Below are 72,089 nucleotides of genomic sequence, written 5' to 3'. Positions count from 1 at the left end.
TTAGAAGTCTGCGCTCAGTGTTTCAGCCTGCCCGCCCTGGTCCGACTCGGTATCCTATACCGTTGAGCGGAGGGCGGGACAGGTACGAGCCAGACACGCCCAGGCACCCCGGGACAGTCGAGCGGTTAGCGCTCTAGCCTCTCATCTGAAAGGGCTATTTAGCCACTCGTCGGCCCAAGAGCGGCGCCTAAGTCTGCGCCTAAGACGAGCCAAAGACTGGCCCGTCTGCACCCGTCCGCGACAGGACGTGGCCAGGGGCCAGACACTATGGTTATTTCCACTAATGTCCAAACAACCGCTCCCAACTGTCCGAGAATGTATACTGCCCAGGCACTGTTAGGCGTATGCAACCACCTCTCTAGGGTTTGTAGTAAGCTGATTGATATTTACATGGAAGGTCCGTTCTCTTGTAACCATTGTAAATCCCAATTCCACATACTACCTAAGGAAATAACTCCAAGTGAGAACCAACCATATCCACTCGAGGGGGAGCCGTTACACTGTAACACCACCCATAGCCATGGGGAGAACTCGAATATCTCCTTAGGGAACAAGAATCTGCTCTGCAACATCAGATCTCTGTCCAAACACTCCACAGAGGTCTGGGACCTCATTTCCTCTGAAAAACCAGACATATGTTTCCTGACGGAAACATGGCTAAAGCCCCACTCGGTCCCAGCGATAACTTTAGGAATTCCAGCTGGATACAAAATTGTTAGACTAGATCGGCCCGTCAAAATTGGAGGAGGAGTTGCAATTGTCCATAAGCTAGAAATAGATATCTCAGTACTTGAAGAACTTTGTACCCCTGAGCTAGAACTTCTGATTTTTAAAATTAAAACTACACCCAAAGGGAGCAAGAAAGGAGCTCTAGTATACCGTCCCCCCGGACCATGTACTAATTTCTCCATCTCGCTTTTAGAATCACTAGCTCCATACGTACAGGAACGTGAAGATTTCCTGCTTTTAGGTGACTTCAATGTCCATAGTGATCTAGCAGAATGTAAGGAAGCACAAACCCTATTAGCAGACCTGTCTTCACTGGGATTGAAACAAGCTAATAGCGGTCCGACACATAAGGCAGGACACACCCTGGACTTGGTCCTGACCAACTCCTCATTGATCAAATGTCTACCTCCCTCCCAAGTAGAATGGACTGATCATTTTATTATTGAATTTTACATTCCCACAGTTAACCCCCCGCCAACCAGTCAGATTTCTCTGCCTACTAAAAGAAGACAATGGCACAAAATGACTCAGGAATCTTTCAAAGGCAGATATGTCGAGCCTACCCTGACCTCTACTGAGAATATTGAGACTGCTATGGCCAAATTCGAAGTGGCGATTACCACAGCAGTAAATGACATTGCCCCATTAAAACATTTTAAAACTCGCCCTGCTCAAAAACAGGAAGTCTGGTACTCAGAGCATTTAAGATCATTAAAAAAAGCAGCCAGAAAACTCGAAAAGAAATGGAGAACATCCAAACTGGCCGAGGACAAAAAATGCTACTGTCATTCTCTCACCACATACCACAAAGCCATTCGCGTTGCACGAAAGAACCACATTGCATCACAGCTTATGACTGAGGGAAACTCTCTCAGAGTGCTCTATCAAATACTGCAATCTTTCGTGAAACCCACAGCTTGTGAAAGTTCTGAGTTGGCATCGCAGCAACTCTGCGACAACGTTTCGCTATTTTTTACCCAAAAAGTAGACGGAATCTATGACAAAATCATCTGCTCAACTCAATCCTTTGGTGGAGGAAAATCACCTCCAAGGTCAGTGGTGGAGACAGCTGCAGGAACCTCCTCCACCCATTCCCTCGACATGTTTCCACCCATCTCTTTGGAGGAGGTAATATCCTTAATCTCTCAGATTAAAAGTGGATGCCCAACTGACATCATTCCGGCAAGACTAATGCCCATGCTTGCCAATGATCTAGGTCCTGGAATTCAAAAATTGGTTAATCTCTCCCTAAACAACGGAGAAGTTCCCAAGGAATGGAAAAGGGCCTTGGTTAGGCCCATTAGGAAAAACACCTCTATCCCTTGGACAGAACTCACCAATCTAAGGCCAATATCCCTTCTCCCGTTCTTGGGCAAACTTGTTGAAAAACATGTCAACCGCCATCTATCTGCTTATATCGAATTAGCAGGTGGATTGGACTGTTCTCAATCAGGTTTTAGACCCAAGCACAGTACCGAGACTACCCTGATGTCAGTCGCAGACGATCTACATATGTATCAGGACAAGGGCTTTTCCGTGATCCTGGTACTATTGGATCTGTCTGCGGCGTTTGACACCGTGTCTCATTACATCCTGACAACTCGGCTGGCTAACATCGGCGTGAGACACAAGGCCTTAGCCTGGCTTAGGAGTTTCTTATCCAATCGGACCCAACGTGTGACCTTGGGGGCCTATCGCTCAGAGGAGGCTGAGATCTCAAAAGGGGTGCCACAGGGATCTTGTTTGAGCCCCACCCTTTTTAACATATATGTGGCACCCCTGGCTAACATCATGAGAACATATGGCTTCATTCCGGTGTCCTACTCCGACAATACTCAGCTCCTCTTCCCCTTTAAACAACTCACCGCTGAGGTCAAGAACTCCTTCTCCCAGGGTATGAAAGCTGTGGCACATTGGATGTCCTCCAATGACCTTCAGTGTAATGTCGGTAAGACCGAAGTCATGCTGTTTGGAGAAGCTAAACTTCTGTAGCCTCCTGACTGGTGGCCACAAGATCTTGGCCCAGTCCCAGAACCAAAGCAGGTCGTAAAAAACCTAGGAGTCAAACTAGACCAGGAACTCTCTTTAAAGCAGCATAGCAACTTCATTGTGGGCTCATGCTTCCATGTAATTGGACTCCTAAGGAAAGTATTCCCACTGCTCCCCGAATCAGTCAGAAAAACACTGGTGCAGGCTCTTGTCTTAAGTCGCATAGACTACTGCAACGGCCTGTTTCTGTCCACTAATGAAGGAGTTCTGGCAAAACTCCAAGTGGTTCAGAACACTGCAGCGCGACTAGTCCTCAACGCCACTCCCCAAACCCCTTCCAAACCACTTTTGGCAAAACTTCATTGGCTGCCCATAAAACAGAGAACCAAGTTTAAAACTTGCTGCATTATTCACAAATGCCTTAATGGTTCAGGACCTGAATATTTAATAAACAAATTCATCCCCTATATTCCTGTGCGTCCCCTCAGGTCCAGTGACCAAGGTTTATTATGTGTCCCTCGGACTAAGAAGGCTAGACACGGCGGTAAAGCACTGTCTGTGGCTGGACCTTCTTTATGGAACAGTCTTCCTAGAGCTCTCAGACAATACTCAGAACACCTCCCATTTAGGAAACAACTTAAAACGTTTTTGTTTCAGCTTTCAACATCTATTCTAGCTAACGTACCTATACATCTTGCTGTTGTGGCTGCCTAAGCGCGGGATATTCCTCCGGGAGTTGAATCGAGCGCTATACAAACCTGCAAATAAATAAATAAACCAATGAAAAATGTTGTTTTTGAGTCACATGACTTGACTTTTTTTTTTTATTCAATTGTGAGGTGCGCGACCGGGTGCGCGCACCCCGCAATTTAAAAAAAAAAAGTTTTTTTTGCCCGTCGGAGTTGTTTTGGGACCCCCTGAGAAACTCAAGGGGGTCAGGGACTGTCTATCTTTCCTCCTTTTCATGTTTTGAAACTTTTATGTAAATCGGGTAAAACGCCATTTTATTCCGACGTGCGCGACAGGGTGCGCGCACCCCGCAACTTTTTAGTAAAAAAATAAAGGATTTTTTGGGCCTTGGGGGTCCTTAATGGACCCCCTGAGAATACCTAGGGGGTCAGGGAGTGTTTACCAAGCCTCCTTCTCACGTTTTGAAACTTTTGTGTAAATCGAGTTAAACCCCATTTTGAGACGGGGTGCGCGAACAGGTGCGCGCACCCCGCTATTTTTCAACCCGTCGAGATTCTTCTGGGACCCCTTGAGAAGGTCTAGGAGGTCAGGGTGTCTCTACCTTCCCTCCTTTTTACGTTTCAAAACTTTTATGAAAATCGGGCAGACCGCCATTTTAAAGTGAGGTCCGCGACCAGGTGCGCGACCCGAGCGTGCACGTCAAGTCATGTGACTCAAAAACAACACTTTTAATTGGTTCATAGTAGTTTCAGTTCTAGAATCTTCAAAAACCCCACTCATTTCCCTCTTTATCTGTTTCAATCTTGTGGAATAAGGACCCTCTCCAGCTTCTCTGAGAAATAACTGAAATGGCAGCCAGACAGGAATCGTCATCATCTGATTCTGATGAACAGTATCGACTTCCTCAACGGCGAGTGAAGGAATCTTTTATTTGGCAATTTTTTCGATATCCTGAAGGACTAAAGAAGATGAATGCACCTAAAGTCACGTGCACCATTTGTGACACTGTCCTTTCTAGGGGAAACCCTTCGAAAAAATATTCATTTTCAATTCACACGATGATGAGACATGTGAGGCAAGTGCACCCTGCGCAGTTTGCTAAGGCATCCACTAGAGCCTTGGCCACACAAATGCAACCAGCTGTGGCCAGCACTTCATCGGCAACACCTCCATCTCCTTCAACTGCCGAACTGGACCTGAGGCCATATTTAAAGAAGATGCACATGAGGTGCAACAAGTGCAACTAAATTCTTGTTACTCTGAACAAAGCCTTGTGCTTGTTGAAAAGCGTATCATGGAGCATGTGTGCACAAGAAGGCGATAATTTTTTTAAATTTCAGTTTTTTGTTGTTCCTGTTGAACACTTTTGAAGTTCAAGATTTCAGTTTGCGTTTCAAAACCCCCCAAAAAAGTATAAAACTCTGTTAAAAAAAAAAAATACAAAATAACAAAACCAAAAAAAAGTTCTTTTCAGAACTAACTCATTTTTCAAAAAAGAGCTCTATTTCTTATGCACTGTGTCATCTTTCTTTTGAATGAATGTGTAGTGTATAAATAGCTAGCTGAAATAAATTACAAAAATGGAGTAAGGGACTGAGCAAATGAGTGTGGTAAAGGAAGTATAGTGACTGAAGAAAGTGAAGTAAAAGAGTGACTGAAACAATGAGGCAGATGTACGTTAAATGGTGCATCTCTGCAAATCAGCAGCGATGCGCCAAGTAACCTACGACAAGCAAAACCACCCAAGCACCACCACTGATGTTCCACATTTATAATGTGGCACACCATGGGACAAAGGTGTCGCATTGCTAGAGTTGCGTCGCATGCGTGATGCAGCTCCAGCAATGCTCCTGGGGGGCCCATTCAACTAATGCTGCGTCAAGCCTTACGCCTGCTTCAATCAGGCGCAGGGTTTTGACATAGCATTGGCCTAAAAGTGATTGAGTTCACTTAGCCATTTTTAGCAGGCGTTCCTGCGCAGGAACATCCCCCCCTGCACCATAACGCCTCCTTAAGGCATCGGGCTTTACAACGTGACGCATCTCCCAGATGCGTCACGTTGTAAATAACACGCACCATGGTGCATCTTTTGCACCGCCGATGTGTCACAAAAGTGACCAACGCAGCCCACTGGCACATTTACAGAGGAAGAACTAATTCCCCTTGCATACTGAGGGTCCCTGGGGGCCAACTAGCCCACCAGGAACCTCCAGTATTTCCCAGGGGGCTGCATTGCAAAGAGGTGTAATGAGGCCACACCCTTTTTTACACCTCTCTGCTGCGCAATCCACGGGCGCGTTTGCAGAGGGGGAACTAATTCCCTGGGAGGCAACTAGCCCACCAGGAGCCTCCAGTATGCGCCAGGGGGCTGCGTTGCTTTGCTCCGGAGGGTGGTGGTCCCCGGCGCAGTGTGGGGGGGATTGGGCACCCCCCACACTTCTTTATCACTATGCCCCCATAATTTGGTCCCCCTGGGGGGTAATTTTTAAATAAACATACCGGGGTTTTTAAAAAAACATTTTTGGCCTTGGGGGTCCTTGTGGGACCCCATGAGCAGGCCTAGGGGGTCGGGGTGCTTCTACCCTGCCCCCTTTTTGTGTTCTACACGTTTGTTTTTCTGCTTTCCTTGGTCTACCGAGCACAAGATGGCTGCCAACACTTCCTGGTTTGAAGTGTTGAAAGCCAACGAGCATGCAGCTCGTGCTAGAGAAGTTTTAGAACTCAAAAAGGGGGCAGGGTAGAAGCACCCTGACCCCCTAGGCCTGCTCAGGGGTTCCCACAAGGACCCCCAAGGCACAATTCGATATTTTTTTTTCGCCACGGGGGTCCCTGTGGGACCCCCTGAGCAGGCCTAGGGGGTCAGGGTGCTTCTACCCTGCCCCCTTTTTGAGTTCTACACTTTTTTTTCTGCTTTCTTGTGCCTCAGTCTACTGAGACACAAGATGGCTGCCATCCATTTCTGTTTTGGAGTGTTGACAGACAGTGGCAGCCAATCAGCATGAAGCTCGTGCACGGCAAGGTGCGCGCACGGTGCACGCTTATAGATATATAACTGATTTCAAATTTAATTTTCTCAGGAACTACTGGAGGGATTTACACTATTTAACCAAAAGCGTGATCTGCGACCAGACTCTACCATTTTGCCAAGTTTGGTGTAATTCCGTTCAGCGGTTCGGGCTGTAGCCATGTCTAAAGGTCCTATGGAAATTAACATGGGGAAAACACGTTTTTGGACCCCCCTTTTTTCTCGGCCCCCGCTTAACGAATCTACCCGAGACTTTCAGGGAAGGAGCGCAGCGGAGCTGGCCAAAATTTTGGAAAATTACAAGCAATTTCCTCAACCGGCGCCAAAGTTATTCCCAATAAAATGTTACGGATTTCCTATGTAACAAGGTCCTAACTATAACTACCTACTGGCCAGTAGGTAATATATATATATATGACACCAACGCAGGCATTGGATCAAAAATGAAATTCGTATTTATTGTAATTTCGCTTGCTACGCGTTTCAGCACTTCCTGCCTTGCTCACATAACCTGTACCGTAGCATGCACAGATTACATTTCTACATCTCAGGTGTGGTTGCAAACTCCTCCTGTGCATATCTATATGACAAAGCATACTTGTTCGAAAACAACAGCTGCATTCATGTATTTTGTTAGGGCGCTAGAGCCTGACCAGACTAACATAGGGAAAACGACCATGGGCCTTCAAGGAACACATGCCAGTGGGAAGATTGATAAGGACTGTCATACGTTTGAGGGTACTTGTCAATGACCTCCCACAGTGATGATTGTCAATTCACTATCAGAGAATGGGGAGACCTACCTGTCGAATCCCTCAGCAATGCTGAAGGGAAATTTCTCAAAGGAGCCACAGGATGGAGGAGGATGGCTGAATTCTTTCTGTATTTTCGATTTACTGTCTTAGGGGGAAATCTCTGCCCCGAATGCGGAGTCTCTGCCCCTCGTGCAGCCATAGGGTGGAAGTTCTGCCTGCAGGAGGAAGACACTCAATATGTACTACAAGAACTCCAAAAGGGATACAGTAACAAAAGAAAAGCAGGGATGTTTTGACTACATGATTTATATGTGTTAAGTTAGGATTTTAGTATGGTTGACCTAAAACATGAGTATAGTACGTAAGATATTGTGTTTGCATGTTTAATAAGTGTTATACAGTTTAAGACAATTAACTCAATCAACTTTTTGGCAGCTTGCGCATAGCATCATTGTCAAGAGAATGTCTAACCACATACATGCAATAACCAAACTAGCAGCTCAAGAGAATAAGAGTTGACCAGCTAAACCTGCATTTGCATACTCTGTCCTCTGTTCTGTAGCTCTCCCTGGGTACCTGGATGTGGTTGTAGCTCAGGCTCAAAATTTACGACCATCTTGTGTACAATTTCTTGTAAGTACACCAGCACCTCCCCATACAGTCAAGACATCAGAATCGCAATCTGAGGACTCCAAAATGCATTAATTATTGGCACGTACACATATGCATTCCCTATTGTACCTCTGCTGAGATAGTGGGAGTTACTTTCTTAAGTGGTCAGCCGGACTGTGATTGGTTGTTGTTAAAATACATTTCAGCTGGAGATGTATGGTGGTGTAGAGCACAATTACTCCTTTTATTAACAGGTTGTTGCAAGGTTGTAATCCTTGTTACGTAAACCTCCAGCATTTGGTGCTAAAGGAAAATTCCAAAATGAACCAAAAAGCAAATTATAGGGAAAAGTAAAAACTTTACCTTTATAAAATCAAAAATACAAACAATATTTTAATGTTAAACGTATATATTCACATCAAATGTAAAATCAAAAGAAAACAAATGCTACAGCAAAATTAAAGTAAATAAAACACAAATATGCATTTAATTTAAAAATCTTAAATTACATTTTAAGATTTTTTTCCGAGGTTTCATTGAAAAATAAAATTACCAAATAAATGTAAAATGTATTTTTAAGATGCATTATTAGTTATCAGTGGTGATGTGTTGAATAATTAAATATATTTATTCATATTTTATTCCACTTTTCATTTACAATAATTTTTATTACAAACTAGGTTCTCAACATATTTTATAGATCTATCTTTTTAATTACTTGTATATATTGTGGTTAACATTAAATTAAATGTGTGTTTCTTTTTAACTATTTAAAATAATGTATTCTAATTTGACATTATTTCCTATGCAGGCCTATTTTTAAGTCCCTATCTCAATTATTTACTATGGGAGGGTATTCCAGTACCAGTAATTTGCCAAGTGTAGTTGTGGACTTACTTCAGCTCTTAAACAGAGTAATTTGCCACGGTTTTGGGTCCCTTTTTTGTTGTAGTAACTTCAGATGTGAAGTTTGTGAATAGTAATGGGCTTACTCTTTTGTGGATTGGTATGCATCACTCCCTAAACTCCTCTCTAATCCTCCTTAAACCACACAATACTCCTCCCTCAACTGCTTCCTTTTTGTTGTAAGTATTCCCCATATTACAGCCATTTAACCTGTCCCCAGATTTACTATCATTCGAGCCAAATATTTCCACATAGAGAAAGAAATGAGAGTTGAGGTGGAAAGTCTCTATGGTTGCGAGTAGCTTTTTCTTTTACAGTTGCTTTGCTACAAAAGGTAGTGTAAAATGGAGTTTGAAGATAGACCCCATAAATAGTTTGTATAATCTTTATAAGGGAATTTATAATTAAAATATAATATATCTACTATTTTGTATGTCTTTTTAACATAATATATTATTTTTATATTATATAACATTATATTTTTAACCATTTTAAATTATTTAATTTAATTTAACATTATTTCTCATGGAGTTTTATTTTATTTTCCTACATCCATGAGTATTGCTCTGCATACTACATTTTTAGCGGTAGCAACTTACACTCAGATTTTGTGAAGAAGTAAAAGTAGTAAACTTAATCTAAGATCTAAATTACTAAAAGTGTAAGTTACCTGTGAGAATCAGGTCAATAGATCTATTTATTATTAATATTAGATCGGGGTCTCTAAAGAAATGTGATGTAGTCCTCGCAATTGATGCAATGTTTACCATGTGTTTGTCAGAAGATTGTTGAAAGGGTATTTGTCTAACACATATCAGTTAATTCTAATGTTAAATTTAAAATATTCCTTTATTTGTTTATTTAATATCGCATTCTCCTCACAATCTGAGGACCATCATTGGGGGAAATGTTGGGCTAGCCAGAGAAGTCAGTGGAAAGTTCCAGTGGCACAGAATAAAGCAGAGGCACAGAGGTTGAGGGGGCTGACAAAGAAGACAACTCACAATCAGACTCTAGTACTGAGTTGAATGATGACTCTCCTGTCCTTGGCCAGCACGTGTAGTATCAGCTGAGACTTTGCCATCCTCTTCTGGTACTACCACTACCATTTTTTCAAACAGATTTCATTGACGTTTACCACATAAACAAATGACAAATTCCAGCCTAATCCGCATCAATAATACCTTGCAATACATGCATCAACACTGATGAATGTTGTCCTCAGTAATTTAGTCTTCAAATGTCCCAAACTTCCCACCCTCCCCTCCCCTCCATGAGCCCTGCCTCATAATGATATAAACAGCAGTTGAAAAAGTATAAGCAATACCGTCTCATTATTCCAGCTATTCATGCCATAGATGTTATCAGTGAACTGTATAATATCCTAAATGCAGCTAGAGCACACAACAACCACGTTGAAGGGGCAGCAGCAGTAGGTAAGCTCCCTGGTGTCATCATTGGGGACTGATGTTTGGGTCCCTCAGACAATCTACCAGGATTTCCCATGCCCTAACTGAATCCATTGAGCCAAATCCCCACCTAGCCTCTCACAGCACTACACCCCTCATATCCAGCTCATCTTTCAAGCTCCATATGCCAAGTTATACTTTGCCAACCTCCACCAATCTTTCAGTGTCATTTGATTTCCCTTGTTACCGTTATGTAAGTCAAGTCTTGGGATCTACTTGTGACCTTAGCCTTAGAAGTGTGCCAGAACTAGTGCAGGAGAAAATGGCCAGGTGAACATGGAACCTCCTCTAAATTGACAGATGCAACCATTCTTGTTACCTCTTCCCAGTAAGCAGTCAGTAAGAGGTGTAGGTGAGGGGTGAGGGTTTTGCTTTACGGCTACAGCTAGGGCATCTGACTTTAAAGCTGGGGAACCAGGACCCAGGCTATATGAGAATGTGGTTCCAACCAGCCAGATCTTTAATGTTTATAAATCACTATTGTTATTGTACTATGAAGTAGGAAGTCAAACTCTGTCTGGAATACTTTGAGAGGGAGTAGCTCCCACTCATGAAATAAATTCCCCATTTTCATCAGCCCAGCTACCGACCAATCCCTCAGTCTTTCCCAGTTACCCCCATAGGGTAACATCTTCAGCATGATTATGGGTATTTCTGGGGCATATGGAACCTTTGGACGTGCCTTTGGCAACACCTATACCAACATTCACCCATGACTCAGATTTCATGGGTGTCACTATGTGTGGGGCATCCTGTTTTAATCAGCACACCTAATAGATTTGGAAGCCCTGGGACAGATGGACCCCTCTCTCTCGGGTTTGTCTGCCCACCACCACTTCAAGAACCACTGCGGTTGTGCAGCTAAATTGTAAGTTTCAAACTCAGTCACAGCTAGCCTCTCTCCATTTGTCGGTCATTGCTTATATGTCCCGCTCACCAGGTACATGAAATAATCAATGAATCCAACTCCTGGAACATTCCTTTATGTATCCACACTGGAAGAGCAATGACATGATATAATAAATAGGGAAGTGTTACCATTTTGAGAAGCTCTACTCTTCCGGCTCCTGATAGATGTAATGTTTTCCAAAAGTCAGTATTCAACTTCACTGTTCTAATGGCCTGTCATATATTCCCATCTAGAAGATCAGCCTGGCCATGCTATATCTTGATGCTTAAGTATGACAAGCAATGTGGTTCCTACAGGATCATGTTCAACCTTTTGGGGGTCACGTCACTCTTCTATTGGGATTAGATTTGATTTTTCTGGTTGACTTTCAGACCTGAAAAACAACCAAGGGCTAGATGTAGGTAATTCCCAAATACCGATTCCTTATTACCGAGTTTTAACAAATCGGTATTAGGGAATCGGTATCTGCTATGTTGCATCCCAACCAGGAAGTGGCCACACCCAAGCAGGTGCACTGAATCTGTAGCTGTTGGAGAGACAGGGAGCAGTAGCAACAGCAGAGGAGCTGCACAGCCAACACCCAGCTCACACAGAGGAACTGCACCATGGCCACACCTGAGAAAGGGAAGGATGCTGCTGGGAGGAAAAGGAAGCCCAAGTTTAGTGAAAGGAAGTTGGAGGTCCTCATTGAGGAAGTAGTGAAAGACCATGATCAGCTCTTTGGGAAGAGATCACTAAACGTCCCAGAGTCCCAGAAAAGGAGCATTTGGATGGCAATCCAGGAGTAAATAAATGCAATTGGGGTCACACAACGCTCTATTGAAGACTTAAAAAAGCGATGGTATGACCTGAGGGGACGTGCCAAGGAGAGGATGGCTGAGCGACAAAAACTAGTAGGGAAGACATGTGGGGGAAGCTCCACAGCGCCTGCTCCTACTGCCCTGGACCAACTGGTGGAATCCACTGGGTAGCAAATCAGCCACTCCCCAATAAGCATAGGCAAGTCACACACATTAATAGATGAGATAGCAGAGGACAGACAGCGAGAGTGTGCGTTGTGAAATTTATTGGCACACAGTTGCTGCAAGAAAAGTGAGTAATACTCCATTCTGTATCCACAGGTGGAACAGCACCACAGGCTGCAGAGGGGGATACAGCTGATTCCCCCAGGGAGGAACACAGAAGTGAGGAGGAAGTCATGTCACCTTCAGACATTGCACCAACAACCCCACCGCCACTACCACCACGGTCAAAGAGATTCACAGTGGCTCCACTCCAGGAGATTGATGCCACAGAGGAGGACAGGCAGGAAGCCCAATAGACAACACCAGGCAAAGACATGCAGCCATCTGGGGCACAGTCCCCCGTGGTGGAAAGCATCACAGGTGCCCGTAGACGGCGTCAGCGGTCACAGACTCCTGATGCTGAGGGAAGTGTCTTCTCAGGACTGGAGGGTCAAATGCTGAAAGTCCAGCGCCTGCAGGGGAAGGCAATGAGGGCCATTCAGAGACAGATAGTGGCAAACAACAGGAAGGTGGACAACATGAAGGAGGCCATCTATTGCCTCAACAATACTGTTGCTGAGGGACTGAAGGAGGTATCGGGGGCAGTGAGGCAGCTAAGTGGTAGGATGGATGGGGAACGCTCTGCAAGGCCGAGGGACAGGCAGGTGATTGCAGGCTTCACCAAGTCCGTGAACAGGCTCTGCAATGCGACCCACATGCTGAGTAGGAGATCAGTGCCATGCAAAATGAGATGGCAAAGTGCAGCCGTGAGGTAACCCAGGGTCTGGTCACAATCACCAGTGCCATAAAGGTGATGCAGACTAACCAGATTGCAGCCCTTGGTACAGGGGATGTGGAGGAGAGTGAGGAGGCAAGCAGTCATAGCACTGAAACCCCCCCTTGCCAGAGAGCAGAAGGCGCAGTGTGAGGCATGGGTCATGGGTCTGCTGCAGGACACAGTGCTGCTGAGGAGAGTCTGCATGCAGGACGCAGCACTGGTGTACAGGGCGCAGGAGATAGGCACAGCCCTCTAATGACATTCTGTTGTGGGTGAAGTAACCCTTTTGGACTCATAGCTGGTGTTACGGTGTGCTGGACAATTGAATGTTGTAAGGTATATTAAACACCCTGACACAAATGCATCTCCTGGCTTTTTCTCATTACTTACTCAGTAATAATTTTGTGTGATCTCTGACCATCTCTGTCTCCCATCTGCTGCAGCAGCACCACCTGATGCGCTGTGCTGTGGCTGTGTACCTTCCTCATCCTCATCCTCATCCTCCTCTTCAGAATCACACATTTCCACAGGTGTACCCTTCTTAGTGGCAAGGTTATGCAGCATGGCACATACAGCTATGATTTTGCAACACACCAGGGGCTTGTACTGTCGTGCACCTCCACTTTTGTGCAGGCAGCGGAACCGACTTTTGAGGAGTCCAAATGTTCACTCAACCACACTGCATGTCGTTCTATGTGCAACATTGTACCTCTTTTCACGTGGGGTAGATGGGTGCAGGTACGGAGTCAGGATGAAAGAGCAAATCGCATAGGCACCTGTGTATGAGAAGTAAGTAAGTAATTCACAGTCTACAATCGCAGCAACAGGTGGATACTTCAGGGTGTGTCACATGTACTTACCTAGCAGGTAGCCTTCTCCAAATTCACCTGCAAGGAGACGGGTATAGATCCGACTATTCCTGAATATGTATGAATCATGGGTCCTCCTTGGAAATTTTGCGACTATGTCTGTGATAATGTTAGACACATCACATATGACCTGTACATTTATGGAATGTGTGGACTTGCGATTGCGGTAGATGTACTCAGTCGCAGCAGGTGGGCAGATTGGTATATGTGTCCCGTCAATGCAACCAATGACGTGGGGGAACTGGGCCTTCTGATAAAAGTCCAACTTGGTCTTCAGCAGTTCTGCCTGTGTGCTGGGGAATTTGATGTAGTGTGCCATCCTTTGCAACATGGCATCCAGGAATTTCCTGAAAAAACGCGACAGGCAACTCTGTGAGACTCCACCTACAGCAGCTATTACCCCTTGATAACTGCCAGATGCCAGGAGGTGCAGGCAACAGGGTACCTGTACATGAGTGGGTATTGCGTGCGCCCTTGGTGTCTGGTGCACCAGGAGTGGGTGCAGGTCCTGTATCAGATCCAGGATGGTGTTTGGGTGAAGCCTGTACCTGTCATGGATTTCAACCTCAGTCAGTTGGAACAGTGTTATACGCAGTCTGTACAAGTGCTCCTCCTGTCTCCAGATCCTCAGTCCTGCTGCTCGCAAACCTAGACGCTTCGCTATCACGTAGAGGGCCACCATTGTGTTCACACTGTTGCATTTTGGGGCTGTGTTTATGCAGTGCACCTGATTACCACCTGCTTTGAGTCAGTGCTAATTAACGATTCTTAAATACAGGTTTTTAGCAAATTCGGTATTACCGATTTTTGGTACATCGCATTACCGATTCCTTATTTACCGATTCAGTATTTTTGTCTGCCAATCGGTAAATAAGGAATCTGTAACTGGTTTTCCTTATTTCTACCGAATCCTTATTACCGATGCAGATCGGTAATACCTACATCGCACATGGCTAAATACCGGTCAGTAACGCTGAAATTTACCGAATTTCGGTGTTACCGACCGGTATTTAATCACCTACATCTAGCCCCAAGTTCCTTAGGCAAGTATCTGGTGCCTCTTACATCCGTCGTCATATTCCGTGCAATGCGGTGAGGATGGGCATTAATCCATATCTTGATATCTATTCCCAGTTGTCGCATGACTGGCCAATGGCTCTTTTGCCCGTATGAATAGTAAGGGTGAGATGGGGCAACCCTTTCTCATCCCTTGCACCACCCTAAAGCTCTTTGATATAGTTTGGTGCATAGGTACCCTGAGTGTGGGGTCCATGCACAGCAACTTTGTCCATGCCAGAAATCCTTGATTCATCTGCAACCGCTCCATCACCCCATATAAAAATCTACAGTCCAAACTGTTGAAGGTCTGCAACCACCGCTGTCTCCTTGTGGATGTAGGTAACAGACTCCATCAGAGACTGGAGTCGCCTGATATTCTGCCCCATATTACAGCCAGGTATAAACTCTGCCTGATCCTGGTGTACCAGTCGGGACATAAGAGGAAGGAGTCTAGTTACTAAAATCCTACTGAGGAGTTTATAGTTGATATTCAACGTCAACAATTGGTGGTATGCTTTACAGTCATAAGCCGATCTTTCCAGTTTCAGCTGCAGTATCACTACCACCACGATCACCCCATTGCGCCAGCAACTGCTGAAGAGAGTCAGCCCCCAGCCAGGAGACATCAAGGTGTGTCCTCCTTTGCCCAGGCACCTCGCTCGATGGTCCCATGCCACAACTGCTTGTTTCTAAGGGGGAACTACAGGTCATGTGGGGCCTTGGTGCTGGTCAGAATGGGTGTCCAACTTGATTAGATTCAGAAGGTGGACTGAATTGTCCAAATCCTGGAGGATATTGTGATGGTGTACATTCATTTCTTTAACTGTGCCTTTAACATGTTAGAACACTTCTTTCTATGATTCCAATCTCGTGTGAGATTCTGGAATACAAGGAGTTTCTACTGGTCAGTTGAGAGCTAGACCTGTGGCTGAGATATTAATAAAAGCTTGCTCTCAAATCTAATTTGTTCCTGTCTACTTAATTCAATCAACAGACACCACATTTATTGGCGACGATTGGGTGAACCCTACCTCAACACAGGCGTGGAAAAGAATAATGCTCCTGCTCCTCCAGCGGCTGTTAATTTAAAAGGAAGCGGAGTCTTCCCTGCGGCTGATTCAAAGCAGAAGATAATGCGGTGAGGAGTTTGGTTGGGAGTGCGGATTGGTACTTGGACAGATAGAAAATAATTTAAGATAAGAAAAAGGGATATTAGGAAAGCGTTGGTTCCGCGCGCTAGCTCTCGCGAAGAGAGAGACTCGTGACCAGCTGACGCAGAGTCGCGCGTCAGAAGCCGTGCGCTTCTGACGTCTCGTGTTTGCGTTTCAAGACTCGTGAGCAGCTGACGCTCTGACGCCTCGCGTATGCGTTTCAAAACTAGTGTCGGAAGCGCTGCGTTCCACTTGGGAAACAAAGACTGAGTCAGAATTGGAATGTAGAAATGCGCGCAGAGGAAGAAAGACTAAATTATTACGTCACAAAGCTTGGAAAGGTAGAAATGTGCGCAGAGGATTAAAGACTAAATTATAACGTCACAAAGCTTGGAAATCCCTTTGTGTTCTCTGAAATAAAGGAGAGAAACTTTGCTTAGTCTGAAAATTACCACAAAAAAAAAGGAGGAAAGAATTGAAGAGGAAAATTCTTGGAAAAGGACAAAAGGATTATTTATATATAAAATAAATATAAATATAAGAGATAAGGAAAGACATATTTATTTGAAAACATATATATATTAAAGGAAGCAATATATATAAAAAAAATAAAAATAAATGCAGAATGTAACTCAGCCTGCTTTCTTTCTAACAAGTCCAGGAGAACCAAATGTCAAATGGAAAAAAAAATATTTGCTAACTATGCAAGGGTGTGTTGAACTAATTTGAGTGCGGAAAGAAAATTAGCTCTTCTTCTTCATTGTTTAGGGGGAGAAGGACAAGACGTTCTGGAACATCTACCTGACTTGTCAGCTGCAGAACAACGGAACTTGAATGAATATGAGATTGCTATTGCTCAACTTGATAAACATTATTTGCCAAGAGTCAGTACTATTATGGAACGGTATCATTTTGGATTGAGGGAGCAGAAAAAGGATGAGACTGTTGAAGAATATGTTTCCTCTTTGAGAAAGTTAGCCTCTTCATGTAACTTTGGTCAGACTTTAGATGAACGTATTAGGGATCAATTTGTACTCAGGTGTGCAAATGATGATATCAGAAAAGAACTCTGGTTGAAGGATGAACCAGCTCTTGAGGAAGTGTTAGTAATAGAAAAACAGGTAGAACATATGACTAAATGCGTTGGTGAATTGAAGAAGGAGAAAGAAAAGGGATCGTTAAATGAAAAAAAAGAAGAAACAAAAGTAGAAGAAGTAGTTTGTCAAGTGAAGAAAAATGAGACTTCAAATAATCCTGAGAAGGAAAATACTGGATCTAACCTTGCAAGTCAGAATTTATTTGCAGGACAAAGTAACACATTTGCCTGTTTTAGATGTGGTCAAATAGGTCATTTGGCGAATTCATCAATATGTCCTGCATTGAGAATTGTGTGTAACTCATGTGGAAAGAAAGGACACTATGCAAAATTTGGTAGAACAAAGGTGTTTAGGCCTGATATAACAAAGAAAAGATGGAATCAGCCACAAGTAAGAACAGTAACTTTTGAAATAAAATGTGAAGTGGCTGATCATCCATCACATCTGGTAAAGGTGGAAAATGTTTTGATTAACTTTAAATTTGATTCATGTTCACGAATAACATTGATTGATGAGAATTTGTTTAAAACACATTTTGAGGGAAAAGTAAAGCTAATGAGATCTGATTTGAGACCACTTGGATATGGTGATAAACCAATTAAGATGCTTGGTTGTTTTATGGCTGAAATAGAACTTGGGTATAAGATTATAGTTGGTAAGATTTATGTTGCAAAGAAAGGTGATGTATTACTGGGTTGGGTACATCAGGGTCAACTTGGAGTGAGCTTGAATCCGAATGCTAATCCCCAGGTTCAGATTCATCAAGTGGATGTAAATGAAAAGAAAGAGGATGAAATGGATCTGGGAAGAGAATTAACAAGAAAATTCCCAAAAGTTTTTAAGGAAGGATTAGGATGTTTGAAGGGATATAAACATCATATTAGATTGAGGGACAATGCTGTTCCAGTAATAGCGAAAGTAAGGAGAATACCCCTGATGGAACAAGAGAAAGTGAAGGAGGAGATAGATAAGTTGTTGAAGAGTGGTGTGATTGAGCAGGTGGAAGCTACTGAATGGTTAGCTCCAGTAGTTATTGTTAAAAAACCTACTGGTGAGATTAGGCTTTGTGTTGATCTGAGATCGTTAAATAAAGAAGTAGTATTGGACAGATTTCCTCTGCCAAATATTGATGAGATGGTGAGTACGTTAGAGGGGGCCAAGTTTTTCACTACTCTAGATCTAGCTACCGCTTATTATCAGGTGGAGTTGGATGAGTCTTCCCAGGATCTGACAGCATTTATCACCCCCATGGGCACTTATAGATATAAAAGAATGCCTTTTGGTCTCGTGTCTGCGGCATCTGTATTTCAAAGGATAATGGCAAGAATTTTGAGAGGTATGACTGGAGTGAGATATTATCAGGATGACTTACTGATTTATGGGAACAGTCTAAAGGAACACTATAGTCGAGTATGTGCGGTTCTGAAACGTTTGGAGGATGTGGGAATGCCACTTAAGAAGAGTAAATGCAAGTTTGGTGTGCAAGAAGTAAATTACTTGGGACATAGAATAACTGGGGAAGGAATTTATCCAAAAAAAGAGCTTGTGGACACAATTATTAAAGTGAAAGAACCTAAGAACAAGGAGGGATTGGTATCCTTTCTTGGTATGGTAGAGTTTTATGGTAAATTCATTTGTAATTTTGCAGATAAAACTCAGTGTTTGAGGAGATTGACTTCTAAGAATGTTGTGTTTGAATGGTCGGATGACTGTAAAAGAGAATTTGAATGCATTAAATCTGAGTTAAATAGAGCGCCCTCTCTTCAGGCATTTGTACCGGGTTTTCCTACAATTTTGTTTACGGATGCGAGTGAGAAAGGACTTGGTGCTGTTCTGATTCAGAAAAGGTATGGCAAAGATTATCTGATTTGTTGTTCATCAAGGTGCTTAAGAGGATCGGAATTGAATTATTCTGTTATAGAAAAAGAATCTCTCGCTATCTACTGGGCTTTGAGGAAATTAAAGAATTTGATTTGGGACACAAAGGTGTTTATTTTTTCGGATCATAAGCCGTTGAAAGAGATTTTTGATAAAAAGGGCTTCAATGCAATCTCGTCAAGGATTAGGAGATGGGTAGTTTCTTTACAAGAGATTGACTTTGTGGTTGATTACATTCCTGGTGTGTCAAATAAATCAGCAGATTGTTTGTCGAGAATGGTAGGTAAGGAAAATGTTGATGATGAAGATGATTTTGGTGAGTGTGATGATTGTATAAGTGTGTGTGAGATTACAGAGGGAGCAATTGAAGAGAAAGAGTGGAGAGATGAGTTGGAGAAGGACAAGGAAATTTAAAAAGTCATGTTCTCTCTGGGTAATTATTCTCGCTTGGAGAAGCCTTGGTTATTAGTTTCTGATGAGCTTTCAATGAATAGTGGTTTTCTGACTCGTGGAACAAAAATGGTTCCACCTTTGGGCATTAGAAAGAAATTATTGAGTCATGCACATTCAGGACATCTTGGTATTGTTAAAACTAAGGAGATTCTACGAATGCGATTTTGGTGTCCTGGAATGGACCTAGAGATTGAGAGATTGGTGAGAGATTGTCCTGAGTGCTGTGCTAGTGATAAGATCTTGAAGACGAAGCAAATGCCAATGGTGAAAAGATTGTTACCAAGACATCCTTGGGATGAGGTGGCAATAGATATAGTTGGTCCTTTATCAGGTGTGTGCGATACGCCTTATCTCTTGGTGTTAATTGACTTGTATTCGAGGTGGATAGAAGTCTCTGCTGTTAGGGAGATTACCTCGGAGGAGGTGATCAAGTTTCTAGATACTCTTTTTAGGAAGGAGAGTTTTACCAACAGTCTTCTTTCGGACAATGGGCCCCAATTTTGTTCGAGGGTGTTTGAGGAGTTCCTGAGGAAGTGTGGTGTGGTACATAAGAGATGCTCGTTGTATCATCCTGAGTCGAATGGAGCAGTTGAGAGAGTCAATAAAACGCTGAAGGAGTCTATACAGTTAGCTAGGTCATCAGGCTTGAACTGGAAATCTGTTCTTCAGGAGAGAATTAACGCTTATCGCTTTGCACCACATTCAACAACTGGGAGAACTCCATTTGAGCTGTTTAAAGGGAGAGCTCCCAACACTTGGTTGTGTCCTGGCTGGATGGAAAATGACAAGGGTTTGGTGGATAATGGGATTGGTGAATGGCGTTGCAAAGAAGAAAGGAATTTGGATAAAAGAAAGCAGAATTTTGATAAAAGAAATTGTGTGGATGTGCAGAAGATCTTAGTGGGAGATCTTGTGAGAATAAAAGCTCCTGTTGGTTGTAGATCCTGGTCAAAGTATACTGATATAAGAACTGTGGTGAAGGTTTTTAGAAATGTCATTAAAACGGAGGATGGGAGGATATGGAATAGGAGTAGAGCAGTTGTGGTTATGTCAAAAATTCCTTCCCAAGAGTTACATCATCCATCTTCTTCTCATTTTGTTAATGATGCTAATATTTCTTCATCTTCCCTCAGGAGTCAAAGAGCACGTAGACCTCCTGTTTATTTGAGAGATTATTTATTGTAAGCCTTTTCTCTTTTATTCTTCTTTCTGTAAAGTTTACCATTTAATGCTTTTGTTTAGTAGGGAGATGTGTGATGGTGTACATTCATTTCTTTAACTGTGCCTTTAACATGTTAGAACACTTCTTTCTATGATTCCAATCTTGTGTGAGATTCTGGAATACAAGGAGTTTCTACTGGTCAGTTGAGAGCTAGACCTGTGGCTGAGATATTAATAAAAGCTTGCTCTCAAATCTACTTTGTTCCTGTCTACTTATTTCAATCAACAGACACCACAGATATACATTCATAAATGGCTACCCAGCACAGAGGGCCTTTGGGAGGTGTAGCTTCATTGGAAACAAGGACTGCCACTCTCATGTCCTCTTCTAACACCCATCCCACCACAGATACATAGATTAAGGATTCCAAAAATGAGGAGGGCAATAAAAAAAAATGGCAAGGTAAGCCTTTAAAAAAGATGTAATGCCCACCCCTTTAATATATTTCAAACAAAAATCCAGTATGTTTTGTTATTATTATTATATTAATTTTTAACAGACTGAAAAGCAATTCTTAACTTTAAAAGCATGCCACTAAAGCCTAAGTATGACAGCTGGCATCTTATGGCAGATGACAGATGGACCATCAGTTTTTTTACAGTTAATTAACATCCATCAATCTCTAAATGTGGCCCTTAGTCCTTCCAGTTAGATGTCTTGTCCAGATAAATTAAAACATCCATCTCCCTCAATTGGCTGAAAGTGTTTAGCTGGATTGTTCTATTTCTAGCCTATCTGTAGTAATTATTCAAACGTAATTAAGTTAAAAGTAAGTTAGAGTTTAATGGCAGCACAAAAGACATCCATCAGTATCCTGGTCCAGGCTGTACTGAGCTTCCAACAGTACATTCACTTAGCTAGCCAGCTCTGGAACATAGAACACTCTCAAAAGTAAACCTGTCACATGCACTGGCATGCGATCACAGAAGTACACTTAAAGGTACAATGATAGGAAAGAATATAACACATCTCCCTTCTTTATAAAATAACACAAAAAGGAAAAAGAAACTTAAACAACAATAAACTAAATAGCATAACCGAAAAAGTAAATATACAATCTTAACATGGTCTGAAATTGTAAATGTACAATCTTAACAATAAACAGAGTCAATTGACATATATTTTAGGAATGCTGATGACACGTTTGGAGTCTTTCACCCTATGAGCAATAGAATCATCTGCAAACAATTTACTTTGCTTACTAGATGGATTCTCCTTATCATTCATGACAGTGCATTTCGCTAATTTCTTAACATTCCAAAATTTCCCATCCTGAGTCATGACACTATTAGAGAATATCTTTTTAACCTGAATGGGATCACTAAACTTATTAGAACCTTTGGATAACAAGCCCGGTCTGAGGATTCTCACCCACTCTCCCACCTGAAATTCTTGAGATCTTGTATTCCACTTTTTGTCATACCATTCCTTAGTCTTACATTGTTTATTATCTACACGTCTGGCAACATCCTCCATATTAACCTGATTCAAAAGAAACTGATTGCATTTTTCCTTTAACCACCACGGTAACATTCTCGAAGCTGGATTTCGACCTTTGAACAAATTAAAAGGACTTACCTCAGTGATAGTGTGAGGTGTAATACGGTAAGTCCATAGCCTTTCCCTTAACGCACTTACCCAAGAAATTCCAGATTTGATTGATTCCACTACAAAATTCTTGAGAACTCGATTGAATCTCTCAACTTGTCCGTTCTCATGCGGTTCGTACAATGAAGTAAATCTGTGAATAATGTTACAGCTTTTAAGAAAATTTGCCATTTCACTAGAAGTTAATTGAACGCCATTGTCAGATACTAGAACAGAAGGACAACCTTCCCTAGTAAAAACCTCTTTGAAGAAATTAATGACAGCTTCAGTAGTAGCCTTAGGAACAAACTTCACTTCAGGCCACTTGGAATGATAATCCACCATCCCTAAGGCAAAACGTGAAGACTCAGGTAAAACATTGAAAGGACCTGATATATCAAAAGCAATTTTTTGCCACGGCTCCGAAGGCCATTTAACAATTTTGAGTGGTGGAGTATACACTTTTAACATTCTTTCTTTACACAGGCACTCTTGATACTCCCTAACCGTCCTGTCAACAAATCTGTCAATGCCTGGCCACCAAAACACAGAACGAACTAACCTTTTCATTGATGAGATACCCGGATGTGTATCATGAGCAATTTGTAAAATGATGTCCTGCATGCCGTCTGGAGGAATACACTTTCCAGATTTGAAAATGAACCCACAATCCAATTCCAATTCATCCAAAACATTGTAAAATGGCATCAATTCTGACCTGACAGTGTTCTTATTTGGCCAACCATTCTGAATATAATTCACTAAATCTTTCCACCTAGAATCTTTTCTAACACACTCTTGCCAATCAGATTCAGAAACATTTTTGAATTTTCCTTGTAAGACATCTTGAATGACTAAAACGAAATCACCATCGGAATCACATTCCTTTACCACACTGACATTCTCCATCTTGCATGGCAAACGTGATAAACAATCCGCCGTGACATTCTTTTTCCCAGGTGCATAAATCGTGACAAAATTGTATTCTTGCAACCTAGCAGTTAATCTTGCAATTCTGGCTGTGGAGTTCCATCCCCCAACCACAGATAAAATATTAACTAAAGGTTTGTGATCTGTTCTCAAAGTAAACTTTGATCCCCAAACATACAGTCTAAAATGTTCAATGGCCCAAACGCACGCTAATAATTCCTTTTCTATCACAGAGTATCTACGCTCACACTCATTTCAAGTTCTTGACGCAAATGCTACGTTCCACTCTTCACTACCTTCTCTTTGAGATAACACTCCACCCAAACCATATAGGCTGGCATCCACTGTGATAATACATTCTTTGTTGATTCTAAAAGGCTTAAGATTTGGAGCCTTAACAATGTCTCTTTTGACCATCTCGAAAGCTTGTTGTTGAACATCAGACCAAACATATTCTGCACCTTGTCTCAACAATCTTCTTAAAGGTTCCATTTTGTTAGCAAAATTTTCTACAAATTTGCTATAGTACTCACACATACCAGAAAAAGATAACAATTGATCCTTGTTTTCTGGTACCAGAGCTTTAGTGATAGCTTCCACATTGGATTTTTTTGGAAATACACCTTGGCCTGATAAAGTATGTCCCAAATACTCCACTGATTCCTGAACTAGTTTGCACTTATGTGCCTTCACAGTTAGACCATTACTTTGTAGTCTCTTACATACTTCTTGCAGATGATTTTTATGTTCATTAACATTTTTTGAGAAAACTAATATATCATCCTGAAAACATTTCACATACCTATCTACATCTCTAAAAATGTGAAACATGACCCTTTGAAATACTGAAGCAGCGGACGCAAGTCCGAAAGGCATGCGAATATATTGAAACAGACCCTGAGGCGTTATGAATGCCGTAACTTTTCTAGATTCTTCTGTTAATTCGATCTGATGGTAGGCAGATCTTAAATCTAATGTTGAGAACATTTTTGCCCCATCAAATAGTGATATTAACTCATTGATATTAGACAAAGGGTGGCAATCAATAACAATGTTGGAATTTAATGCTCTCAGGTCCACACATAATCTTAATTTTTGATCCGGTTTTCTCACTAAAACTATGGAAGAAACCCATTCTGATGATTCTATAGGTTCAATAATCCCTTCTTTTAGTAAATCATCTAACATGCCTTTGAGTTCTTCTCTAATATTAATAGGAACACCTCTAAGTTTTTGAATAACTGGTGTATTATCCTTTTTTAACACAATATTATGTGATTTTTTTTTTAGTTTTCCTAACTTTTCACAAAAAACTGTGTCAAACTGTTTAATAAGGTCACCTCCTTTACTACTTAGAACGGGGTCATTGGATAATTCGACTACAGAAATGGTATTCATAAGGCTATCATCACACAAGGACACTGGTTCTTTTGCCCTGGGATTCAAAGTAATCCCTAACTTCCATTGGTCAAACCATCCCAAGACATTGATACCATTAACAGAAACATAAAGCTTAATGGAAGCTTTTCTGTACTTAAATTGAATTTCAACATTGAAAAATCCAATCATATCAATTTTTGTACCAGAGAAATTTACAGCGGCAATATCAGACTCATTCATATTGCCTAATTTAGAAGAATGAGACAACATATTCTTAAAGTATTCTTGAGTAATAATAGTCCAAGGAGATCCTGAATCTACCATAAGGAACAAATCAATATTACAAATTGTAAAAATACATTTAGGTGAATTACGTTGTACAGAAAATTGAATATTTACAATTGAAACTACAAAACCAGATTTGAAGTTAGGTTCAGTAAAAGATTCACTACTCCTAGGATTGCTCATAACTTCTTCAGAAACAATAGATACAGGTCGTCTATTTTGTATAGTAGGATGTTTATCCCTGCACATGTTACTAAAATGTCCAACTCTTTTGCAGAAATTACATTCCCTTTTTAAAGCTGGACAACCTGAAAAAGAAGCAATGTGAAATTTATTACCACATCTGAAACACATTCCTTGGAAATTCTGATTGAAGAATCTTTGAGAAGAAAATTGCTTTGTGTTATTGGAAGAAGAAAAATCTTGCTTTGTATTATTGGGAGCAGAAAAATCTTGCTTAACCCCTTGTTTACGTTTTACAACACAAACTTCTTCACCCATTTGTTTCTTCTCAGCATTGTTCTTAACGGTATTCATCCATAAATCAGATTGTTCTTGTGCTTTGGCTACGGCTATAGTTTCAGTTAAATTCGGGTCACCCATAACCCATAGTTTATCCTGAGTTTTCTTACACTTAGTGTGAACAATGATCTGATCACGTATCATTTCATCGGTGATAGTACCAAAATTACAGTGCAGGCTTAAAGATCTTAATGAGGTTAAAAAATCTTCAAAAGATTCAACTTCTTTCTGCTTCCTGGTGTAGAATTTGAAACATTTAAGTGCAATGCTTAAAACAGGTTTAAATCTTTTTTCAAGTCTTGCCAGAGCTTCAGTGTAAGGGTTTAAGTTATCTCCACCACCATCATTGGTGGAAGTAATTTGGGGTAAAGATCTAAAAATCTCTTGTCCTTCCGAACCAAGGCAATGTAGAAAAATACTTTTTTTTCTTTCTGCACCCATCCTTTCACCATCAATAGCTTTCATATAGTTCACAAATTCTTCCTTCCACCTTGTCCACGGCATAGGTGGATCACCCTTTGTTTGTAAAAATGTTGCCGGAGGATCAAATTGCATGTTGTTTGTAAATACAATAAAATGTTATATAACAGAAAAATAGTCTTAAATGAATAAAAGAATAACTTTTCTTTATAAAATGGAATGGAAAATGGACAAAAGAATGTGAAGTTCACTTCAACTTACAATGTTGTTTTCCGCTTAATATAATAAAATAGTAATTTCAGAAAAATTAATGCTTACTTGCTTACTTCTGTTTAATAATGCTCATCTTATTCATTATTCGATATTTGCCAAAGATTGTTGAAAAGAAATGTTCACACGCGATGCTTTTGTTGACTCCGTTGTATGATCGGAGTTGGTAGCTATGGTAACCAAAAGCTTGAGACAAAATGGCTGCTGAAACGTGCTACGTGGTACGGCTTGCGTAATGAGAGTGTTCACGCATGCGCATAGGATCATACCGTTGTTGTTATCTGTAGGTCGCGTGGAAGAGTTCGGGTGAGACGCGAGCAGGATTTAAAAGTAAGCAATGGCAAATAGTTTTAAATACGATTGAATTGTGCCAAAATGTTTAAGATACATGCACAAAATAGTAATAAAAACAAAACGGAAACAAAGCGGAAATATGTAGGAATGGAAGCTTCTTTAAGGTCTATTCAAATCTCACTCGATCAAAAATAGATAAACTCGTGAAACTGGCGCAGGTGCAATCAAAGCACATGGAAGTAAACAGCCACTGGCACAATCAAAATGCATATAAGAAGAAAAGAAATGTTGTACATACCATTGAATTTTCGAAAATTGAATAAAAATGAAATAAAATGGGTCTGACACCACTTTGATTAAATCCGTGCTGCAAGTGGTGATTTCCTTCGTCGCCAATTTTGTATTAATTATTCAAACAGAATTAAGTTAAAAGTAAGTTAGAGTTTAATGGCAGCACGAATGACATCCATCAGTATCCTGGTCCAGGCTGTACTGAGCTTCCAACAGTACATTCACTTAGCTAGCCAGCTCTGGAACACAGAACACTCTCAAAAGTAAACCTGTCACATGCACTGGCATGCGATCACAGAAGTACACTTAAAGGTACAATGATAGGAAAGAATATAACACTATCCATCAGCCCAAGAGGCAAAAGATATACTAGTGAAGCCCCACAGCCATGCAGCAGGTGTTGCCATTTACCAAACACCCTGCCCCTAAGGATGGGACGTCTGTACGTGAGACACACCTTCTGTATGGATCCCAAGTGGCAATAGAATTTTCTACATAATCCTAAAACGCAGCAGGATTTAATTGCACCATCTCTTTCATTGTTTACTGTCATATCTTTTTCTTTCCTCTGTTCAAGAAACCGTACCAACAAAGGTCTCATGACCAGGGTGTAAATCTGAGACTTGATACATTTTATGGTGAGATGTAGGAGAGGTTCTGAATATTTGCTAACTGTAAGTTGATTGTGGTGCCACTGTATATGCTTGAGGCCACCATCCACAGGCTGGAGCCAAACTGAAGTCCACAATTTCGAGGAAGAAGATGCTGGTGTGTCAGCGACAAAGGCATAACTACAGTCAAGGTAGTCAGGTAAAGGAAGGACCACTAAGTGCCTCTTGACTGTGAGGGAGCCAATGAGTCCAGTTAAGAAACTGGAAAATGTACTCATGTAATACGTATAATGTGATAGGAGAAGTCAAAGATTTGGGTGATAACTCAACAGGAAGTGGTGTAAAGGCTTAGATAAGGGGAAAGCATATAGGTAAGGGGCATACATCTTCCCCTTCTATATTGGCCCATATGATCTGAGAAATGATACAATGTACTACCTTAAATTTCAATATCTCAGTTGTCCATATTTACTGAATTTTACCGAAAACTACAGAAAATAGGTATTCTTTCGGCAGATTTGTACTACTATCAATCATGTATGTAAGACAATAGCTGTGCATACTAAGAAGTAGGAGAGTTAAAAAAGAAAAAAAATATTTCCTTATGAAGCTCAAATAACTGCAACAGTACAATTGTTGAAGCTGTTCTGCAGTGAGAATGCTTACTGTAAATGTCTAAAACTCAGTGGGCATTCAAAAAAGAGTAAACATTTGTCGGTTTAATAAAGTGGAATTATACCGATTGTAGCTAAACTTTTTATACTAAGCACGAAATAAATATGAATAAATACAGGTGAAATGAGCACCAAAAAAAATAGATCAATACAGACAGAAATGTCAAAACAATAAATACCATAAAACCAGGGCCCTGGATATTTTCAGTGGTAGGTTAACCTTTTAATTAATTTATTTTATTTTCTATTTAACAGTTTAATGCTTATGTATTTTTATTTTGTGTGCAAGCTTTGTGGTCTGCCCTCTTTAATTTCTGATTACAACGCAGGATTTGTGATAGTTGCGCTCCTTAACACATCTGGTCCTCTCTTCAAGGTCATCCCCAATCTTTTTGGATTCACCTTCCTGTTTTCTGAACCCGTTTTTGTGGGCCTTTAGGACCCTCCCCATTTTACCACTGCTAATTGGTGCTAAAGAACTTGTACTCTCTCCTTTTAATATGGTAAAATTGGCTGACACCCAATTAGAACATTTATTTACTTTTAAGACCCTAGTAAATGGGTACTACATACCCATGGCCTGTAATTAAATGCTCCTAGTGGGTCTGCAACATTTGTTGTGCCAAACACTTAAGTAATCTCTTAAACATGTCTCAGGCCTGACATTGCTGCATGTGTGTGCACTTTTAAACTGCCATTTCAACCTCGCAAAATTAAGCTTTGGCCAGGACTAAACCTTCCATGTTAATACACATGTCAACCCTGGGGTAGGCCATAAATAACCCATGGGAAAGGATGCGGTGTATTTAAAAAGATTGACATGTGGTTTTAATTTTTGCATGTCCTGGTAAAGAAAAACTATTAATTTCATTTTCACTACTGTAAAGTCAGCCTCTCCCATAGGATAACATTAAGTCACCTTATGACGTTTAATTAGTGAAATTTTTATATTGGGAACATGTAGGAATATTGAATTTGGTATTTAAAGAATTGTACTGTAAAATCTTATATGCTAAAGGTGTAGTTTAAGTCACAATTCTGAAAATGCCACTTTTAGATATTTAATATACAAAGGAATGCCCCTTCATCCCATACATTAATTGGAGCGGTGACCTCTTGTCTATAATGTCTTGTTTATTGTTTTGACTCAAATGTATTTAGTATATGTTTGTAGTGCAGATCTAGATTTGTGTGGACATCTAACAAATGTTTAAATTATAGGTAACATGTGTTCATAAGAGAAGGGGTATAATGGTAATGAAGCCTTAGCAACTCTCAAATAAATCCATGGGATTCGGGGGTCCACTCTTTTGTATATTGACTGTTTATGGATTCCCCCACCTCCCCAATAGGATCATTGTTTGTCACGTTAGACGCTTTTAGAAAGGTAGCATTTTCTTGTCTTTAACAATTTGGTGCCTGCATCCTGGGTCACATGACTAGGTGTAGCTAGTCTTTGTGTATTACTCCCAGACAGTCAGACAAAGGGGAAAGAGCTTTTGGCAGGATGGACCATCGGGGGAGGAGGTGTCACCTACCACACTTGCACTTCACAAAGGCTCTGTTTCAGCACACTGACAAAGGGTTTAACTCTAGCCTTTTGTGCCCCCTGACAAGGTGGGCCAGGGCAAGGAAGCAGAACATTCCAAACACCTCTTGGGGTGGAAACCTCCTCCTTCTTCAAAGCTGACACCAAGTATAAATATTGAACCCCTCAGACCCAACTCTTTAGGATACCTCTGGACCTCTGAAAGACTCAGAAGGATTGCTTTGCTGCTTTGTTGCATGAAGGACTGTATTGGACCAGGCCCAGTCATGCAAAACAAACAAAAGGGCTGCAGGGAAGGTGATGGGTCAGTTCCTTGCTTCGAGGGAGGTGATGTGTTGGTTCCTTACTGCAGGGGAGGTGATGCGTCGGTTCCTTATGGGAGAGGAGGGGATGCGTCGGTTTCTTCATGCGTTCCAAGTTACGATGTGACAAGATGGCGCCTCGATGCGTGACGACGATCCGGACGTTGCATAAACGGTTGCAGCTGCACAGCAGGTGCTGCATTTTGATCTTCTTGGTGATGCGTCGGGACTCGGTGTGGATGTGGCGCGCTTCTTCACCATGGCTCAGCAATGCGTTTGGACCAGGTGCGGATGTAGTACGAGTCTTCTCCGTGACTCGCGATTCTTCCTCATTGCGTCGATCTTACAGCTCCCAACAACAAACAGCCTCTAGAGGTCCTAAACAGCAGCAGGCACCTCTTTGCAGGTTGGAATTCCCAGTATGGAAATTCAGGGGAGCTGTTGGCGAAGTCTTTGTGTCCCTGAGACCTCAGACTGGAGGAAAGCTCAGTTTTAAGCCCTTGGAGATCTTTTCTTTAAGCAGGTGACAAAGCAAACAGCAAAGTACTTCTTCTCCTTTCCTTGGCAGCAAGCAGTCGCTGCAGGCCAACCCCAGACAGCAAACAGCACAGGGGCAGTATTCCTTCTCAGCTTATCCGGCACTTCTCCTTGGCAAAGGATTCCTCTTGAGTTCCCAGAAAAGATCTAAAATTCATTCTGGGGTCTGGGTCCCTCTTTTTATACACACACATTATCTGTTCTCTGAAGGCAGAGAGTGTATGTATCCAGCCAAAACCAGTTCTGTCCTCACTGGTGCAGCTTCCTGGCAGGAGGTGGAGACAGCATTGTTGAAAGAAGAAGGAAGGTGAAAGGAAATCTCCTTCCCCTATTCCAAATTAAACCCAGGTCCCATTCAGCCCAGCCCTGACTCATCAGACTGCTGGAGCCACTGTTGTCTCCCAGCTCCTATCTCTCACAAGCCTGACATGCAATACACAAACCTAGCAGAGGCATACTGAATTGTTAGGCAAGAAAATATCCAATTTCTAAAAGTGATGTTTTCATACACAGAATGCAAAAATCAACATTGAGGTTCCGTGAATTCTGAACCCGTTCCATAAAGGTCATGGTTTCGTTACGAATTTTATATTAGCGAACCGTAACTAGTTAGTGCGGCAAGTATGAGTGTTTTCATCATGTTAGACCGATGGATTCACTACGTATTTAGGGATTTTGTTCTGAACCCTTGGGTTTCATTTTGTGTATGGCAGCCATTTTGTGGTTGCCCTCGCATAGGCCGATGACTGTGGCTGAACTAGTCTTTTTCAGTACATGTACACCTTAGCTTGAGTTTGTGCTAAGTCCTGATTGACCTGAGTAAACTGACCCTGTTGCCTGAAGCTGACCTTGTTAAACCAGTTCCTGCCCTTTAGCTGATCAAGATTAAGGATCAGAGCACAAGACACCATAAAGTTTTACTGCACACAAATATGCCTTATCCTACTCTCACCTGTTTCTGCTCCTTTCTTTATGGTCTATTTATGATTGGGTTGTGGCCTTTTTTTATTATGGGTTCGTTCGACCTGTCTAAAGAAGAATGTTGGGTTTGACCGATGATTGATCATGGGCTGGGCAACTGAAAAATGGGTTTGTCGTCATGCAATACTTTTGTTGTAGAAGCATGTGATTGGTTAAACTGTAAACAAGGAATGTTTGCCTGAAGCATAATGTTTGGCATAAAAAGGGATGACTTGCTTTGTAAAATTGAGCAGTCTCCTGACAACTCATACCATGATGACTTCTAGGACTTCTGTTACTGGCTGCAGCCAATAAATCTGATCTTTGACGCCACCAAGAAGTATCCCGTGTCTCTGTATTCTAAGACAGGTGAACCCGAAGACTTTGGGCGTGCCCCTGGCGCTGCTGGGTTCTAAAACCCGGTTCTTCAGTTGGCGCTTCCAACGTGGGGCGACTTCAGCGGTACCGGTCCAAGCCTGAAAATCGTGAGGAGCTTCGTGAGGAAATTCTGGAGGACGGCCACCACTTAATCGACCCCGGCATGTCGAACGTGGACTGAAGGTCTTTGCTGCGAGGCTTACTGCTTTCCTGACGGCTACGAAGGACTGCTGCCCTGACTGTCGCCCTGTCTTGGACCCATTTGTGATGCTTTGTACGGCGAGACGATAGACGGGTCTTCTGGTGACGTGACTGATACCTCAGTTAAGTATAAGTGGGTTGCTCCCAGTCCTTAGTTTTTGGTTCTTTGGTTCTTAGTTTGTTTGGTCCTTAGTTTTGATTTGAAAATTGCAATTTCCAAAGCCCAGGGACTCGTATGTTTGCGAGACTATCGTTGTAGATAATCCCTTGAAGTTTGAAGCTAGATAAGTGAGCGAAGATGCCTAGTCTTAGCAAAAATAGGAGGATATTTTGTTGTGGTTGTAACAGGGATTCCCGATTGGAGGATTCATGTCCGATACCTCCAGTTGGAACTCCGACTTATGAACTTTATTCTAAACACGGCGTGGGCCCCATTACGTTTAATGAAGTATGGGTCCGATACACTAGGAAAGACGGTGTTTTAAAATGGCCACATCATGGTAGCTATGACACAGAGATTCTAGATAATTTGGAAGTTAAACTATTTAAGAAGAAAGCCCGGCCGGCAATGTTTGACTCTTTTCGCCTTTGGCATAAAGAAGCCAGACAACGAGAAATTAAACAAGCTAAAAGAGATAAAAGAGAAAAGGATGTATCAATAATGCAAGCTGCTAGGCAGTTTAAAGAAAACGAAGAAGATAAAGCAATTGAGGTGTCAGATTGGCAACATAATATGGCTATTGATAAATGTTATCCAGCTTTGCCATATCTTCTTGAGAATGCAACGAAGGACCCTGAGAAGGATCCTTTGATGTCACATTTGTTGAGATTACCACCCCCTTATGCACAGAGTGCTACGGCACCTCCACAACCTCCAGTTGCACAACCTCTTGTTGCTGTTCAGCCACCGGCTCCTCCTCAGCTGGTTCTTCCTCCTACGGCGCAGCCTCCTCTGGGGACGCCGACTTTGCTATCGGTTTTGTCTGGAACTACTTTGCCTTATTCTCCTGTACCTTCAACTTCTCTTGCTACTAACCCTACGCTTCTATCACTTCAAAATACTTTGTCTCCTGTCCTTATGACAGCTTCTCCTTCTGCTCGACAACGAATGACTGATACTGTTACTGGTCTTTTGTCTCCTTTCTTTGGGTCATTGAGTATGACCCCTGTTTCTGCACGTAAACAAATGCGTAGTCAACTACCTGGTCCCGAAGAACGGGCAGTGTTAGATCTCTTGACTCGCAGATGGGTTTCGAATGTTTCGAGATATAACTTAGAGTCAGTTATGGATGTTTTCCAGCAGTGGGAAGCACCCAAGCAAAGGTATGTTTTTGAAGTTATGTGTACTTTCCTTTGTGAGGAATGGGAAGATAATGATTTGGGTTAAGTCCCAGTGGAGTTGCTAAATGTACAGTCCGAGTTTGCGAAAGGGACGATAGTAGGTCCGGGAATTGAGAAAGCAGTTGCGATGGTCCTTGCGTTTAGGAGTGATTTCCGTTCCCAGCGACTGTTTGAGCCTGATTCCGCAGTTAGGAGAAAGGTACGACAATATCCAATGAGAGAGGTTCCCCCAGTTTGGAGAGAAGGGGACGCAAACGCTAATCCGCCTGTTCTGCCTTATTTTCAGATAGTATGGTACATGTTCCATGGAAGAGAGTAGCAGTTTTGGCCCTTAAACAGTCTTTACCTGATCCCCGTAAGAATCCAGCTGGCTATTACAAGGAATTGTCCCAGACAGTTGACGCATGCATCATGAATTTAGCCGACATAGATATGCTGCTGGGTAACGTAGTACCCCAACCTGTATGGGCAAAGATTCGTCATGAGGATCATGCGATTGAATTAGGTGAGTCATGGCTCAATATTGCTGCTGCGGACGCCAGACAAGTTGGTGGTTCTAAGCCTGAGCCTTTAGTGGCAAATCTACCCGGCAGAATTATAGATCTTATGAAAACGATGATGCCAGCGTTACGAGTAAATTGGGACAAGTTAGCAGCATGTAAGAAGAAGAAGGACGAAAGTGTATCTGATTTCTTCACTAGGTTTGAAGAGACATTTATAGATCATAGTGGTCAGGATATGAGTACGGAAGGTGGACAAAGATTGTTCGTAGATAAGTTTGTTTTTAACTTACTTCCTAAACTATGTAATAAGTTGAAAGATTCTGAGAGTTCTTGGGCTGTTTCCTCATCGGCCCAGATATTGGCGACTGCACAGTACTATGAGAATAGGGATAAGGACGAGAAAAAGAGAGTAGAGAAAAAGACAAAAGACTTAAAGACAAAGGTTCTTTTGCAGCAGGCGTACCCGCCTCGCTCGAATCAGCAAGAGTCACAGCAACACCCACAATTTCAGCAACCTCCACCGTTTCAGAGACCGCAACAGAAAGCTGGGTATTTTCCTCCAAGACCACCTTTGGGCTTGAATCAGTGTGCGTATTGTAAGGAGGAAGGTCATTATAAAAATGAGTGTCCTGTTTTACTTCAGCGCGCGAGTGGCGTACCGGCCCCGAGAGGTCGTGGTGGTTTCCAGCAAGTGTCTAGGGGTAGAGAACGTGGTGCGTTTCCTCAGAACGAATGTTCCTTTTCCCCGCAAAATTCTATGAATAGTTTTGATCAACAGAAAGTTGCGTCTGGTCAGTCGACTCAGTACTATGCTGATGACTATTATGTTGAGAGTGAGAATGCCCTTAAATCCGAGGGGCAAGATGGCCGCTAGTGCATTGTAGGGAGTAGTCGCATTTTACTCCCTCTCCTGAACCAGGCTGTGAGTAGGACCTTAACAACAAAAGCGATGTGGTGAAATCATGTGGCTATGTGGCTGGTACATTGGGCAGTCTTGAGGCTTTGGAGAGCGGCACAGAATAAACGCTGGATAGGAGATTTCAGCGGGGAGAAGAGAAGAATGGCGTTGCGCTCAAAGGAGGTCAGCGGAACGGGGGCTATCCCGATATCAGGCAGGAAAACTACTCCAGCGTTAAGCGCAACCCAGAAGGCGCAGCAACGGAAGATTGAGAGAGAGAAGAAAGCTGAACTGAAGGCTGGAGCAACACGAAGTGCACCGCAGCAAGGAGAGGTACTAAATACGGCAGCTGACAGAGAAATAAAAGAGAGCAAACAGATCATTAAAAATGTCGGTGTTTCGAGTAAGGATAAGGACAAAGACGCTGCACTGAGACAGCCTACCTTATCAGAAACATTCGCGAAGAGATCCATGGCGGCTTTGTCTGGCGGATCCCGTCAAGGGCACAGGAGCTGGTTCTGCTGACATCGCCATGGAGCAGCTGATAGAAGCGACGGGCGGAATCAGCGGCAGAAGAAGGAGTATTACTGAGACTATGGAGCAGATAGCGGAGCAAGCCGGCGGACCTCCATGGAGCAATGGCGTTTGTTCCGACGGGAACAGAGCGGAGAAGATCCTCGCGGAGAGCAACATCAGGGTTGCCGAGCAACCTGGGAGACACGCAGGAGAGAGCACGCCCAGCGTGGAAGAGAACAGAATGCCGAGGAAGACAGATCGAGCAGCTGTGGCGGCTCCGGCTACAGTACCTTGCACGGGGGAGAGGAAAAGCCAAGAAGCAGAAGAAAACGGAGGGCCAATGCAAAAGGAGGTGGAAGGGATGAATAACGCTTTAATGATGGATGCTTTGCTACAGGTAGAGGCTGAGATTAGCAACAACTCGAGGATAAAGCCGGATGCAAATTGGGGAAGTCTGGCGAACCTAGACTCTTAAAGGGAACGTGAAGTAGCTAAATTCTTCTCAGTTAACGAGGGGTCAAGCACATCCAGTGGGGGAGAAGAGTCGGGGACAACGGAATTATCATCAGAGGAGGAGGAGGAGGAAGAAAGCACCGAATCTGGGGTAAAAAACGTGCAGAAGAAGAAGAAGAAAAAGTCAGCCACAAAACGGTGCTCATTTGCAAAAACAAACAAAAATCTTTTATGGGATTACTCTGCCACAGCAGGTACTTTTCAAGAGGGTTTGCAAGCGGCACATGGGAAGGACTTTGCAAGTGAGGGGGATGGGATGGGGAATCACGCTACTCTGGATTTATTAGTTAATATGCTAAAGCAAATACAGGGAGAGGCTAGGGCAGAAAGCCGCAGAGCTAGGCAAGACACAAAAAAAATACAGGCCTCCATAAGGAAGATGAACAAGAAGTATGAGGAAGTGGAGGGGAGAGTGGAGCTGGTAGAGGAAAGGACGGGAAGATTGGAGGACGAGGTAACAGATTGGCAGAAATTTAAGTTGGAACAGACAAAGATAGTGGAAGACCTGCAATAAGGTCTATTCAAATCTCACTCGATCAAAAATAGATAAACTCGTGAAACTGGCGCAGGTGCAATCAAAGCACATGGAAGTAAACAGCCACTGGCACAATCAAAATGCATATAAGAAGAAAAGAAATGTTGTACATACCATTGAATTTTCGAAAATTGAATAAAAATGAAATAAAATGGGTCTGACACCACTTTGATTAAATCCGTGCTGCAAGTGGTGATTTCCTTCGTCGCCAATTTTGTATTAATTATTCAAACAGAATTAAGTTAAAAGTAAGTTAGAGTTTAATGGCAGCACGAATGACATCCATCAGTATCCTGGTCCAGGCTGTACTGAGCTTCCAACAGTACATTCACTTAGCTAGCCAGCTCTGGAACACAGAACACTCTCAAAAGTAAACCTGTCACATGCACTGGCATGCGATCACAGAAGTACACTTAAAGGTACAATGATAGGAAAGAATATAACACTATCCATCAGCCCAAGAGGCAAAAGATATACTAGTGAAGCCCCACAGCCATGCAGCAGGTGTTGCCATTTACCAAACACCCTGCCCCTAAGGATGGGACGTCTGTACGTGAGACACACCTTCTGTATGGATCCCAAGTGGCAATAGAATTTTCTACATAATCCTAAAACGCAGCAGGATTTAATTGCACCATCTCTTTCATTGTTTACTGTCATATCTTTTTCTTTCCTCTGTTCAAGAAACCGTACCAACAAAGGTCTCATGACCAGGGTGTAAATCTGAGACTTGATACATTTTATGGTGAGATGTAGGAGAGGTTCTGAATATTTGCTAACTGTAAGTTGATTGTGGTGCCACTGTATATGCTTGAGGCCACCATCCACAGGCTGGAGCCAAACTGAAGTCCACAATTTCGAGGAAGAAGATGCTGGTGTGTCAGCAACAAAGGCATAACTACCGTCAAGGTAGTCAGGTAAAGGAAGGACCACTAAGTGCCTCTTGACTGTGAGGGAGCCAATGAGTCCAGTTAAGAAACTGGAAAGTGTACTCATGTAATACGTATAATGTGATAGGAGAAGTCAAAGGTTTGGGTGATAACTCAACAGGAAGTGGTGTAAAGGCTTAGATAAGGGGAAAGCATATAGGTAAGGGGCATACATCTTCCCCTTCTATATTGGCCCATATGATCTGAGAAATGATACAATGTACTACCTTAAATTTCAATATCTCAGTTGTCCATATTTACTGAATTTTACCGAAAACTACAGAAAATATGTATTCTTTCGGCAGATTTGTACTACTATCAATCATGTATGTAAGACAATAGCTGTGCATACTAAGAAGTAGGAGAGTTAAAAAAGAAAAAAAATATTTCCTTATGAAGCTCAAATAACTGCAACAGTACAATTGTTGAAGCTGTTCTGCAGTGAGAATGCTTACTGTAAATGTCTAAAACTCAGTGGGCATTCAAAAAAGAGTAAACATTTGTCGGTTTAATAAAGTGGAATTATACCGATTGTAGCTAAACTTTTTATACTAAGCACGAAATAAATATGAATAAATACAGGTGAAATGAGCACCAAAAAAAATAGATCAATACAGACAGAAATGTCAAAACAATAAATACCATAAAACCAGGGCCCTGGATATTTTCAGTGGTAGGTTAACCTTTTAATTAATTTATTTTATTTTCTATTTAACAGTTTAATGCTTATGTATTTTTATTTTGTGTGCAAGCTTTGTGGTCTGCCCTCTTTAATTTCTGATTACAACGCAGGATTTGTGATAGTTGCGCTCCTTAACACATCTGGTCCTCTCTTCAAGGTCATCCCCAATCTTTTTGGATTCACCTTCCTGTTTTCTGAACCCGTTTTTGTGGGCCTTTAGGACCCTCCCCATTTTACCACTGCTAATTGGTGCTAAAGAACTTGTACTCTCTCCTTTTAATATGGTAAAATTGGCTGACACCCAATTAGAACATTTATTTACTTTTAAGACCCTAGTAAATGGGTACTACATACCCATGGCCTGTAATTAAATGCTCCTAGTGGGTCTGCAACATTTGTTGTGCCAAACACTTAAGTAATCTCTTAAACATGTCTCAGGCCTGACATTGCTGCATGTGTGTGCACTTTTAAACTGCCATTTCAACCTCGCAAAATTAAGCTTTGGCCAGGACTAAACCTTCCATGTTAATACACATGTCAACCCTGGGGTAGGCCATAAATAACCCATGGGAAAGGATGCGGTGTATTTAAAAAGATTGACATGTGGTTTTAATTTTTGCATGTCCTGGTAAAGAAAAACTATTAATTTCATTTTCACTACTGTAAAGTCAGCCTCTCCCATAGGATAACATTAAGTCACCTTATGACGTTTAATTAGTGAAATGTTTATATTGGGAACATGTAGGAATATTGAATTTGGTATTTAAAGAATTGTACTGTAAAATCTTATATGCTAAAGGTGTAGTTTAAGTCACAATTCTGAAAATGCCACTTTTAGATATTTAATATACAAAGGAATGCCCCTTCATCCCATACATTAATTGGAGCGGTGACCTCTTGTCTATAATGTCTTGTTTATTGTTTTGACTCAAATGTATTTAGTATATGTTTGTAGTGCAGATCTAGATTTGTGTGGACATCTAACAAATGTTTAAATTATAGGTAACATGTGTTCATAAGAGAAGGGGTATAATGGTAATGAAGCCTTAGCAACTCTCAAATAAATCCATGGGATTCGGGGGTCCACTCTTTTGTATATTGACTGTTTATGGATTCCCCCACCTCCCCAATAGGATCATTGTTTGTCACGTTAGACGCTTTTAGAAAGGTAGCATTTTCTTGTCTTTAACAATTTGGTGCCTGCATCCTGGGTCACATGACTAGGTGTAGCTAGTCTTTGTGTATTACTCCCAGACAGTCAGACAAAGGGGAAAGAGCTTTTGGCAGGATGGACCATCGGGGGAGGAGGTGTCACCTACCACACTTGCACTTCACAAAGGCTCTGTTTCAGCACACTGACAAAGGGTTTAACTCTAGCCTTTTGTGCCCCCTGACAAGGTGGGCCAGGGCAAGGAAGCAGAACATTCCAAACACCTCTTGGGGTGGAAACCTCCTCCTTCTTCAAAGCTGACACCAAGTATAAATATTGAACCCCTCAGACCCAACTCTTTAGGATACCTCTGGACCTCTGAAAGACTCAGAAGGATTGCTTTGCTGCTTTGTTGCATGAAGGACTGTATTGGACCAGGCCCAGTCATGCAAAACAAACAAAAGGGCTGCAGGGAAGGTGATGGGTCAGTTCCTTGCTTCGAGGGAGGTGATGTGTTGGTTCCTTACTGCAGGGGAGGTGATGCGTCGGTTCCTTATGGGAGAGGAGGGGATGCGTCGGTTTCTTCATGCGTTCCAAGTTACGATGTGACAAGATGGCGCCTCGATGCGTGACGACGATCCGGATGTTGCATAAACGGTTGCAGCTGCACAGCAGGTGCTGCATTTTGATCTTCTTGGTGATGCGTCGGGACTCGGTGTGGATGTGGCGCGCTTCTTCACCATGGCTCAGCAATGCGTTTGGACCAGGTGCGGATGTAGTACGAGTCTTCTCCGTGACTCGCGATTCTTCCTCATTGCGTCGATCTTACAGCTCCCAACAACAAACAGCCTCTAGAGGTCCTAAACAGCAGCAGGCACCTCTTTGCAGGTTGGAATTCCCAGTATGGAAATTCAGGGGAGCTGTTGGCGAAGTCTTTGTGTCCCTGAGACCTCAGACTGGATGAAAGCTCAGTTTTAAGCCCTTGGAGATCTTTTCTTTAAGCAGGTGACAAAGCAAACAGCAAAGTACTTCTTCTCCTTTCCTTGGCAGCAAGCAGTCGCTGCAGGCCAACCCCAGACAGCAAACAGCACAGGGGCAGTATTCCTTCTCAGCTTATCCGGCACTTCTCCTTGGCAAAGGATTCCTCTTGAGTTCCCAGAAAAGATCTAAAATTCATTCTGGGGCCTGGGTCCCTCTTTTTATACACACACATTATCTGTTCTCTGAAGGCAGAGAGTGTATGTATCCAGCCAAAACCAGTTCTGTCCTCACTGGTGCAGCTTCCTGGCAGGAGGTGGAGACAGCATTGTTGAAAGAAGAAGGAAGGTGAAAGGAAATCTCCTTCCCCTATTCCAAATTAAACCCAGGTCCCATTCAGCCCAGCCCTGACTCATCAGACTGCTGGAGCCACTGTTGTCTCCCAGCTCCTATCTCTCACAAGCCTGACATGCAATACACAAACCTAGCAGAGGCATACTGAATTGTTAGGCAAGAAAATATCCAATTTCTAAAAGTGATGTTTTCATACACAGAATGCAAAAATCAACATTGAGGTTCCGTGAATTCTGAACCCGTTCCATAAAGGTCATGGTTTCGTTACGAATTTTATATTAGCGAACCGTAACTAGTTAGTGCGGCAAGTATGAGTGTTTTCATCATGTTAGACCGATGGATTCACTACGTATTTAGGGATTTTGTTCTGAACCCTTGGGTTCCATTTTGTGTATGGCAGCCATTTTGTGGTTGCCCTCACATAGGCCGATGACTGTGGCTGAACTAGTCTTTTTAAGTACATGTACACCTTAGCTTGAGTTTGTGCTAAGTCCTGATTGACCTGAGTAAACTGACCCTGTTGCCTGAAGCTGACCTTGTTAAACCAGTTCCTGCCCTTTAGCTGATCAAGATTAAGGATCAGAGCACAAGACACCATAAAGTTTTACTGCACACAAATATGCCTTATCCTACTCTCACCTGTTTCTGCTCCTTTCTTTATGGTCTATTTATGATTGGGTTGTGGCCTTTTTTTATTATGGGTTCGTTCGACCTGTCTAAAGAAGAATGTTGGGTTTGACCGATGATTGATCATGGGCTGGGCAACTGAAAAATGGGTTTGTCGTCATGCAATACTTTTGTTGTAGAAGCATGTGATTGGTTAAACTGTAAACAAGGAATGTTTGCCTGAAGCATAATGTTTGGCATAAAAAGGGATGACTTGCTTTGTAAAATTGAGCAGTCTCCTGACAACTCATACCATGATGACTTCTAGGACTTCTGTTACTGGCTGCAGCCAATAAATCTGATCTTTGACGCCACCAAGAAGTATCCCGTGTCTCTGTATTCTAAGACAGGTGAACCCGAAGACTTTGGGCGTGCCCCTGGCACTGCTGGGTTCTAAAACCCGGTTCTTCAGTTGGCGCTTCCAACGTGGGGCGACTTCAGCGGTACCGGTCCAAGCCTGAAAATCGTGAGGAGCTTCGTGAGGAAATTCTGGAGGACGGCCACCACTTAATCGACCCCGGCATGTCGAACGTGGACTGAAGGTCTTTGCTGCGAGGCTTACTGCTTTCCTGACGGCTACGAAGGACTGCTGCCCTGACTGTCGCCCTGTCTTGGACCCATTTGTGATGCTTTGTACGGCGAGACGATAGACGGGTCTTCTGGTGACGTGACTGATACCTCAGTTAAGTATAAGTGGGTTGCTCCCAGTCCTTAGTTTTTGGTTCTTTGGTTCTTAGTTTGTTTGGTCCTTAGTTTTGATTTGAAAATTGCAATTTCCAAAGCCCAGGGACTCGTATGTTTGCGAGACTATCGTTGTAGATAATCCCTTGAAGTTTGAAGCTAGATAAGTGAGCGAAGATGCCTAGTCTTAGCAAAAATAGGAGGATATTTTGTTGTGGTTGTAACAGGGATTCCCGATTGGAGGATTCATGTCCGATACCTCCAGTTGGAACTCCGACTTATGAACTTTATTCTAAACACGGCGTGGGCCCCATTACGTTTAATGAAGTATGGGTCCGATACACTAGGAAAGACGGTGTTTTAAAATGGCCACATCATGGTAGCTATGACACAGAGATTCTAGATAATTTGGAAGTTAAACTATTTAAGAAGAAAGCCCGGCCGGCAATGTTTGACTCTTTTCGCCTTTGGCATAAAGAAGCCAGACAACGAGAAATTAAACAAGCTAAAAGAGATAAAAGAGAAAAGGATGTATCAATAATGCAAGCTGCTAGGCAGTTTAAAGAAAACGAAGAAGATAAAGCAATTGAGGTGTCAGATTGGCAACATAATATGGCTATTGATAAATGTTATCCAGCTTTGCCATATCTTCTTGAGAATGCAACGAAGGACCCTGAGAAGGATCCTTTGATGTCACATTTGTTGAGATTACCACCCCCTTATGCACAGAGTGCTACGGCACCTCCACAACCTCCAGTTGCACAACCTCTTGTTGCTGTTCAGCCACCGGCTCCTCCTCAGCTGGTTCTTCCTCCTACGGCGCAGCCTCCTCTGGGGACGCCGACTTTGCTATCGGTTTTGTCTGGAACTACTTTGCCTTATTCTCCTGTACCTTCAACTTCTCTTGCTACTAACCCTACGCTTCTATCACCTCAAAATACTTTGTCTCCTGTCCTTATGACAGCTTCTCCTTCTGCTCGACAACGAATGACTGATACTGTTACTGGTCTTTTGTCCCCTTTCTTTGGGTCATTGAGTATGACCCCTGTTTCTGCACGTAAACAAATGCGTAGTCAACTACCTGGTCCCGAAGAACGGGCAGTGTTAGATCTCTTGACTCGCAGATGGGTTTCGAATGTTTCGAGATATAACTTAGAGTCAGTTATGGATGTTTTCCAGCAGTGGGAAGCACCCAAGCAAAGGTATGTTTTTGAAGTTATGTGTACTTTCCTTTGTGAGGAATGGGAAGATAATGATTTGGGTTAAGTCCCAGTGGAGTTGCTAAATGTACAGTCCGAGTTTGCGAAAGGGACGATAGTAGGTCCGGGAATTGAGAAAGCAGTTGCGATGGTCCTTGCGTTTAGGAGTGATTTCCGTTCCCAGCGACTGTTTGAGCCTGATTCCGCAGTTAGGAGAAAGGTACGACAATATCCAATGAGAGAGGTTCCCCCAGTTTGGAGAGAAGGGGACGCAAACGCTAATCCGCCTGTTCTGCCTTATTTTCAGATAGTATGGTACATGTTCCATGGAAGAGAGTAGCAGTTTTGGCCCTTAAACAGTCTTTACCTGATCCCCGTAAGAATCCAGCTGGCTATTACAAGGAATTGTCCCAGACAGTTGACGCATGCATCATGAATTTAGCCGACATAGATATGCTGCTGGGTAACGTAGTACCCCAACCTGTATGGGCAAAGATTCGTCATGAGGATCATGCGATTGAATTAGGTGAGTCATGGCTCAATATTGCTGCTGCGGACGCCAGACAAGTTGGTGGTTCTAAGCCTGAGCCTTTAGTGGCAAATCTACCCGGCAGAATTATAGATCTTATGAAAACGATGATGCCAGCGTTACGAGTAAATTGGGACAAGTTAGCAGCATGTAAGAAGAAGAAGGACGAAAGTGTATCTGATTTCTTCACTAGGTTTGAAGAGACATTTATAGATCATAGTGGTCAGGATATGAGTACGGAAGGTGGACAAAGATTGTTCGTAGATAAGTTTGTTTTTAACTTACTTCCTAAACTATGTAATAAGTTGAAAGATTCTGAGAGTTCTTGGGCTGTTTCCTCATCGGCCCAGATATTGGCGACTGCACAGTACTATGAGAATAGGGATAAGGACGAGAAAAAGAGAGTAGAGAAAAAGACAAAAGACTTAAAGACAAAGGTTCTTTTGCAGCAGGCGTACCCGCCTCGCTCGAATCAGCAAGAGTCACAGCAACACCCACAATTTCAGCAACCTCCACCGTTTCAGAGACCGCAACAGAAAGCTGGGTATTTTCCTCCAAGACCACCTTTGGGCTTGAATCAGTGTGCGTATTGTAAGGAGGAAGGTCATTATAAAAATGAGTGTCCTGTTTTACTTCAGCGCGCGAGTGGCGTACCGGCCCCGAGAGGTCGTGGTGGTTTCCAGCAAGTGTCTAGGGGTAGAGAACGTGGTGCGTTTCCTCAGAACGAATGTTCCTTTTCCCCGCAAAATTCTATGAATAGTTTTGATCAACAGAAAGTTGCGTCTGGTCAGTCGACTCAGTACTATGCTGATGACTATTATGTTGAGAGTGAGAATGCCCTTAAATCCGAGGGGCAAGATGGCCGCTAGTGCATTGTAGGGAGTAGTCGCATTTTACTCCCTCTCCTGAACCAGGCTGTGAGTAGGACCTTAACAACAAAAGCGATGTGGTGAAATCATGTGGCTATGTGGCTGGTACATTGGGCAGTCTTGAGGCTTTGGAGAGCGGCACAGAATAAACGCTGGATAGGAGATTTCAGCGGGGAGAAGAGAAGAATGGCGTTGCGCTCAAAGGAGGTCAGCGGAACGGGTGCTATCCCGATATCAGGCAGGAAAACTACTCCAGCGTTAAGCGCAACCCAGAAGGCGCAGCAACGGAAGATTGAGAGAGAGAAGAAAGCTGAACTGAAGGCTGGAGCAACACGAAGTGCACCGCAGCAAGGAGAGGTACTAAATACGGCAGCTGACAGAGAAATAAAAGAGAGCAAACAGATCATTAAAAATGTCGGTGTTTCGAGTAAGGATAAGGACAAAGACGCTGCACTGAGACAGCCTACCTTATCAGAAACATTCGCGAAGAGATCCATGGCGGCTTTGTCTGGCGGATCCCGTCAAGGGCACAGGAGCTGGTTCTGCTGACATCGCCATGGAGCAGCTGATAGAAGCGACGGGCGGAATCAGCGGCAGAAGAAGGAGTATTACTGAGACTATGGAGCAGATAGCGGAGCAAGCCGGCGGACCTCCATGGAGCAATGGCGTTTGTTCCGACGGGAACAGAGCGGAGAAGATCCTCGCGGAGAGCAACATCAGGGTTGCCGAGCAACCTGGGAGACACGCAGGAGAGAGCACGCCCAGCGTGGAAGAGAACAGAATGCCGAGGAAGACAGATCGAGCGGCTGTGGCGGCTCCGGCTACAGTACCTTGCACGGGGGAGAGGAAAAGCCAAGAAGCAGAAGAAAACGGAGGGCCAATGCAAAAGGAGGTGGAAGGGATGAATAACGCTTTAATGATGGATGCTTTGCTACAGGTAGAGGCTGAGATTAGCAACAACTCGAGGATAAAGCCGGATGCAAATTGGGGAAGTCTGGCGAACCTAGACTCTTAAAGGGAACGTGAAGTAGCTAAATTCTTCTCAGTTAATGAGGGGTCAAGCACATCCAGTGGGGGAGAAGAGTCGGGGACAACGGAATTATCATCAGAGGAGGAGGAGGAGGAAGAAAGCACCGAATCTGGGGTAAAAAACGTGCAGAAGAAGAAGAAGAAAAAGTCAGCCACAAAACGGTGCTCATTTGCAAAAACAAACAAAAATCTTTTATGGGATTACTCTGCCACAGCAGGTACTTTTCAAGAGGGTTTGCAAGCGGCACATGGGAAGGACTTTGCAAGTGAGGGGGATGGGATGGGGAATCACGCTACTCTGGATTTATTAGTTAATATGCTAAAGCAAATACAGGGAGAGGCTAGGGCAGAAAGCCGCAGAGCTAGGCAAGACACAAAAAAAATACAGGCCTCCATAAGGAAGATGAACAAGAAGTATGAGGAAGTGGAGGGGAGAGTGGAGCTGGTAGAGGAAAGGACGGGAAGATTGGAGGACGAGGTAACAGATTGGCAGAAATTTAAGTTGGAACAGACAAAGATAGTGGAAGACCTGCAATGGAAAGTGGAGGATTTTGAGAACCGCCAGAGAAGGAATAACGTAAGGCTTTTGGGGCTGGAGGAAGGGGTGGAAGGACAGGACGCAAGGGGATACGTGATTAGGCTACTAAGGGGCGCCTTCCCGGAGGCTAAGTGGCAATGGGAAGATGAGGTACAAAGGGTCCATAGGTTCCCATTGACAATTAAAAAAAGACAAGGAGGGAACCAGGACACTCTGCCTAGGGCGATGCTTGTGTTTTTTGGCAACTTTCTGGCAAGGCAGGAGGTGATGGAAAAAGCCAGTCCGGATTCCAAGAGAACAGTTGAGGGGGTTACATTTTTTGCGAGGCCTGACTTCTGTCATGTCACTGTTGAGAGGCGCTGGCGTTTAAGACAATTAATAGCCCCTTTTCAGCGACAAGGCGCAGAAGCATACTTGTTGTTCCCGGCAAAACTTAAGGTCATTAAGGGCGGCCACACAAGGATGTTTTTTTCGGAGGTAAAAGCAGGGGAGTATCTCGAAGTGCTAACGGAGCAACGCAGGGGGAAGTAAGGAAGATTAACAACGCTATAGGATAAGAGCAGCCACATGGAACTGAACTGGATATGGTTTATGGACTACGGACTATGTACTTGGTATAACTGGTATAACTGGGAGGGAGAGGGAGGGCGACACTACAATGCAAGCAGTCACACATAGGTCAGGATTGACCTATTTGCCTGTACAAAGGGGGGGAGGGGTAGCAGTGGGTGGAAGGGGGTGGGGGGAGGGGGATGGGGAGGGGAAAGGTCTTGACAAAGCAAGAAAAACAGCACAAAAGAATAAATTGGAATGAGAGGGTGAAACTTATAAGATATGCAACAGAACGGAATAAGTTGGCAAAGAGTATGGGAAAAATTATTAATGAATATGGCGCTAAGGGTTGCGACAATGAATATATTTGGACTAAATGATGGAGGAAAAAGGCAGAAGGCGGCATTCATGTTCAGATTGTTAAGACTAGATGTGATTTGTTTACAGGAGACGCACATTATGGGAAAAGAAAAATTTAGATTGGAACAGATGGGATATGAGCTATTGGCTAATACAAGTCAGGATACAAGAACAAAGGGGTGGCTATACTAGCAAGGAAAGGGGTTATTAAACTCAGAAGAAAAAAAGAGGATCCTGAGGGGATATGAGTAATAGTTGAGGTGGAAATTAATGCTGGTAATTTAACAATTGTATCCGTATATGGCCCAAATGATGATAACCCTGAAATGTTCGAATGGCTAGATCAGGAACTTGCACTTTGGATAGAGCCTGTAATTTTTTGTGGCGATTTTAATATCAATGGTCTGTACGGGTTGGGGAAATTAGGAGGGAGGAGGTATGATGGGCGGAAAAAGAAAGTATGCAATGCAGTAAATAACTTGATGCAGAATAATGCTTTGTCAGATGTATGGGCTAAATATAACCCACTTGGGTCAGGGAGTACTTTTTACTCAGCACCACATAGAATGGTTACTAGGCTAGATTATGTCTTAGTGTCCAACGACACATTAAATGGGACGCAGATAGAACGGTTGCCTAGACTGATTTCGGATCACAATATATTGGTATTGACTATGCCGAGGGTGGATAGAGGGAGGCCCAATCCTTATATCTTGACATTCGAGAGAAGATTGTTGAAAGAAAAAGGGTATATTAACAGGATGAATGAATGGATTGCACAATTTTTGGAAATAAACAGAGGCTCTGCTCCAGCTAATATGATTTGGGACACATTTAAGGCCGGGATAAGGGGGGAAACCCTGAGCTATACTCTAAAGAGGAGTAAGATTGAGAGAATAAGGTTGGATAGGTGGATAAAAGAAATGGATAGACTAGAAGAGCTACTAAATAGGGCAGTGACAAGACAAAATGCAATAGATATAGAGGGCCTTTTATTGGAGATGGAAGCCAAGAAAGCCGAGGCAGGGGAAGCTTTGGCGGAGAAGGCAGCAGGGAATTACCTTGCTAAGAAGGAAAAGTGTTATGAGTATAGCGAGAGGGTAGGACACTTACTGGCTATTAGAATTAGACAAAACCTGGCAGCAGGTGAGATTAAAGAAATTAGAAATAGTGCAGGGAAAATTGTTAATAAAATAGAAGAGATTCAGGAGGTATTCAGGGAATTTTATGAAAAACTGTACGATCAAAATATGAATGATATAGGAGTAGGGAGTAGGGATTATTTGGCAGGGATACCACATGAGAAATTGGATAGCGAAGAAAGAGACAAATTAGATCTACCTTTATCATTGCAGGAGCTTAAATTGGCAGTGACCAACTTACCAGGGGGAAAAGCTACAGGGCCAGATCAAATACCAGCCGAGTTTTATAAAACATTCTGGGATAGGCTTGGGAAGGATATGTTGGAGACCTTTAGACAGGCCCAGTTACATAGATTAGCGCCAAAGTCCTGGGGTGATGCAAATATTATAGTGATTCTGAAAAAAGACAAATCCCCATTAGATCCAGGGTCATATAGACCTATTACTCTCCTGAACGCGGACGCTAAAATGTACGCCAAAGCATTAGCACAAAGACTGAGCAGAGTTATAGAGGGGCTAGTTAGTAAGACACAGCATGGCTTTATCCCCGGGAAAGGGACTACTCAGCATACTAGACAGCTCATTACTATAATGGATGCTGCTGAGGTAGCAGGAGACCCTGTCACAGCCATATTCCTTGACGCTGAGAAGGCGTTCGACAGGGTCTCCTGGGAGTTTTTGTGGAATGTTATGGAGTGGTTCGACATAGGCAAAGAGTATATTAGCGCCATACAGGTATTGTATGAGCAGCCAATGGCAAGGGTGAAAATAAATAAGACTTTTACTAAAATGGTGAGGATAAGACGTGGAACTAGGCAGGGCTGCCCGGCATCGCCCCTACTCTTTGCCTTATATTTAGGTCCACTACTCAGGAGATTAAATAGTAACAACAATATCTTGCCGGTTGCGTTACAAGATGCAGAGTATAAAGTACTTGCCCACGCAGACGACTTGGCATTGATAACTACGGAACCAGGGAGGGCTATAAGAGAAATAGAGCAGGAGGCAGCAGATTTTGGGGGTCTGTCAGGATACTCGATAAATAAAGGGAAAACCCAGATAATTGTGAATAAATATATACCCTCTTCAGATCCCAGAGTGGTGAAGGAGGCAGTGTATCTGGGGGTAAGGGTGACTGCAGACTTAGAGGAATGAGTGAAGATAAACATGGAACCATTATTAGTTAAGGTAAAAAACAACACAGAAAGAATACACAATTTACATTTGACGTTAATGGGATGTATAAATGTAATTAAAATGGTTACTTTACCGCAATTTCTTTATCTGTTTAGGGCCATACCTCTTTTCTTTGAACAACTCTGATTTACTAAATTAGAAGCAATTCTTAATAGAATGGTGCGGGCACAAGGGAAAACTAGGAGGGCTTACAGGCATATGACACTTACACGAGAAAAAGGGGGCTGGGGTGCACCGGATTTTAAACTTTATTACTGGGCTGCAGCTTTGCAATATTTCCAGTGTTTAATAGGTGGTGGGTCTGGCTTTATAAATGTGTATAGAATTGCACTGGGGGAGGCCGCGGTTGATGGGCTCCTGAACACAATAGATTGTAGACTTTTTAAACATACCAGGTTTAAAACCCTAAAAGCTGTATACAAGATTTGGAAAGGGGTAGGAAAAAAACTGGGAGTTGGTAGACTTAGCAGATACACTAGACTATTAGCTAATGAAACACTCCCGGGGGATATCTTCAGGGACCGAACTATGAGGATATGGAACGATAGGGGCATTAGGAAAATAGGAGACCTCTTGGATACAGAAGGGGGGGTAATACAATTTGAGGAACTACAAAGTAGGTTTGAAATATCCACTAACACTTTTTTTAAGTATTTACAGGTGAGGAGCTACCTAAGGGATAAAAAGGGAGGTCTGTTAGGATTTAAACATTCTAGGCTACTGGACTACATAGAACAAAGTAAACAGTGTACGATTCGTCAGCTGTATGCAGAACTGTATGTCTTCAAAACGGATGATAGAGAGAAATTTTCAAAGAAGTGGGTAGAAAAAGTGGGGTCCACCCCGGATGGATTTCAGAAGTCAATAGACTTAGGAATATCAGTGCTGTGCTCGGCGGCGTTGCAGTCACAGCATTACAAAACACTGTTCTGCCTCTATCACACGCCGGCAAGAATAGCGCAGTGGGGCGGGGTGGAAGGTATAACTTGCCCTAGATGCAATACAACTGAAGCTGACATAGTACATATGTTCGCACAATGCCCACAACTGCACACCTTGAAAAGGGCCATCGAAGATTTTTTGGAGAGTTCACTGGACATTAAGATTAAACTAAGTGATGAATTGATACTGATGGGGGTAAAGACTGAGGGTGAAGATGGCCCCACAAAGTTTTTGTTTGTGGTGGCAGCTGTATTTCGAATTAACATTGCACGGGCATGGTTGGATAAGACAACCCCAACATTTCAAACTTGGATAGCAAGGCTACTAGCCTCATATAATTTGGAGAAAGCAATATATGAGAGGAAGGGTAGAAGGGCGAAAAAATTGGGGGGGAGATATGGCAACCTGTTACGAGATGGAAAACCGGGCAAAACAGGGAAGGGGTTGGATAAACAGTAGCATGCTGTAGGGGGTGAAAGGTATGGCCAATTTTTTCTCATTCTTTCCTCTTTTCCATATCTCTACAGGGTTCTGTTGCAAGAATGTATCAGTATTTGTTTTGCATAACATTGGGTTATGGAATTCTAGTATATTGTGCTGTAAGGCTGACTGTAATAATTTGGGGGGCAAAATGCTGTGAAAAAATTATAATAAAAATATAAAAATAAAAAAAAAAGAGAGTGAGAATGCTGACTATAATGATTGCTAGGACAGCCATGGACAAAGAGAGAGAGTAGTGTCGGTTCCAGTAAATCAGAGTGGGCCTTATGTTGCAGTAGCCACATCGGGTGTGGTAGAGCCTTTTCTTTTGGATACTGGTGCAGCAAAGAGTTCTATCATGCACTCTAAACTCCCTGGCGCACCTTTGTCTGGCTTAACGAATGTTTCGGTAGGATTCTCTGGCGCCCCAGTTCGTAACCCAGTTTCTAGCCCCTTGTCTCTTTCTATAGGGTCTTGTGAGTTGGAAGCACCTCTCATTTTAACGACAGGTTGTGGTGAGAATTTGTTGGGTTTGGATTTGTTGAAAAGGTTGCATGCAACATTACGTTGTTCTCCTGTGGGAGTACAGCTTACATTGGGTAAGAAAGTGATCTCTCCGATGTACTTGTCTGAAGATCGGCTTCCACCAGAATTGCGTTCTCTCCCTGATACTCTTTGGTCCTAATGATGTGGGTCTTTTGGAGATTTCACCTTACGTTGTAACGCTTAAAGCGAATGTTAAATTGCCACGCATCCCCCAATATAGGATTTCTAGCGATGGTGAAAGAGCGCTTTTAGCAATCATTTATGATTTGATTGCGAAAGATGTGATTGAAGAAACGAGAGGTAATGTGTGTAACAGTCCCGTTTTGCCTGTCTTGAAGCGTACCGACTCTTCTCAGCCACCTGTTTATAGGTTTGTGATCGACCTTAGAGAAGTTAACAAGATTGTCGTTCCACAGTTTCCAGTTGTCCCGGACATTACTGCCTTGTTGACTTTGATTCCAGCTTCAGCTGCTTGGTTTTCAGTTATAGACTTGAAGAATGCTTTCTTCAGTATTCCAATTGCCGAGGAAAGTAGAGACATTTTTGGCTTCTCTTTCGGAGGCCGAAGCTTCCGGTTTAAGAGAGCTCCCCAAGGCTATTGTAAAGGTCCCTCCATTTATAGTCAGGCTTTGAAAACTCAACTCGATTCCTTTGTGCTACCCAATGGTGCTGCTCTTATTCAGTATGTTGATGATTTATTAGTGGCTGCTGATGATGAGGAAACTTGTAAAGAAGCTACTATTTATTTGTTGCGACATTTGTCGGACTTGCATCATAAAGTGTCACCTTCTAAGTTGCAGTATTGTCGTCAAGAAGTGACCTACTTAGGTCATCTCTTGTCGAAGGAGGGAAGAAGGTTGACCCCAGAAAGAATTCAAGCAGTTGCGCAAATGAGTGTGCCATCGACACAGAGACAAGTTTGTGCCTTTTTGGGTATTACGTCATATTGTAGACAGTGGATCCCCAATTTTTCACTGTTGGCGAAACCTCTGTTAGCATTGACTCTGAAAGATACTCCGTATCCTCTTCCTTGGTCTGATGAATGCCAGAAAAGTTTTTCTGAATTACGTAATGCATTGTGTTCGGCTCCTGTGTTGGGTACTCCAGACTATAGCAAGCCTTTTATGTTGTATGTGCACGAGAGAGAAGGATGTGCGTTGTCAGTGTTGACACAATCTTTTGGGGACAAGCAGCGTCCATGTGCGTATTTCTCAGCAACGTTAGACCCAGTTGCTAAAGCATTGCCGAGTTGTTTGAGAGCTACAGCCGCAGCTGCCGTTTCTATTCGACAGTCTGCTGGTTTGGTATTGGATAATACGCTGATTGTGATGGTTCCGCATGCAGTGGATACTTTACTAAATAGGACTAAGACACAGCACCTTACTAGTGCACGTCTTTCCGGTTACGAGTTGACACTGTTGGCTAGCCATGTTCACATTAAAAGATGTAATGTGTTGAATCCAGCTACGTTGTTGCCGATCTCTACAGAGACGGATGTTCAAGAACAGCATGATTGTTTTCTTCGTACAGAGGAAGAAACAAAGGCTAGAGTGGATCTTAAGGACACTCCTTTTGAAAATGTTGATGGTACGCTGTGGGTTGATGGTTCGTGTTTTAAGCTTCCGAATGGTGAAACGACTGCAGCATATGCTATCACAACTTTAAATACAGTTGTTGAGACAGCACGCATACCACAGAATTCTGCCCAAGCAGCAGAGTTGATTACACTGACTAGAGCGTGTGTGTTGTCGGAAGGAAAGTGAGTGAATGTTTATACCGATAGTCAGTATGCGTTTGGTGTTGCGCACAGTTTTGGACGTTTGTGGAGGGAGCGTGGGTTCCTTACTTCTCATGGAACTAAAATTCAGCATGGGCAGATAGTGAATGAACTTTTGGAATCTCTCACTCTCCCAAAGCAGATTGCAATTGTGAAATGTAGTGCGCATAAGAAAGTTGTGGAGGATGTTGGTCGAGGGAATGCGTTTGCGGATGAAGTTGCGAAGGAAACAGCGAAAGACATGATGAGCCGTATGTATGTTGCAGGACCAGCAAGATGGGTTATGGCTGGTGGAATGTGTGAAGACACAATAGAAAGTGTGAAGATGATTCAGGCTGAAGCTACAGAGAAGGAAATGAATGTTTGGAGAGAGAGTACGGGTTTGTTGGATTCTACAGGTTGTTGGATTGAGTTGTCGGAACACCAGCGATGGTTGTTGCCAGATGCGTATGTGCTCCCAGTGGTTACAATGGCTCATGGATTGGCTCATATAAGTTCGAAAGGGAAATGTGCAGAGAACGTGGTGAAACATTGTATGATTTGTCTGCAATAAAGTCCTGGTAAGGGAACTCCAACTCCAGCTGGTCATTTTGCTCCTCCGAAGTATGCATTTGAGGTGATACAGTTAGACTATATTCACATGGAGAGATGCAACAATCTGAAATATGTTCTTGTGGTTGTTTGCGCCTTTTCTAGATGGATAGAGGCTTACCCCCTAAAAGATAATACTGCCTTGTCTACAGCCAAGGTTTTATTGAGAGAGTATTTCCCTAGGTATGGATTGCCGAGAATTGTATGGTCAGACAATGGGAGTGAATTTGTGGGTCAAATCATGAAGAAAGTATGCTCTGGATTGGGAATCAGTCAGAAGTTCCACGCAGCGAATCACCCCCAGTCTGCTGGACTTGTTTAATGTTGCAATGGTACGCTTAAGCTGAAATTAGCTAAGGTACAAGAGAGCACTGGTCTTACATGGCCAGATGCCTTGCCATTGGCTCTTTTGTCAACAAGGACGACTGTGCATTTTCGAGTGGGACTTAGTCCGTATGAGATTGTGTTTGGTCGTCCAGCGAATGTCTGGGGAGTGCTTCGTCCAAAAGAATACAGCTGTATTGAATACCCTATGTTGGTGGATTACTTACATGACTTGACTGCTAAATTACGTGTTCTCCACCAACAGGTCTATGACGGTTTGCCGACAGCTACTACAGATCCAGGCCACGTACTTGAACCTGGACAGTACGTTCTTGTGAAGAATTTTCAGCGTACCAAGAACTTGCAACCTAGATGGACCGGCCCCTATTTGATTTTGTTGGTTACTAGAACCGCTGTTAGAGTAGCAGGCAAAAAGAACTGGGTGAATGCCACCCACTGTAAATAAGTTCCTTTGCCTTTACCATATGATCAGTGGGTAAGGGATGGTATCGCCGATTCTGATTGTGAGAAGGTCCCTAGATTCGTTCCATTTGGTGATGCTCATTTGACATGGACACGGTCTGAACGTGAGGATGATGATGTTCTACAAGCTGCTGTGCCTCCTCATCTGAAGATTGACACCACCAATCCGGATCTTCTATTCAAAGATCAGACTGTGCCTGACAAAGAACGCTATGATTTGAGACCAAGAAAGATTGTACATATGGACAAATAAATATTTTCTTTTTGATGTAGTGAATTTACACTTTGGCAGATCAAGAAACTTTTTTGTCTTTTCTTTTTCGAACCACCATTCGGGTTCATCTGTAGGGTCGCGGTATAAAGACTTGGGATTGCAAGCCGTGTAGACCCAAGGTCGATGGTTCTGGTTGGTCCAAGGGCGTTCCCTAGACTGACAGGCGCATTCCATAGTGGTAGAGAACCAACTGCCGCGAACAGCACGGTTAGAGGATGGAGTTTTTTTTTACACTGCCCAGAATGTTAGGAAAATGGACTCTAAAGTCCGAATATGTATATTGGTTCGTAGCAAATGTTTTTTAATAATGTGTTTTTTTAATGCTTTTGAATATTGCATTAGCTTGTGTGGGTTTGGTTTTCTATGCCACACAACAGCCGTTTGCACCTACATCCCAACCTATGTCTTTTCCTACTACTGTTTCTTTACATTCTTTTCATATTTTACCTGAACACGAGCAAATTAGAAGGTCGGAATTTGTGAATAATTCCTTTGTGCAACTTCTCCATCAACACCAGTTAGTAGTGAACACCACTAATTGTTGGGTGTGTGGTCTTATGCCACATACTATGGATAGAGGTATTCCTTATCTGGTTCTGCCATTCAGTTACAATGGGTCCGTATGGGCATATCAGACGATGTTTATTTATGCCATCGAAGTCTATCCCCTGCGTTCCATGAGAGATAACTCAAGTAATAAAGCCTTGGTGAAGGGAATTACAGATATGAGTAGAGATATCGAAACGTATAAGACTATTCCCAAGGATGAGTTACTAGCATATGTTGGTTGGAATGCAACCGTATATAGAATTAGTCTGGGTGAGAAGCAGAGACGAAAAAGGTCTCCTTCGATTTGGATTGTACCCCATCGTGGTAATTTTTGTCTGCAAGGGAAAGGCAAGAATCCGAGAGCTCAGTTAGGGAAGAGTGTTTGTACTCAGACGTATGTCTTTGCGTCCCAAACTTCCCCACCGTTTTAGCAGCTAAGGGCACGTATTTTGTCTGCTATGATAGAGCAAATACATGGTTGCCCCCTGATTTTTCGGGAACATGTTATGTTGCATAATTGTTGCCTCCTACGTATACTGCTGCTGTAGATTACCACAGAACGAGAGTTGTTAGGGGTGTCTTCAGTGAGGAAGATACTACGGGACAAGAAGTGGGAGACTTTTTTTCAAGGGTTTCCTACCGTTTTGGGGACCTATGGCAAACAGTAGAAACCTACGGCAATTAACGAGAGTGGTTGAATCCACCATAAATGAAACTGCCGGTGCCCTTAGTAATCTGACCGCTGAGCTTCAAGCGGATCGCCATATGACATTACAGAATCGAATGGTTTTGGACGTCATACTTGCGGACCAAGGTGGGGTATGTAAAGTGATTCAATCGAGCTGCTGCATTTTTATTCCAGACAATGCTCCTACAGTGTACCAGGCCATTTCCAAGCTACATAAGATCTCCGAGTCTGTACACATCGACGAAGGAGATTGGTCATTGATGGGATGGTTTTGGAGATTGTTATCCACTTGGGGATGGAAGATTCTGATGATCATTGGGATGGCTTTAGCGATTCGTTTTCTGTTCTGTCTTTGTGTGCAGTGCGCTCCTGCTATATGTGGCCTCTGTGCTGCTACGTGTGCCAGGAGGCCTGCCCCAAGAGAGGTACTAAGTAATAGGATTATGCTCCAGCAACATCTTGATGATCTGATGAATATAGACCTGGACTCAGATTGACTTGAGTTTAGGTTATTGCCTATGTAAGGGCAAAAGGAGGGTCTGAGGTTCCGTGAATTCTGAACCCGTTCCATAAAGGTCATGGTTTCGTTACGAATTTGATATTAGCGAACCGTAACTAGTTAGTGCGGCAAGTATGAGTGTTTTCATCATGTTAGACCGACGGATTCACTACGTATTTAGGGATTTCGTTCTGAACCCTTGAGTTCCATTTTGTGTATGGCAGCCATTTTGTGGTTGCCCTCACATAGGCCGATGACTGTGGCTGAACTAGTCTTTTTAAGGACATGTACACCTTAGCTCGAGTTTGTGCTAACTCCTGATTGACCTGAGTGAACTGACCCTGTTGCCTGAAGCTGACCTTGTTAAACCAGTTCCTGCCCTTTAGCTGATCAAGATTAAGGATCAGAGCACAAGACACCATAAAGTTTTACTGCACACAAATATGCCTTATCCTACTCTCACCTGTTTCTGCTCCATTCTTTATGGTCTATTTATGATTGGGTTGTGGCCTTTGTTTATTATGGGTTCGTTCGACCTGTCTAAAGAAGAATGTTGGGTTTGACCGATGATTGATCATGGGCTGGGCAACTGAAAAATGGGTTTGTCGTCATGCAATACTTTTGTTGTAGAAACATGTGATTGGTTAAACTGTAAGCAAGGAATGTTTGCCTGAAGCATAATGTTTGGCATAAAAAGGGATGACTTGCTTTGTAAAATTGAGCAGTCTCCTGAGAATTCATACCGTGATGACTTCTAGGACTTCTGTTACTGGCTGCAGCCAATAAATTTGATCTTTGACGCCACCAAGAAGTATCCCGTGTCTCTGTATTCTAAGACAGGTGAACCCGAAGACTTTGGGCGTGCCCCTGGCGCCGCTGGGTTCTAAAACCCGGTTCTTCACCATAGCTAAAAGATGCACTTTAATATTCTGAGTTCAGGCATACTAAACTTTCTTTTCCTATCTTGTTCCTAGGGCCAGTTAAGTTCATAAGATGTTATACACTGACTGCTCATTCTAGCTGATGGGAACAGATAACCTTGCAATAGTGAAAATCTAAATTGGCAGTTTTTCACTATCAGGACATGCCACACATCAGGGCATGTCCTACCTTTCACATACAATACACCCTGGCCACAGGGGTACCTTGGGCCTAACTTAGGGGTATCTAACATTTAGAAAAGGGAAGGTTTAGGGCCTGGCAAATGTGTGCACTTGCCTAGTCGACATGGCAGTCCCAGACTGCACACAGTCTCTGCAATGGCAGGCCTGAGTCACATTTTACAGGCTGTTTCACAGGGTAGCACAATCAGTGCCGCAAGCCCACCAGCAGCATTTGATTTACAGGCCCTGGGCACACATGGCACCCTGTACTAGGGTCTGATGAGTAAATCAAATCAGCCAATCATGGAATCATTAACCCATTACATCAATTTACAAAAGGGAGCACTCACACTTTGGCATTGAACAGCAGTGGCAAAGTGCCCAAAGCATCTAGACCAGCAAAAACAGATGAGGCAATAGCAAAAAATGGAACGGAGACCCACGCCAATGGTGCCAAGTCTAACACTCTCTTCTCTAAATAATGGTATGATTGGTTTCTTCAGGATTAGCATATTCTGTTTACTAGTAAGTCCCTATTACAGTGCACCAAGGGTGCCCAGGGCCTATAAGTCAAATGCTACTAGTGGTGGGCCTGCGGCACTAATTGTGTCGCCCACATTAGAAGCCTTGCAAACCTGTCTCCGACCTGGCACTGCAGTGTTTGTGTGTGCAGTTTTGAACTGCAATTTTTTACCTGGAAAGTGGGGCCAGGCTCAAACCAGCCCTTTTATTACATGCAATCTCTCCCATAGATTAGCATTGGAGCTGCCTTGTAACATCTTACACGTGTATATGACAATTTGGAGCTGATAGAATATGGGAGTGTGGTGTCTCTGGACTCACAATTTAAAAACACTTCTTTACGTGAAGCTGTTTTTTTAAATGGCAAGTCTAAAAATGCCACTTTTCGAAAGTTTCAAAAAGAACAAATGATGGACGGAATGGCGAACAATCCAAATGTTCACCCCCATTCACAAGGATCTGGATTAATTCCATCGTTCTTTTGCTCATCACTCCACCCCAGTTTGGACCCAGCCATTTGCAAATCAACCTTGACCTTGTGCCTCATGGGAACAGTCCAGCCTGTACTATCAAGCCAGGTCATCCCTGGACCGGAAACAAGCAGGTTTTGGGGCATCACCCCTCAAGTCCTTTCTGATGAGTAAGTTCCTCACATAACAATTCAGAGACCTTTTGGAAATCCACTGTCTTTCCTGGTCTTGCCATGCAATACTTTACCTGTTGTGGACTCCTAGGAATGTTCAGTAGTAGTTTTGGTGGGTAATTAAGTTTGAAGTAAATTTTATTACAGATGGCTTGCATTATCAACTGTGTACTATTGTAACTTTTAGAATGCGCCATTGGGATAAGCTACCTATCCCCTGTAATATGTGTTAAAGAATGGATTATGTTCTGAATTTGAGGTTGAGTTGTAAATCGCTCTTACACCCAAGTTTTTGGGTCATGTTCGCGCTATAGAAAACATTGATTAAATAAAAAATAAAAAAAAGGTACTTCCAAACAAAAAGTTGGAGCTTCAGAAAGATCTGGGAAATTGGGCAGAGGCCTACCAATTGCTAACAGCAGCAGAGGATCAGGATGAGGAGGATGATGTGGAGGTGCAAGTAAAAGTCCTAGGTGCAGGTCTTGAAGTGCAGCACACAGGAAGGGGTATGAATTGTACTGTGAATTGGAACTCCCTCCCAGAGGAAATATCACTCTGTTCTCTCAACAAGGTCTGTCCTCATCTTTGAGATATACTCAGTGGGTGAGCTTGTGATGCCTGAGGGTGAAAGCTGTCACTTCCACCAGGTGAAGGTGAATGGAGCCCTGTCACTGCTTTGAAGGACACCGGGGCTAGCCAGGCCATGGTAGCGAAAAGACAGTTTTTTTCCAGAGTAGTACACCAGCCAGATGTGTAGGGTAACTCCGGTCCAGAACCAGAATGCTTCCTCTCCATGTTCCTGGTAAGCCTTGAGTGAGGTGGGAAGGTGACCCAGTGGAAAGTCAGTCCCCAGATACCCATTAATTTGTTTATCTCTACTCATGAAGGAATGCAGCTAGAAACACGTGTCTAGAGTTACAGAGGTGGCACCAACAAGGGTGAAAAACTAAAGACTACTACTGAAGTAAGTGTTATCATCCACTGCATTTACCATGATGCTTGGGGCAAATTGAGTGCGGGTATTTAAGGCAGTTTAGTCCCACCCTCTTTCTGTTTAAAAAGGCTCCTTTGAGCTACTGAGCAAAGGAGCTTGTGTTGATGTATTGGCGGCAAGTGAGTGGTATAGAGACCTGAGAAGTCTTTGGATTGCCCCCTCAAAATGACTTGTAGCTCTCTACTGATGAAGGAATAAATCCAAAATCATGTGTTTAAAGTTACACAGCACAGGCTGCACTAACAAGGGTGAAATATTAAAGACTACCACTGTAGTAAGGGCTATCATGCAGTGCATTTACCAAGATGCAATGGGGTAAATTGAGTGTTGGGATGTGAGGCAGTGTGCTCCCCTCGTCCATTCATTCTTGGTAATGAGTTGCCCCCAGAGTCAGGGGAGCTGGAATGGTGGGCTACCCTGTGCTCCCTGACAGTTAAGATTTTGAGGGAGTACCACTCCCAATGAGCTCAGATGGGGGGCAGATTAAGGGAGGACTCACCACTGTCCCTATTCAGCCTCAGGGTACAGACCATGGGCTAGTAAGCCGCTCTCAGGATACCATCCCAGGACTGGTGTGAGGTAGAGTGGAAGTAGGGTGCTTAACACCAGGGGCAGTTGCCCCCTACTCTGAGAAACCTCAGACGTCAGAGACCCCCAGGAGCCCATAGGGACCTCCTTGCCAGTCACAAGGCAGGAAGAGAGGCCTACCCAATGTCCCCACATTGAGCTACCACCTGACAGTGGATGGCCTACGACCCGGCCCTTGACACTTACAGCTGTGAGTGGCCTCTGTTGGTTTGTTCGGGCAGAGTTTTCCTTGCATGGGGGACAAAAGTCTGATCCACGAGGTGGAATAGGCCACAACAATTTGTTGCCCATGGTTTTACTGTCTGCCTATTATGATACATCTGAGAGAAAGTTAAGGCTAGGTGCTTAACAGATGGAGTCCACAAGTGAGGAGAAGGATTCCGCATAGGTCAGTCCAATGCTTTGGAGAGTTCAGAGAGGTATAGAAATGGCAAGTACCCATACATAACCGGGCCTCTCTCCATGTTTTATCACCTAAGCAGAGAAGCCCATCAAAGTATTGACTAGTCTACCCTGGCATTTGGCTGGAAGGTAGTTGTGTTGGGCATTGCCCTCGCTGCAGGGTCATCAACAAACCTTTTGCCTTCACCCTCCTGTTTTCTGAAACTGGCTTTTAGGACTATGCCCACTTTACCAATGCTAACCAGTGCTAAAGTGCTTGGGCTCTCTCCTTTAACCCCTTCAGTGCTAATGACAAGGGTAACTCGTCATGGAGTTTCCATTGATTTCAATGGAAATTCAATGGGAATCAAAAAATATGCTTAGCATCCAAGTGGTTAAACATGTTAAAATTGGGTTAACTCCAATTGGCACTCTTAATTTACTTGTAAGAGGTGGCACTACATGTACCCAGGGCCTATAGAATAAATGCTAGTGGGGCTGCAGTACTAATTGTGCCATCCACTTAAGTAAACTTTTAAAAATGTCTCAGGCCTGCCATTGCTAACCTTTTGCCAGTTGTCAACCTCCCTTTTTTAATGCATATGTCACCATTAGAGTATGTCCTAAACAGTCCATAGGGCAGGATGCAGTGTATTTAAAAAGTTGTGCATGTACTTTTGCACGTCCTGGTACTGAAAAACCCTTAAATTCTTTTCTGCACTACTGCAAGGTCTGCCTATCCCATAGGATAACATTGGGTTACATTATTGTATTTAATAAGTCATAACTTTCAAATGGGAGCATGTAGGACTATTGGGCCCGATTCACAGAACTAACTTAAGACAAAATCCTAAGCTTACTACCATTTTGGCATTCACAGAAGGCACTTACTAATTTTGGTATTCACAGAAGGCATTTACTCTTTTCGGTAATCACAGAAGTTAGGAGTCCTAACTTTAGGACTCCTAAATGCTGTCTGTGAATACCGAAAGTCTTAAAGTTAGGATTTTTATTAGTTTAGGAGGAGTAAAGTTAGGACTCCTAACTTTAGGACTCGTAAATGCCTTCTGTGAATACCGAACGTCTTAAAGTTAGGAATTTTCTCAGTGTAGGAGTCCTAAACTTAGGAGTCCTAACTTTACTACTCCTAAACTGAGAAAAATCCTAACTGGCATTACCAGAAACCGGTCCTCGGAAGCTTGTTTCCGGTCCAGGGAAGGCATGGCTTGGCAGTTCGGGCTGGACTGTTCCCATGAGGCACAGGGTCAGACTGATTTGCATATAGCCATGTCTGAACTGGGGTGGCAGAGTGGGCTAGAGAACGGTGATGGATCAAACCCAGATCTTTTGACTGGGTGTGAGTGTTTGATTGGTTCAGGTGCTCCGTCCATCACTGCCCCCTTTTGTACCGCTTTTGGCCACCATAAGTGTGGCACGGTATGCTCAGACGTGAGTCCCTTGCTCACTTTGCCACTGGATTCGGGCAAGCCGGGCTGAAGACGGCTGTAATGCCAGAAACCGTTCCTCGGAAGCTTGTTTCCGGTCCAGGGAAGGCATGGCTTGGCAGTTCGGGCTGGACTGTTCCCATGAGGCACAGGGTCAGACTGATTTGCATATAGCCATGTCTGAACTGGGGTGGCAGAGTGGGCTAAAGAACGGTGATGGATCAAACCCAGATGTTTTGACTGGGTGTGAGTGTTTGATTGGTTCAGATGCTCCGTCCATCACCACCCCCTTTTGTACCGCTTTTGGCCGCCATAAGTGTGGCAGGGTATGCTCAGACGTGAGTCCCTTGCTCACTTTGCCACTGGATTTGGGCAAGCCGGGCTGAAGACGGCTGTAATGCCAGAAACCGGTCCTCAGAAGCTTGTTTCCGGTCCAGGGAAGGCATGGCTTGGCAGTTCGGGCTGGACTGTTCCCATGAGGCACAGGGTCAGACTGATTTGCATATAGCCATGTCTGAACTGGGGTGGCAGAGTGGGCTAGAGAACGGTGATGGATCAAACCCAGATCTTTTGACTGGGTGTGGGTGTTTGATTGGTTCAGATGCTCCGTCCATCACCACCCCCTTTTGTACCACTTTTAGAAAGTTGCCATTTCTTGTCCTAGCGATTTGGTGGCTGCAACCTGTATCTTAGCTCACACGATAAGGTGTAGCTGGCAGTTGTTCTTGGTGCATTACTGCCAAACAGGGAGATAAAGGGGAAATAGGTGTTTGTAGGATGGGCCATCTCTGACTTGATGGTGGAGGAGCTGTCATCTACCATACTTACCTGTCACAAAGGCTGTGCCTCAGCACACTCACAAAGGGTTTCACTCTAGTCTTTTGTGCCCCGATACAAGCTGGGGCCAGGGTAGGGAGGCAGGACATTCCAAATACCTCTGGGGTGGAAACATCCCAAACCTTTGCCTTATTCAATGCTGGCACCAAGTATAACTATTGGACCCTCAGACCCAACTCTTCAGTACACCTCCAGACCTGTGAAGACTCCTAAGAACTACTGTGCTGCTCTGCTGCAAGAAGAACTGCTACTCTACTGCCCTGCTGCCTGAGTTAAAATGATTCTACCTGCATCTTGAGCCCCAGACCATATGAATTACTCCTAGGGCTAGTTGGCTGGTATCCTGATTAGAGCCTTAGAGATAGAAAAGGCTCAAACCTTGATCAAAGCACCTGGACTCTGTCTGCTGTGATTCCTGCCTCCCCTCTAAGTGGTGCCACCTCAGTCCTAGACAATTGGAAGTAGGCCTGAAGGAGCTGTGTTTGTTTATGAGCCTAACTTGGTTTCTGTATCCGGACTGCAGTGCATCGCAGTCTGACCTTGTTACTTTTTCCCAAGTCCTACTTGACCAGATAAACACAGTTGGTGCTTTCTGCTTTTAGGCACTATTATTAACTGAATCTTTAGAAGTGCATATCTCTTGTTCTACTAATTGGATTTTTGGCATTTTGGTGTCAAATAATGTATTGTATTCTACTCTATTTTTTCTATTTGGGGTGGCATGTTTCATGCATTGTATGTTATCTCTATTAGTGTTTTTAAATGCTGCATAAATGCTTTACACATTGCCTCTAAGTTGAGCCTGACTGCTTTGTGCCAAGCTGCCATAGGACTAAGCACACCTTAAGTTGGGGTTGCTTGTGACTTCACCCTGACAGGAATTGTGGTTGCTTCTTGCATAGAGTTTCACCCAGCCTCAACCATTAACCAATGTCCTACAGTATTGAATGTCTAATATCAAATCATTGCAACATATTTAAACCTTCTTTTATGACACAAATACAACACTTTAGCAGAGATGTTTATATAAAGAAGTGTGATACTGTTTCTACCCTGTATTATCCAATATCTAATCCAATGTGTTTCTCCCTCCTTTTCTGCCAAGTAATATATGTTGAACTTTTGCTGTAAGATTACAAAGAAAATAAATCTACGATGAGTTGTGTAAAACATACTTATGGAAATGCTGTAGCAACATTAGTTAAAAATGACTAAGTTTAGATGCACTGGGAAACTGAATGTTATGCCTTGCGCAGACAGTTAAGCTTTGTTTTATCTATAGCATAGCTTTCATGAATCTTACATGAGCTTTGAGACCACAAAAGAATGCTGATGAATGCCTATTATCAAAGAAAGATTGCGTCCTCAGGGAGCCTTTAAGATGTGGTACAGAAAGCTTACAAAATGAGCTTAACACATAGAGGACAAACCTAAGGCTAACGGTTATATATGTATAAAGAGCAGGTTAAAGGATTTTTCAAGAAGGGCCCAGTGAAATAGCATATTGGCCAAATGCACCTCTGCCCCTTGCAAGACAGATAAAAGGAATACTTTTGGGTGGCGTATTTGTAGCATTTTTAGCAGTCAGACGATTCAGTCTGTAAAGTATGAAAAAGTATGCCTGCTGTTACTGTCATGATTTCAATTTGTATTGTGTTTTTATATTTCCTGAGAAAGTAGATCAAATTACAAGAAATAACCAGCAGCATCTGTCAAATACATTATTATCAGGCACATGCCTCAAAGGAAAAAACAGTCGCAAACTGCCAGATTCTCAGAATCTGCCCCTTTGCGACCAGTATTTTTGCATTTGGGATGCATCATCCCAAATGCAAAAATTGCAATTTAAGGAATCTCTAAATTGTGATTCCTTAAATTGCGATTGCATTTAAGGAATCCCAAATTGAGTTTCCTTAAATGCAATGCATTAAAGTAAAAAAAAATGTGATTTCGCTAATAGGAGTTGCAAATTACCATGAAGTTGAACTTCATGGTAATTTGCAAAAAACTTTGAAAAATGCACTATTGTGCATTTTTCAAAGTTTCATGTTGCGCACACACTTGCCCTTAGGGCAGGTGTGTATGCAACATATGTGCACAGATCAAATTCAGTGGTGCAACATGGTGCCATTTTGACACCCTTGCACCCTTGAAATTTCAGGAGCAATTTGCGAGTACCTACTGTTACTCGCAAATTGCTCATACAATCTCCAATTAATTCCTAAGGGCCTCGAGGACCCTAGAAATGAATGGGACAGCATTCCTTAATTGCGACTCGCAATTTGCGAGTTGCAATTAAGGAATGTGTAGGAATCACTATTTTTTATAGCGATTCCTACATACATAGGCTTTTGCGATTCCTTAATTGCGATTCCTTAATAATCGCAATTAAGGAATCGCAAAAGCCTACGTTGATGCATGTGTAAGCATGTCAATAGTAGAAACAAAAGGATATACGAGTCAGTAATTTTACAGACAGCAAAAAAGGGAAATATGACAAATATCATTCAGCGTACATTTGCAGTTTGTCCATAGGTATACAGGGTGAGAATGAGTGTAATGGCTCAACGTAAGAAGTGCAGGGGTGGCTCCTCCGTTTGAGCAGAAGAATGTCGCCCCACTTAAATTACCCACTAAAGCAGTAGAGATAACAATAGTAATTGATTACCATTTCATTTTTCATCCCCCACTTGAAACAGAGCATCAGGACAGGGCGGGCATGCTGAGGGACATCAGCAGGGAAGAGGGTAGGCTATTATGCACTGTTGAAAGTGTGCATGTCATTTTGGCCAGCCGTCATGATATGGCCAGCCACACATGTGAACTTTAAACATCTCTAACAGTGTAGGCCCACAGAGTGTTGTGTAGTGCCACTCCCTCCAATCAGGGTACTATTCTCATGCTGCATGAGAGCAGCACCAAGATTGGTCAAGAGAGTTTCCTGGTGACTGGGCTCCAGTCGAAAAAAGAAGACATCCAGTGCAGCGGACTTCATGTTCGTCTTCAGATATGTGTATTTTTTACATATTATTTTCACTCCCGCTCCCGTAGATGACAGCCACTAAAGAAGAAGTGATGAATAAACCATTGAGCTACATGTTTCTCTACCGTATGGGGTTAATGTTCCCCTGCATGTCTGTATAGGATCGAAGAGACCCAAATGGAAGTAATCTAATGCAACCTCCAACCAGTCTCTGGGTCTCAGAAGAGGTAGAGGGTAATATCAGAGGTGGCAATGTTTGCCGATGCAGAGATAATGCTAATGGCCTTTAGGGAAGTTACTGGTTATGGGGAAACTGTTCGAGAAGGGGTGAAGCGAACATGGAAACAGTCTCTATGAAGGTATTAAAGTTGGGGTGCTTCAATGTTACCTGTTGGAGGGGGGATGGGAGGGGCCCTGGAGCTATTTTGTAGCTGGGGGGACTGGAGGCCGTAGAGCTTAGGAAGGTGAGGGGGGTTTGTTGATCAATCCCTTAAGCTGTATACGCATTGTGTCCAGGCTGCAGCTTTAGGGCATCAGCCTAAGCAGCAGGCCTCTTCCCAGTGGACTACAGAGCTCATGGCCTCTCTTATTTGAATCAGCACCTTGTGCAACTGGAGGAGAGACAGAAAATATTGGCCCCTCTTGTGCATGGTTAGGAGGCATTTAGCCAGAAGGATGGAGAGGTTGGCAAAGCGTTTCTGCAACTTGTGGCTTTTCTGATTGGGGAATACACCTAGGGCTGTAGCTCCCCCGGAGTTTAGTGTTGTAAGCTCTGTGACAGTGGCCAGTGTGATGTGTATAGTATGCCAGTAGCTTGTTTTGCTCGGGCAGGACCAAAGCATATATTGGTGATCAGCCTCCCGGGCAGCACATCTACGGCAAGTGAGATGAGCAGGGGGGAATATGCAGTTTATCTGAGAGGGCGTAAAATAAGCCCATGTAGGAGCATGTATTGGATGTTTTTAAAATGAGCTTTCCTAAAGACATTGTGAAGAGGTCTTATCAGGTCTTCTTTCCAAAGGTGCCAGAGGTGTACCAATGAGACCCCTTATGCTCCTTGATAGGTTTGTATAACCATTTGATGAGATGCCAACCACTTCCCATGAGATATAAGGTATATATAACTGCATGGGTTGGTGGTTCTTTTTCTAATGCTCCCCATAGTGAGTGAAGCATCACCAGTAACTGCTCATGTGTTAAAAACTGACTCAGAGGGATATAGCAGTCTTGATGGATTTGATTGAACGTAAGGAGCCGGGCATATTGGAAGAGGTCTCCCACCGTGTCTAAGAAGAGTGTGTGCCACTGAGACAACTGGTCAGCCATAAAAGGTCTTAACCCCTTTGGTGCTAAGGCAATTCCAACAATTTACTCTAATTTCCATTGAAATGAATGGGCACTGCATGACGAGCTGACCTTGTCACTAGCATGGAAGTGGTTTTAAGGGTCCCTGCAGGCCCTAAAGGGGCATATTGGGGAGTAGGGGGCTGCCCCTCTTGTTAGTTGGAAAACCCAGGCCATCCATTTTCTTGGTGATCCACGTGTGAAGGGACCAAGTATGGTGTAGCTTAATAGTGGGATGACATAGCTGCAGTATAATGTGTAGGGAGCCATCTCCTGCACTTGTTTGTAAATGTTCTTACTTGCCAAACATCAGGTTACCCATTGGTTTTAAGCTGCAGGGTAGTAACTTTCGAAGGATGGCACCACTGGCCTTCCCTGGCCTACCGACATTTGAAGTTTATGAAGGGCTACTTGCTGTCTCCCACCATCCCCAAGCAAATCTTCCAGCAACTGGTCTAGGTCGTGAAAGAAGTGCTGATGGGGTAGCACTAGTACATTTACAAAGTAGTACAGAAGGTGAGGGAGGACAGTAATTTTGGAGTGTGCTCTCCTCCCCGTGCGGACGAGGGGCAGTTGCTGCCAAAATAAGATTTGGGCTTTGAGGGCTGTGAAGCTGTGAAGGCACATTTTAGAATGCCTTAGAACAGGTCCCCTGGTGAGTGGTATAGTCTGACCGCTAGATAACGAACCGCTGCTCTCCTTCTGGTTAGTGGTGCGTTGTTCATGCAGATTGTCTGGAGGGGCATAGCAGAGAAATGGGAAAGTACATGATTTCCCCCAATTCACATGAAGGCCTGCAATTTTCTCAAATTCCTGAGGATATGCCAAAATCTAGGCCATGTTCGCGGAGGCATCCTGAATGTAGAGCAGGAAATCATCTGCGTAGAGCGGCACATTGTGTGTGTTACGGGTTACTGAGCATGATCATTGTTTTTATGTTTTCAAAGAATTAGGCTAGAAAACCTTTCCAGACAACTAAGATAAATAATTTTGAGAAATAAGTGGAAAGTCTACCAAACTTTATGTATGCTATTTAGAAACCAACTATGCTTTTAATCGTGATGATGGAGCATAAGTGTGAATAAAACCTAAATAATGGGTGTTGATCTGTCTTTGTGAGATTTAAGCCCTGCATTGCATTGTCAGTCCTGGGTTCAATTGAAGCTTTTAATACCCACAATAAATGGACTCAGGAAAAGTCCACACCCCTCACCCGCACATTTCAGTATATACCACAGATCAATAAAGTTCTACGAGTAATAAATAGCTATCCACCTATACTGGGCATAAATAAAATATTTTATCTTGCATATGGAATGGATTTGATTTTAATGTGACAAGTGTCAATTTGCCATCCAATACTTTTGAAGCAATTGCAGGTGTATAATGAAAAAAATAATTTTTGTTAGTGAACCTGTAAAAAAAGTAAGAAATTAGTTTTTCATCAAACATGATAAACTCTGTTTGGTCAATTAAGTAAAATTTAAGGGGCATGTATATGGAATTTGGAGTTTGCGATTCTCAAAATGTGATTTTTGTATCGAATCGCATTTTGAGAATCGCAAAACGCAATGTAAATATAAAATTGCTAATAATTAGCGATTCCCAAAAATGTGCAGAATTAAACTGCGACCCCGCAAATAGTGATTCCTTAATAGCGAATTTGCAAATAAAGAATCGCAAAAATAGAGAATCTGCAATTCAGGTGCAGCTTGATGACATCACACCCAGGAAGTATGACTGCCCATGCTGCACGTGATTGCCTCAGGCTGTGTCAGAGGCTGGGAGGAGAGGCAGATAACTGAGTACTGCAACTGCAGCTATTCCTAATGGATCCCCAGGAGAAAGAGAAGGACAAGGAGGAGGCTGGGAGGAAAAGAAAGCAGAAGTTCAGAGAGAGGGAGCAGGAGGTGCTGATAGAGGAAATGATATACACAGCCATGAGATTGGTATTTGGAAAGAAATCACTCCGTGTGCCAGAGGAAAGGTAAATGCCATCAGTGTGACCCAGCGCTCTGTGGAGTACCTGCGCAAGCGAAGGTATGATATGCGCTCCAGGTCCAAGGACACAGTGGCAACCAGGCTAACAGAGGCTAATAAGACTGGTGGGCGAATTTCAACTGAAACAGAGTCTACACCCCTCGAGGAGTTGATGGAGTCCACCCTTCATCCCAAGAGCATCAGTGGTGTGGCTGACACTGAAAGCTCAGACCCTCCCAATACCACACAAGGTAAGACGCATGCCAAATCGTGCCTCACACATCACCATCCCAATCACACACTCAGGAATGCACCAACTACAAAGTACATATGCTACTCCAGTACATTTTTCCCAGCACACCCAGCAAAGCATCATGGGAAATGTAGACACATGCATAGTAGAGCAATGAGACACAGCAATGTAGAAGCAGTGTGAGTAAATCCGTAAAGGCAAAAAGCACTAGACCAGGAGTACTCATAGTACGGCCCGCGGGCCACCAGCAGCCTGGCAAGCCTTCCCTGGCGGCCCACGGACCTTGCAGACAATTTACCCGTGTTTAAAAAAAGTTAAAAACAATTAAAGAGTGTCAGCAAACACTGCGTGCCGAGTCAGAGTGCAGCGGCAGGGGCGCTAAGAGGTGAAATACAAAAGCCTCATTAACATACAAATGGTATTTTAAAGACCTATATAGTGCTTGGTGCGGCTGTGTGTGTGTGCCAGGAAGCTGTCTCAGTCCGGGCACACACAAGCAGGGTGAGATGAAGAGGGTGACAGAGGGGGGTAGAGGGAGGGAGACAGAGGGAAAGAGGGAAAGGGAGGGAGAGGGAGGGAGTGCGAGGGAGGGAGGGAAAGGGAGGGGGAGGGAGAGCGAGGGAGGAAGGGAAAGGGAGGGAGAGGGAGGGAGAGCAAGAGAGGGAGGGAAAGGGAGGCAGACAGACAGAGGGAGGTAAAGGGAGGGAGAGCGAGGGAGGGAAGTGGAGGGAGGAAGACAGGGAGGGAGGGAAAGGGAGGGGGAAGGAGAGCAAGGAAGGGAAAGGGAAAGGGAGGGGGAAGGAGAGCGAGGGAGGGAAAGGGAAGGAGAGCGAGGGAGGGAAAGGGAGGGAGAGCGAGGGAGGGGGAAAGGGAGGGGAAGGGAGAGCGAGGGAGGGAAAGGGAGGGAGATGGAGAGCGAGGGAGAGGGAGGGAGGGAAAGAGAGGGAGAGGGAGGGACAGCGAGGGAGGGAGGGAAAGGGAGGCAGACAGAGGGAGAAGGAGAGCGAGGGAGGGAGGGAAAGGGAAGGAGTACGAGGGAGGGAGGCAGACAGAGGGAGAGCGAGGGAGAGAAAGGGAGGCAGACAGAGGGATGGCGAGGGCGGGGAAGGGTGGCAGAAGAGGGAGAGCGAGGGAGGCAGGGAAAGGGAGTCACACAGAGGAGAGGGAGGGAGGGAAAGGGAGGCAGACAGGGAGAGCGAGGGAGGGAGTTGGAGGGAGGGAGGGAGGGAGGGAAAGGGAGGGGGAGGGAGAGCGAGGAAGGGAAAGTGAAGGAGGGGGAGGGAGAGCGAGGGACGAAGGGAAAGGGAGGCAGACAGAGGGAGAGCGAGGGAGGGAGGGAAAGGGAGGGAGAGGGAGGGAGAGCGAGGGAGGAAAAGGGAGGGAGAGTGAGGGAGTGTGAGGGAGGGAGGAAAAGGGAGGCAGACAGAGGGAGAGCGAGGGAGGGATGGAAAGGGAGGCAGACAGAGGGAGAGCGAGGGAGGGAGAGAAAGGAGGGAGGGAAAGGGAGGCAGACAGAGGGAGAGCGAGGGAGGGAGAGAAAGGGAGGGAGAGGGAGGGAGAGCAAGGGAGGGAGGGAGGGAAAGGGAGGCAGACAGAGGGAGAGGGAGGGAAGGAAAGGAGGGAGGAAAAGGGAGGCAGACAGAGGGAGAGCGAGGGAGGGAAGGAAAGGGAGGCAGAGAGAGGGAGACAGGGAAAGGGAGACAGACAGAGGGAGACAGACAGAGGGAGATAAAGAGAGGGAGAGGGAGGGAGACTGAGGAAGACAGACAGAGGGAGACAGACAGAGGGAGACAAAGAGAGGGAGAGGGAGGGAAACAGAGAAAGGGAGAGGGAGGGAGACAGATGGTGACAGACAGACGGAGGGAGGGGGTGACAGACAGAGGGAGGAGGGAGGGAGGAGGGTGACAGAGGGAGGGAGGAGGGAGGGAGGAGGGTGACAGACAGAGGGAGGGAGGAGGGAGACAGGCAGACAGAAGGAGGGAGGAGGGTGACAAAGGGAGGGAGGAGGGAGGGGGGAGGGTGACAGACAGAGGGAGGGAGGAGGGTGACAGACAGAGGGATGGAGGAGGGAGGGAGGAGGGTGACAGACAGACAGAGGGAGGAGGGAGGGAGGAGGGAGACAGACAGATAGAGGGAGGGAGGAGGGAGGAGGGAGACAGACAGACAGAGGGAGGAGGGTGACAGACAGAGGGAGGAGGTGACAGACAGAGGGAGGGAGGGGTGACAGACAGAGGGAGGAGGGTGACAGACAGAGGGAGGGAGGGAGGGGGGTGACAGACAGACAGAGGGAGGGAGGAGGGAGGGAGGAGGGCGGGAGGGAGGAGGGAGACAGACAGACAGAGGGAGAGGGAGGGGGAGGGAGGAGGGTAACAGAGAGAGGGAGGAGGGTGACAGACAAACAGAGGGAGGAGGGAGCGAGGGAGGGAGGAGGGAGACAGACAGACAGAGGGAGGGAGGAGGGAGGAGGGAGGAGGGTGACAGATAGACAGAGGGCGGGAGGAGGGAGGGAGAAGGGAGACAGACAGACAGAGGGAGGGAGGAGGGAGGGAGGAGGGAGACAGACAGACAGAGGGAGGAGGAAGGGAGGATGGTGACAGACAGAAGGAGGAGGGTGACAGACAGAGGGAGGGAGGAGGGTGACAGACAGAGGGAGGAGGGTGACAGACAGAGGGAGGGAGGGAGGGAGGATGGTGACAGACAAACAGAGGGAGGGAGGAGGGAGACAGACAGACAGATGGAGGGAGGAGGGAGGGAGGAGGGTGACAGAGGGAGGACAACAGAGGGAGGGTGACAGAGGGAGGGAGGAGGGAGACAGACAGAGAGAGGGAGGGAGGGAGGAGGGAGGGAGGAGGGTGACAGGCAGAGGGAGGGAGGAGGGTCACAGACAGAGGGAGGGAGGGAGGAGGGTGACAGAC

This window comes from Lissotriton helveticus, chromosome 11 (assembly GCF_964261635.1).
Source record: "Lissotriton helveticus chromosome 11, aLisHel1.1, whole genome shotgun sequence".
Taxonomy (NCBI): domain Eukaryota; kingdom Metazoa; phylum Chordata; class Amphibia; order Caudata; family Salamandridae; genus Lissotriton; species Lissotriton helveticus.
Note: the sequence above shows the minus strand (reverse complement) of the source record.